The 72,089-nt window shown below is 39.5% G+C and overlaps 3 protein-coding genes and 1 long non-coding RNA gene across 4 annotated transcripts in view; 3 read left to right on the plus strand and 1 right to left on the minus strand.

The window, feature by feature from the left end:
• Window positions 1-5,406, minus strand: part of LOC118502000 — a 9,588-nt gene extending 4,182 nt beyond the window's left edge. Inside the window, exons 1-2 of the long non-coding RNA XR_004904672.1 lie at window positions 5,075-5,406; window positions 2,436-2,554 (exon numbers count right to left, since the gene is read on the minus strand). This is a non-coding gene — a long non-coding RNA (uncharacterized LOC118502000). The remainder of the gene's footprint in view (window positions 1-2,435; window positions 2,555-5,074) is intronic.
• Window positions 5,407-27,382: 21,976 nt separating this feature from the next.
• LOC114504084 (olfactory receptor 18-like) lies at window positions 27,383-28,348 on the plus strand. Its single transcript, XM_028521741.2, is given in 1 exon segment — window positions 27,383-28,348. A coding segment is annotated over 1 exon segment (888 nt). The 5' UTR covers window positions 27,383-27,397; the 3' UTR covers window positions 28,286-28,348.
• Window positions 28,349-30,142: 1,794 nt separating this feature from the next.
• LOC114503636 (olfactory receptor 7E24-like) lies at window positions 30,143-37,333 on the plus strand. Its single transcript, XM_028521282.2, has 2 exons — window positions 30,143-30,320; window positions 36,239-37,333. Exons 1-2 carry the CDS (start codon window positions 30,178-30,180, stop codon window positions 37,170-37,172), a joined length of 1,077 nt encoding a protein of 358 aa, XP_028377083.2. The 5' UTR covers window positions 30,143-30,177; the 3' UTR covers window positions 37,173-37,333.
• Window positions 37,334-47,584: 10,251 nt separating this feature from the next.
• On the plus strand, window positions 47,585-49,107 carry LOC114504065 (olfactory receptor 18-like). The gene has a single exon (XM_028521715.2). It carries the CDS (start codon window positions 47,702-47,704, stop codon window positions 48,530-48,532), a length of 831 nt encoding a protein of 276 aa, XP_028377516.2. The 5' UTR covers window positions 47,585-47,701; the 3' UTR covers window positions 48,533-49,107.
• Window positions 49,108-72,089: the final 22,982 nt, after the last annotated feature.

The following is a 72,089-nucleotide window of genomic DNA, read 5'->3' on the forward strand; positions in this document are numbered from 1 at the left end:
TAATTGCTAAAACAATCACATTTACAATAGTATCAAAAATAATTTAAAAGTTAGGAATAAATTTATCCATGAGGTGAAAGATCTGTACACTGAAATTCATGAAACATAATTGAAAAAATTTGAAGACACAAATAAATTGAAAAATATTATATGTTTACCAGCTGAAAAAATTAATACTGTGAAATGTTCTACTCAAAGAGGTGTACAGATCCAATGCAACTTCTATTAAAATTCCAGTGGAATTTTCACAGAAATAGAAGACACAATCCTAAAATTTGTGTGGAACCACAAAAGACTCTGAAAAGCCAAAGCAATCATGAACAAAAACAAAGCTGGAGACATCACATTTCCTGAGTTCAACTATATTACAAAGTTCTAGTAATCAAACCAGTGAGGCACTGACATAAAAACAGACACGTAGACCAATGGAACAGAATAGAGAGCCTAGAAATAAGCCTCTGCATAGACAGTCAACTAATCTTTTACAAGGGTGCCTAGAACACACGGTGGGGAGAGAATGATCTCTTCAATCACTGGTGTTGGGGAAACTGATATCCACACACGCAAGACTGAAAGTGAAACTCTGTCTCACATGACTCACAAAAATTAACTCAAAATGTGCTAAAGACTTATGTGTAAGATCTGAACCTATAAAGCCCCCAGAAGAAAACATAGAGGAAAAACTCCTTGACATTGGTTTTGGAATTTTTTTTAAATCTGGCACCAAAAGCATAGGGGAGAAATGTAAAGTCAGCAAGTAGGACTAAACTAAAAAGTAAACTAAAAATGTTCTGCACAGCAAAGGAATCAACAAAATGAAAAGGTAACCAGTGAAATGGGAGAAAATATTTGCAAACCATATATCTGACAAGGGAATAATATCCAAAATATTTAAGAAACTTACATACTTCAATAGCAAAATTATAAATAATCCAATTGAAAAGTGGGCAAAGGTGTCTATTCAGTGGGCTGAATAGACATTTCCTTAAAGAAGATATACAGATGGACAACAGGTACCTGAAAAGGTGCTCAACATCACTGATCATCAGAAAATGCAAATAAAAATCATGAGCTACCACCTCACACCTTTTTGGATAGCTATGATTAAAAAGACAATGTAACAATGCTGGTAATGATATGGAGAAATGGGAACACTTGCAAACTGTTGGTGGGAATGTAAATTCTTATGGCTGTTGTGGAACACAATCCTGAAAAAGAATTAAAATAGAACTACCCTATGATCCAGCAACCCCGCTTCTGTTTACATATCTGAAGGAAACAAAGTACCTCAAATGGATATCTGTTCCCTGATGTTTATTGCAGCATTACTCACAATAGCCAAGATGCAGAACAACCTAAGTATACATCAATGGGGAGTGGATATAAATGGATTTAAAAGCTGTGAGAAGAGAGAGAGAGAGAGAGAGAGAGAGAGAGAGAGAGAGAGAGAGAGAGAGAATGTTGTTCAGTCATGAGAAAAAAAGAAAATCTTGCCATCTGTGACAACCTGTATGAACCTAGAGGACATTATGCCAGTGAAATGTGCCAGGCAGAGAAAGAGAAGTATTGTGTGACCTCACTACGTGGAATTAATTTTTTTAAAAAGTCAAACTAATAGAAACAGCAGAATGGTGGTTACCAGGGGCTGGGGGAATGAGGAGATGTGGGCAAAGGGTATAAGCTTTCAGCTGCATGATGAATAAGATTTGTTGGTGCATGGCATGGTGACTATAGTTAATAATACTGTGTTGTATACTTGAAATTTGCTAAGAAAGTAGATCTTAAGCATTCTCACGTTGGCTCTCTTTTCTTTAGCAAAGAAAAGGCTTTGCTAAAGATTTTGTCCCATGACTCTTTGAAGATTCTGCTAAAATCATAGGCCCTCTCCCCACAGAGAAATACACATTTTGGCATTATTTTACACACCATTTCAGGGTGTTCAGGAACTGTCCTAAACTCCAAGTCAAGAGCTACTCAAAGAACAACTTTGTAGAACTTTCCTGCTTTTCAAAATTGATCCTCAGGGCCCTGGCTGGTGAAGCTCAGTGGTTGAGCTCGGGCTGCGAACCAAAGCATGGCAGGTTCGATTCCCAGTCAGGGTACATGCCTGGGTTGCAGGCCACGGCCCTCAGCAACTGCACATTGATGTTTTTCTCTCTCTCTCTTTCTCCCTCCCTTCCCTCTCTAAAAATAAATAAATAAAATCTTTTAAAAAAATTGATTCTCAGACTTAACACCTAACACACCTAAATTTCTACCTGTAAGCTCAGTATTTTCTCTTAGATATTTGCATGGATACACTGTAGAATGAAGGAAAGCACACAGATGATTGGATTCAGATTGACCAGGATTAAAATCCTGGCTCCATTTAGTGACTATTAGCCTCTCTAAACTTCATTTTCTGTACCTTTATACTTGGGAGAAATAATACCCACCTTCAGGTTTTCTCAGAAGATGAAGTGAAGTAACACGTGGAAAGTGGCCGATCTAGTGCTCAGCGTTGTCCAGTCTCGACCAGCATTTGGCAGCATCCGCTGATGTGAAGGATGACGGACTGTGAAAGAAACACCTGGGCATGACTCCTGGGCTCCCACTTTCTAGCTGGGTGGTGCTGAGCTGGCGGCCTGACCACTAAACTCTCACACTCTTGGCCAAAAGGGAATGACAATAGTGTATAACTTACTGGCTTGTTTTGATGTTTAAATAAGATATTTATGAAGATTGTCTATGATGTCTGACACAGAATAATATAGTTAAAAGTTGTGATTTCTCTTTCTCTTTCTTCCTGGTTGGTAAATTCACCATGTAAAAAGCCAAGTGTATTTTCTTCTGCAGCCCCTGTGTCCATGAGTAAAATCACCAACCTCCAGACACCTATGACTGAAGAAGCATTGATGCTTCTTCCCTCATTTCTTCCACTGCCAAAGTCAATCTGTCAATAAGTTGCGGCATCTTCCACAAGTTGAACATTACATTTTTACATTCATTTCCCATCTATCCTGCACCCTGAACAAAGGCTGTCACTCATTCTAGGTTGACAAGGACTCATTTTGAATTAGTTCTCCTGCATTCATTCTCTCTCCTCAAAGCCCTCCTGAAATCCCTGCTGGATTAATCTTCATGAAAGAGAGCTCTGACCACACCACTGACATTCGCTTATTTACTCACTTACTCCATGAACAATCACTGATGGTTGCTGTGCACCAGGATTTGGGCTGAGTGATGGGAACAGAGACTTGAGAAGACAAAGACCTGGTCCTCTGGACACTTGTGCCTTTGTTCATTTTTGTGACCAGCATCTCATGCGGGACCCAGAAGGCATAAACACAGTTGTTTCATATATGCATGAATCAGTAATGATTTTACTGAGAGAATAAATAATAAATGCATGAATAAATAGTAATTCTTATTTTATATATGAAATAATTCTTATTTTATATATATTTTACATATAATTCTTATTTTTTATATATATATATCAGTCTTCTTGTATCTCATATAAGAAAATGGAGACACAAGGAAATTGATAAAATCAAATGGGGTTTCACAGAACTAAGCCACATAGACTGAACCTGGAGCTTGTACTCTGAAACTCCATTATTTCAGGAATCACTAGTGAATTACTGAATTCACAGTTGAGACTCGAGAGGCATTCATCAAATTTGGGGGAAGTGGACATGAGAAATATTCCCTGAGAATTATAAGAATATTCAGGAAACATAGCTGAATCAGGCGGCAATTTTTGAAAATCTGGTGTCTACACAACAGACTTCATGAATCACTACTGTTCACTGGATAAACTCCAATATTTAACTTCAAATTTAAAAATGTCTTGCGATTCTGGTACAATTTATACTTCCTGTTTTATTTACTACTGCCCTCCTAAAACTATGTTTTATACCACCTTTGGGGGGCAATATGCCAATCTGCCTCACAACCCACCTTTTCCTGCTATTTCTTGTCTCCACGCTTCTTCATATTTCTTATTACTTAGTAAGATTCCTAGTATGTGCCTAGAGCTACAATAGGCATGTTACACATATGGCATAGCATCCTAACAACAAACTACGAGGTACAGCTTACAATCCTCATTTTACAGATGAGCTGACTGGGGATGTGCAGCTCCCACAAGTATTAAACAGTGAGCTTGGTTCCGAATGCACGTCCACCTGAGTCCAAAGCCCACAGCCTCCGCTCTGAGCAGCACCGGCCCTGCCTGCTCTCTCTTCCCTGAGCTCCCTCGCTGTCCTGCACCAGGTACCACCTACACAGCCCTCAAGTTCCAGGCAGGTTCTTACTGTGTCCTGATATCAGATTAGAGGTTATGCCACTCTGTGGCCCTGACAACATTCTACTTTGTAGTTTCATCATTTTACTGAAAGATTCAGACATGTTTTTAATCCCAAGAGGGGCTAGTGAATGCCCAATGGATTTCATTCCTGGATCGACGTGCTCCTCTCACACGCTCCTGCTCTCACATCCAGGCTGTCACTCGCTCACTCTGTCACTCCTCATCCTCCCACCACCCTTGGGGAAAGTTCATGTCTCAAGAACCAGGAGGCTCAAAGTTGACCCCATCCTGATGGGGCAGGAAGCAGAACTCCTCTCCCACATAAACCCTGGAAGTCTGTGTCCGGGCTATCTCAGCCTGGAAATATAGGAATCTCCAGGGATTTGGAGACTCAATGATGGAAATAACTCAAACTTCTGCCTACAGAAGTTTGGGGAAAATATCTCTTCTTTGTGGGCTTGGAAAAGCAGGTTCAGGTACTGAGAACTGAGCTACATACAAATCATGGGATTGGGAAATGGCTGGTTGTCATCACAGCTGGACGAAGTTGAGATAGGTAGGTAAGTGTGGTTATTGGATTCAGGGCTGGGAACTGGGTGCTGAACTGAGCCAGGGAGACTCTCCCAGTTCTCTGAAAACACAGGCTATTTTCTCTCCCTTTCCGCCACCTGCATTCTCTCCAAGTGTGCTCGCTTTCTTTTGCTCTCTCTGTCTCCCTCTCTCTCACCTCTTGTCCCCCTCTCTCCTCCCCTCCCTCCCCTCTCGTCCTCGAAGTCCACTCACCGGACCATTTTTTTCTCTTGGTATCATCAAAGGCATGAGTCAAACTTGTCCCAGTGTCCTCCCTGGTGATGAAGTTAGACCTTGGAGTCAGAAGGATGCCTCATAGGTGCATAAGTAGATATCCTCCTGACCCGAAGAAGAAGAAAAGCTGGGGTAGAAGACAAACTGTAGGAACTGGGGGAATATTTGTAATTTCTGTGCCAATAGAACTCAATTCCCCAGACTCCTTGTTAGACAAATTGTCCAATTTCACATCTATTCCCTGAAGAGTTCAGTTTCCTACAGAGGCTGGGACATGGCGGCAGTAAGAACCCTCTATTGATTATTTTAGGTCTTCAGGAGGCAACCTGCAGCAAACTGTGTTTCCCAACTTCTCAGGGCTCTGCACCTTCTTCTCGGGGAACAAGCTGTCCTAGGCTCCTAAACTCTGTCTTCCCAGGTCCATAGGGAAAGTTGCTATCCTTCTTCAAAACAGTGTCGCTCATCACTTAACTGTATGCAACTCCCTGCATTCACCCAATGGTGTCACACCAAGCAGCAAGGCTGCCTGCAACCCACTTACGCTCAAGGGGGCAGCCCTCTGTAAGGGCACCCCAGCTCCCTTCCAGTTCTGCTGATGGGATGAGTAGAATTTGACCTGATGGGCACAGAGAGAGAGAGAAGCTGTCTGAATGCATCTGCAGCCAGATCCTCATTCCGGGTGCTGGTTCTAGGGTAGCAGCAGGGAAAGTGTCTGCCTTTGCATTTTTAGGAATTCAGTTTTGTGAGCTCACTGCCAGCTGACCAGGGCATATGTCCACTCAATAAATACCTGTGGAGCTGATTGATACATTAAGTTCCAGTCTTTAAAAATGTTCAGTTATGCAGATGCCCAAATGCAGACAAAAGTAGCGAAAATAGCACTGGGCTGTGTCATACAACATTGCTAGTGTTTCGCCATTTTTGACCAACAAAACATCATTTTTCACTTGCTTGCTGCTTAGGTATTCAGGCAGGTAGGTCTGGTGCTCGGGGGTCAGCTGGCGGGCAGGTCAGGTGTTTGGATACACGGGGAAGAGTGTGGGGCCTGGGCTCACTGGGGTAGGCCTGGCCCCTGAGTCTGCAGTGCTGAGCCTGAATCCTGGGTCCACGGAGGCCAACCAGGCACCAGTGATTGCTATAGCATTGGGTTTGTGGTAGCTGGTCAGGAGCCCAGGGCTGCTGGTGTGGTCCAGGCTGTGGGGAGGGCCAGAACCTGGGTCCGTGGGACCTCATACCTGGAGCTTGGGTCCACAAGAACCCAAGTCAGACTAAGGCCACAGGTATCAGCCAGGTTCTGGGACCAGGTTCTTGGAGCCTGGGACCCAGAGGGCCAGCTTTGTACCAGGGTGGACTGGGAACCTGGGCCCTTGGGAGCTGGTCTGGATTCTAGGTCCACAGGAACAGGCCTGGTGTTGGATAGGCTGGGAGTCTGGGCCACAGGATTCAGCCCAGTGCTGGTGTAGGCCCAGGTCCTGGGGTCATAAGGCTCAGCCTGGCCCTGGGCTCAGCGAGAGCCTTTGTCTGCTGTCACATGCCTGGAGCCGGGCCTGGCCCAGGACCGGATCTGTAAGAGCGAGACTGGTGACAGGTGGGCTGGGAGCTGCTTCAGTTGGTGCTGGCATCTGCAACAAAGCCGGGGCTCACCTATCCTCTCCCACCTGGGCTGTGCTTCCTGGGATTGGGGCAAGGTGGTCAGGAACAACACAGACCACCTTTTCTACCTCCATTTGAGGCATCTTTTCTGATTTCTGTGCTCCACTCTGGCACTGTCGTCACTCACCTGGAAACCTTTAACTGGGTGTTTCTAGAAGGAAACAAGCACAGGGAACCTCTGTCCTGCCATCTTGCTGACGCTACTCCCCTACATCAGACTTTTTAGTACAATGTAGCTGTTCATCTTGAAGCTGTTAACTGTGGACTCCTTTTTTTAAAAAAAATTATTGGGGTGACATTGGTTAATAAAATACAGGTTTCAGGTGTACAATTCTATATAATAGATCATCTGTATATTGTGTTGTGTGTTCACCACCCCAAATCATGTCTCCTTCTATCACCACTGATACCCCTTTACCCTCTCCTACCTCCCCCACCCCCATTTCCTCTGGTAATCACTATATTGTCATCTGTTTATGGGTTTTTTGTTTGTTTTTGCTTAACCCCTTCATATTTTTTACCTAACCCCACCTCCTCCCCTCTGACAGCTGTTAGTCTATTCCATGTATCCATGCTTCTTTTTCTATTTTATTCATTAGTTTATTTCATTCATTAGATTCCACATAAAAGTCAAATCATATGGTATTTGTCTTTCTCTGATTGGTTTATTTCACTTAGCATGGTATTCTCCAGGTTCATACATGCTGTTGCAAAAAGTAAGATTTCCTTTTTTAAAAACAGCTGAGTAGTATTCCATTGTGAAAATGTACCTCAGCTTTTTTATCCACTCATCTACTGATGGGCACTTGGGCTACTTCCAAATCTTGGCTATTGTAAATAATGCTGTAATAAACATAGAAGGGGCATGTATTCTTTTGAATTAGTGTTTCAGGTTTCCTCACATATATTCCCCAAAGTGGAATCTCTGGTCATCAGGCAGTTACATTTTTAATTTTTTGAGGTAACTCCATGCTGTTTTCCACAGTGGCTGCACTAATCTGTGTTTCTACCAACAGTACACAAGGGTTCCCATATCTCCACATCCTTACCAGCACTTGTTGTTTGTTGATTTATTAGTAATGGCCATTCTGACAGGTGTGAAATGATATCTCATTGTGGTTTTGATTGCATTTATTTGAATGTTAGTGGCATTGAACATATTTTCATGTCTATTGGCCATCTGTATGTACTCTTTGAGGAAGTGTCTGTTCAGGTTCTTTGCCCATTTTATCATTGGATTGTTTATTTTTTGGTATTGAGTTGTATAAGTTCTTTATAAATTTTTCTTACCTTTTTAAAGTATATTTTATTGATTATTCTATTACAGTTGTCCCATTTTTTTCTCCCCCTGTACCCTGCACACCCCCTCCCCACCATATCCCTTCCCCCAGTTCATGTCCATTCATGCATGTAAGTTCTTTGGCTTCTCCATTTCCTATACTATTCTTAGCCTCCTCTTGTCTATTTTGTGCCTACCAATTATGCTTCTTATTCCCTGTACATTTTCACCTCATTCTCCCCCTCTCTATCCCTATTGATAACCCTCCATGTGATATCCATTTCTGTGATCCTGTTCCTTACATTTTGTTCCTATTCTAGTTGTTTGCTTAGTTTTAGTTTTTGTTTTTTAGGTTTAGTTGTCAATAGTTGTGAGTTTGCTGTCTTTTTACTGTTACAGTTCATAAATTTTGAATATTAACCCCTTATCAGATGTATCATTGACAGATATGTTCTCCCATTCATTGGGTTTTCTCTTCATTTTGTTGATGGTTTCCTTGGTTGTGCAAAAACTTAGTTTGACAAAATCCCATTTGTTTAATTTTCCTTTTGTTTCCCTTGCACAAGGTGATATATTAGAAAAATATTGCAACTTTGTTCTTCTTTCTTAAGATTGCTGTGGCTATTCAGGGCCTTTGGTGGTTCTATATAAATTTTTGAAATATTTGTTCTAGTTTTGTGAAATATGCCATTGGTATTTTGATAGGAATCACATTGATTCTTTAGATTGCTTAGGTAGTATGGACATTTTAATGATGTCAATTATTCCTATCCACAAATACAGTCTATGCTTCCACTTAATTGTATCTTCTTCAATTTCTTTCTTTAGTATTTTATAATTTTCTGAGTACAGGTCTTTTACATCCTTGATTAAATTTATTCCTAGATATTTTATTTTTTCGATGCAATTGTAAATAGGGTTGTTTTCCTAGTTAACATTTCTGACAGATAATTATTGGTGTGTAGAAACACAACTAATTTCTGGATATTTATTTTGTATCCTGCTACTTTACTAAATTCATTTATCAGTTCTACTACTAGTTTTTAGGTAAAATTTTTAGAACCCTCTATATACAGTATGTCATCTGCAAATAATGTCAGTTTTACTTCTCCCTTTCTAATTTGGGTATCTTTTATTTCTTCTTCTTGTCTGATTGATATGGCTGGGACTTCCATTATTATGTTGACTAAGAGTGATGAGAGTGGGAATCCTTTTCTTGCTCCTGATCTTAAAGGAAACATTTTTAGCTTTTTCTCCATGATATATTATGTTATCTATGAGTTTGTCATATATGACCTTTATTATGTTGAGGTATATTTCCTCTATTCCCACTTTGCTGGGAGTTTTTATCATAAATTGGTACTGGATTTTTGTCAAATGTTTTTTTCTGCATCTATTGATATGATCTTATGATTTTTATTCTTAATTTTGTTTATGTGGTGTATCACATTAATTAATTTGCAGATATCAAACCAAACTTGCGTCCCAGGAATAAATCCCACTTGATCATGTATTGCTGAATTCAGTTTGCTAATTTTTTCCAGAGGATTTTTGCAACTATATTCATCAGAAACATTGGCCTGTAATTTTCTTTTTTGCAATTTCTTTGTCTAGTTTTGGAATCAGGATAATGCGAGAAGGATACATGTTAATTCCTCTTTAAATGTTGTGTAAAATTTACCTGTGAAGCCTTCTGCTGCAGGACCTTTGTTGAGAGTTTTTTTTTATTAGTGTTTTGATTTTATTAGTCATTGGTCCATTCATATTTTCTGTTTATTTTTTATTCAGTATTGAATGGTTGTATGTTTCTAGGAATTTCTCCATTTCTTCTAGATGGTTCAATTTCTTGGCATGTAATTATTCATAGTAGTTTCTTATAATCTTTTGTATCTGTGATATCATCTGCTATTTCTCCTCTTTTATTTCTGATTTTATTTGGATCTTCTCTGTTTTTTTTTCTTGATGAGTCTGTTTAAGGTTTATCCATTTTGTTTATCTTTTCAAAGACCCAGCTCTAGGTTTCATTGATCTTTTTATCCTTTTTTAGACTCTGTTTCACTTATTTCCAGTATGATCTTTATTATTTCCTTCCTTCTACTCACTTTGGTCTTTCTTTGTTTTTCTTTTTCTAGTTCCTTGTTTATTTCAGATTTTTCTTGTTTCTTGAGATAGACCCTGCAAGGGAATAAATCAAGCTTCCTAATATCATTAATTACAAAGAGACACCTTTGTTTGAAACTTTTTTTAAAATGTAGAATTTATTAGCAAAGGGGTGCGTGTATATGTGTCCAAGGCACGTGAAACAGAGGTGAGTGTGAACAGGCAGAGAGAACTGGGTGATGTAAACCTGGCCCAACATGGTTCGGGATTAGCCACTGTTAGTTTCTCTCTTCTGTAGTCTTGGTCTTAAAGGAGTTGCAATGCCCAGGGAAGAGAATGAGACCAAAAATATTTGTCTGATGAGGAGCTTTGGATATTGATGCCCAGGGATACAGAGACTATAAAGAGTCAGTCTGTGACAATCTCGCTCAAAAGCCCTTGCCTAGCCAGGAAGTAGCATACCTGAGCCTTCTCCCAGACATGATCCTTGTTGACCAGGAGCCCATTGCTGCCCTTGGTCTCTCTGCCCTTCCTGTGGACAGAGCTTCCATCTTAATATCCAGGTGTCATGTCAAGTGCACACTGATGCTAGCCAGGTAATTAAAGGCTCTCAGTTAATGCTTTGGAAATGAGGGCAGGTATTTTACAGTTTGATCCAGGGGAAGCATGTAGGAGAGCATATGCATGGCACAACCATGTGCCCTGTGGGATTATAGCCTGTCTTCTTGTTGACAAGTTCCCTTGTGCATTTGTAGCAATACCCAGCCAGTTCTCGACCCGCTGTTGTTTTCTCTAGAAAATAGAAAGTGCCCTTATCCTCCTGGGCAGAGAGCTTCCCCTCCTCAAACTCGATGACTATTACAAATTTTCTGACATTGACCTGAGTTCTTGTGGCAGTCGTGGGGGAGGGAGTTGGTCAGCTTTTCCCTTCATTTCCATTCTGGATTTATGGTACCCCATCTATGGAGGGGTGTTTTTATTCTCTGCATAGCTTGGCTGTGAAAACACAGAGGAGAAGGTGCAGACAGATTCAGCTGGCTGCCTTCCCAGTGCATCAGTCTCTCTTTATAAAATTACCAGGTATCTTATATGAGAACAGCAGACATAGTACATTAAATCAAAAACATATGACCACTCTTTAGTGCAGAGTTAACAAATTTGTTGACTTTCCACTATATCAACTTCAGGTCTTTTTTTTATTGAATTTATTGGGGTGACATGGATTCACAAAACCATGCAAGTTCCATGTGTCCAACTCAACAAAACATTATCTGCACACTGTGTCATGTGCCCATCGCCCAAAGCAAAGCCTCTTTCCGTCTCCGTTTCCCTCCCTTTGTCCACCTCCACCCACCCCACCCCCTTTCCCTCTGGCCATCACCACACTCTTGTCTGTCTTTGAGTTATGTACATACTTTTTTTGCTTAATACCTTCACCTTCTTTCATCCAGCCCCCTACCCTACCTCCCCTCTGACAGCTGTCAGTCTGTTCCATGTATCCATGACTCTTGTTCATCAGTTTATTTTGTGCATTAGATTCCACATATAGATGAGATCACATGGTATTTGTCTTTCTCTGACTGCCTTATGTTTGTTGCATTACTATTTACAATAGCCAAGCTCTGGAACCAGCCCAAGTGCCCATTAGTAGATGAGTGGATAAAAAAGCTGTGGTACATTTACATAATGGAATGCTACTTTGTTGTAAGAAAGAAAGAAATCTTATCTTTTGTAGCATCATGGAGGGACCTGGAAATTAATATGCTAAGTGAAGCTTTGGGTCTTTCTAAATAAAGTAACAAAATAATATTTATACAAAAGGCACCACTTTTGTAATTCCACCACTTTTTACTCTCTCCTTCCAAGAGATATCTCCCACTCATTCCTTTATATTATATGTGTCTTCATAAGTATGTATAAGATACAAGGTATTAACCATAAAACATATCCATAACTATAAAGAGAATGGGGAAATAAAACATGAAATGATACGCTGGAATACTCTCTTGTAATTAAAATTAATGAAGCAGGATAAACATATCAACAATAAAAAAAGATAAATTACACAAGAATGCCAAACTTAAATGACACATACTGCATGGTTCTGTTTATATAGAGCTTTCAGATTGCAAAATAATGGAATGGTTTATGGAACAATGATGCTAACAGTAGTAACAGTGCAGGAGAATAATGTAGATGAAGTTCATGTAGTAGTTCCTCGGGGAAGGGAAGAATCAAGACTGTGCCTATGCACATTGTGGGGTCACACAAACCCGATTATTTGTTGCAGTAAAAACACATGGAATGAAGACAATGAAGTGTGTGAATTTTTAAAAATTTTCCTCTGAAAGTTTAAAAAATTTTTTTTTAAATTTTAATCATTGTTCAAATACAGTTTTCTCCTTTTTACTCCCAATCCAGTCCCCCCTCCCAACCTCCCCACTTCCCTCCCATTACCACCCTCCCCTTAGTTTATGACCATGTGTCCTTTAAGTTTGTTCCTGTGAACCCTTCCCACTGTCCCCTTAAATTCCCTCTTCTCTCCCCTCCAGTCACCGTCAGCCTGTCCTCTATTTCAGTGTCTTTGGTTGTATTTCGCTTGTTTCTTTGTTTTGTTATTTAGGTTCCTGTTAAAGGTGAGATCATATGGTATTTGTCTTTCACTGACTGGCTTGTTTCGCTTAGCATAATGTTTTCCAGCTCCATCCACACTGTTGCAAAGGGTAGGAGCTCCTTCTTTCTTTCTGCTGCATAGAATTCCATTGTGTAAATGTACCATAGTTTTTTGATCCATTCATTTACTGATGGGCATCTTGGTTGCTTGCAGCATCTAGCTATTGTAAACTGTGCTGCTATGAACATTGGGATGCGTAGGTTTTTTTGAATTGGTGTTTTAGTATTCTTAGGATAGAGTCCCAGCAGTGGAATTGCTGGGTCAAAAGGCAGATCCATTTTTAGTTTTCTGAGGAAGTTCCATGCGGCTTTCCATAGTGGTTGTACCAGTGTGCAGTACCACCAACAGTGCACTAGGGTCCCCTTTTCTCCACAACCTCTCCAACACTTGTTGTTTGTTGCTTTGTTTATGATGGCCATTCTATCTGGTGTGAAGTGGTATCTCATTGTGGTTTTAATTTGCATCTCTCTGATAGCTAGTGATATTGAACATCGTTTCATGTGTCTTTGGATTTTCTGTATGTCCTCCTTGGAGAAGTGTCTGTTCAAGTCCTTTGCCCACTTTTTAATTGGATTCCTTGTCTTCTTAGAGTGCAGTCTTGTAAGTTCTTTATATATTTTGGAGATTAAACCCTTGTCTGAGGTATCATTGGCAACTATGTTTTCCCATACAGTTGGTTCTCTTTTAATTTTGATACTGTTTTATTTAGCTGTGCAGAAGCTTTTAAATTTTGATGAGGTCCCATTTGTTTCTTCTTTCCTATATGTCCCTTGCTCTTGGGTAAATGTCAGTAAAAAAGTTTCTGGGTGAAATATCTGAGATTTTCCTACCTACATTCTCCTCTAGGACTTTAATAGTGTCACGTTTTATATTTAAATCTTTTATCCACCTTGAATTTATTTTTGTATATGGTGTAAGTTGGTGCTCAGGTTTCATTTTTTTGCACGTGGCTGTCCAGTTCTCCCAACACCATTTGTTGAAGAGGCTATTTTTATTCCATTTAATGTTGCTGCCTCCTTTGTCAAATATTAATTGACCATAGAGACTTGGGGTTATTTCTGGGCTCTCTGTTCTGTTCCATTGGTCTATGTGCCTGTTTTTATGCCAGTACCAGGCTGTTTTGATTACAGTGGCCTTGTAGTATAGTTTAGTGTCAGGTATTGTGATCCCTCCTACTTTACTCTTCTTTCTCAAAATTGCAGCAGCTATTCAGGGTCATTTATAATTCCATATAAATTTTTGAAGTGTTTGTTCTATGTCTGTGAAATAAGCCATTGGTACTTGAATAGGTATTGCATTGAATGTGTAAATTGCTTTGGGTAGTATGGACATTTTGATGATATTAATTCTTCCAATCCATGAACACGGTATATGTTTCCATTTGTTTGTGTCTTCCTTGATTTCTTTCTTCAGTGTTGTGTAGTTTTCTGAATACAGGTCTTTTACCTCCTTGGTTAGGTTTATTACTAAGTATTTTATTTTTCTTGTTGCTATAGCAAATGGGACTTTTGTCCTGATTTCTGTTTCTGATATTTCATTTTGGGTGTACAAAAATGCCTTTGATTTCTGGATATTGACTTTGTATCCTGCTGTTTTGCCAAATTCATTTATTAGGTTAAGCAGGTTTTTGGCGGAGTCTATAGGATTTTCTATGTATACTATCATGTCATCTGCAAACAGTGACAGTTTTGTTTCCTCCTTCCTGACTTGGATTCCTTTTATTTCCTTTCTTGTCTGATTGCTGTGGCTACATCTTCCAATACTATGTTGAATAGAAGTGGTGAAAGTGGACAGCCTTGTCTTGTTCCTGATCTTAGTGGAAAAGATTTTAATTTTTGCCCATTGAATATGATGTTGGCTGAAGGTCTCTCATATATGGCCTTTATTATATTGAGGAATGCTCCCTCTGTTCCCACTTTGCCGAGTGTTTTTATCATGAATGGGTGCTGTACCTTATCAAAGGCTTTTTCTGCATCAATTGATATGATCATGTGGTTTTTGTCTTTGGTTTTGTTTATGTGATGTATTACATTTACTGACTTGCGAATATTGAACCATCCTTGCATCCCTGGAATGAATCCCACTTGGTCATGGTGTATGATCTTTTTAATGTATTGTTGGATGCGGTTTGCCAGTATTTTGTTGAGGATTTTAGCATCAATGTTCATCAGTGATATTGGCCTGAAGTTTTCTTTCTTTGTTGTGTCTTTATTTGGTTTTGGAATTAGGATGATGTTGGCCTCATAAAAAGAGTTTGGGAGTCTCCCATCTTTCTGGATTTTTTTGAATAGTCTGTGAAGGATAGGGGCTAGCTCTTCCTTAAATGCTTTGTAGAATTCTTCTGTGAAACCATCTGATCCCGGGTTTTTGTGTGTTGGGAGTTTTGTGATTACTGCTTCAATTTCTTTTGTTGTTATTGGTCTGTTCAGGCTTTCTGCTTCTTTTCCATTGAGTTTTGGAAGATTATATTTTTCTAGAAATTTGTCCATTTCACCTAGGTTTTCAAATTTCTTGGCATACAGTTCTTTGTAGTAATTTCTTACAGTCCTTTGTATTACTGTGGTATCTGTTGTAATCTCTCCTCATTCATTTCTGATTGTGTTTATTTGGGTCTTCTCTCTTTTTTTTCTTGATGAGTCTGCTTAAAGGCTTGTCAATTTTGTTTATCTTTTCAAAGAACCAGCTCTTGGATTCATTGATCCTTAGAATTGTGCATTAGTCTCTATGTCATTTAATTCTGGTCTTATCTTGGTTATTTCCTTCCTTCTGCTTGCTCTGGGCTGCCTTTGTTGTTGTTCCTCGAGTTCTTGTAGACGTAGGGTTAGGTTGTTTGTTTGGAATGTTTCTAACCTTTTTAGGTGGGCCTGTATCGCTATGAACTTCCCTCTCAGGACTGCCTTGGCTGTGTCCCACAAGTTTTGGGTTGTTGTGATTTTGTTTTCATTTGTTTCCAGAAACCTTTTGATTTCTTCCCTAATATCATTCTTGACCCATTCATTGTTTAATAGCATGCTATTTAATCTCCATGATTTTGAGTGTTTTTGGTTTTTTTCCTTCAGGTTGGTTTCTAGCTTCAGTCCCTTGTGGTCTGAGAAAATGCTTGGTATGATTTCAATTTTCTTGAAATTCTTGAGGCTTGCCTTGTGTCCTATCATGTGGTCTATTGTTGAGAATGTTCCATGTACATTTGAAAAGAATGTATATTTAGCTTTTTTTGGGTGGAGGGCTCTGTATATATCAGTAAAGTCCATTTCATCAAGGGTATTGTTCAATGCCACAATATCTTTGTTGATATTTTGTTTAGAAGATCTGTCCATTTTTGATAGTGGGGTGTTAAAATCTCCCACTATAATTGTGTTGCTGTCCATATCTTTCTTGAAGTCCTCTAAGATTTTCTTTATGTATTTCAGCACTCCTATGTTGGGTGCATATATATTTACAATATTTATGTCTTCTTGGTGGATTCTTCCCTTGAGTATTATGAAGTGACCTTCTGGGTCTCTCTTTATGGACCTTTTTTGGAAGTCTATTTTGTCTGATATGAGTATTGCTACCCTGGCTTTTTTTTCCTGTCCATTTTCTTGGAAGATTTCTTTCCAGCCCTTCACTTTCAACCTGTGTAGGTCTTTTATTCTGAGGTGGGTCTCTTGTAGACAGCAGATATATGGGTCATTTTTTCTTATCCAATCAGCTATTCTATGTCTTTTGATTGGAGCATTTAATCCATTTATGTTTAAGGTTATTATTGATAGGTACTTATTCATTGTCTTTTATGTACATGTGTTCCTCCTCTCTCTCTCTCTCTCTCTCTCTCTCTCTCTCTCTCTCTTTTCCCTCCTTTCCTTAAAGCAGTCCTTTTAGAATCTCTTGCAGAGCTGGTTTGGTGGAGGTGTATTCTTTTAGACTTCTTTTGTCTGGGAAGCTTCTTATTTGGCCTTCTATCTTGATTGAGAGCGTTGCTGGATATAGTAGTCTTGGTTGCAGCCCTATGGTTCTCATTACCTGGAGTATTTCTTGCCATTCTCTTCTGGCTTGAAGTGTTTCCATTGAGAAGTCAGCTGTTAGCCTTATGGGGCTCCCTTGTATGTTACTTCCTGTTTCTCCCTTGCTGCCTTTAAGATTCTCTCTTTGTCTTGAAATTTCGTCATTTTAATTATGATGTGCCTTGGTGTGGGCCTCTTTGGGTTCCTCTTAATTGGGACCCTCTGTGTTTCCTGTATTTGTGTGACTTTTTCTCTCATCAAATTAGGGAAGTTCTCCTTCATTACTTGTTCAACTAGGTTTTCGATCCCTTGCTTTTCTTCTTCTCCTTCTGGTATCCCTATTATATGGATATTATTACATTTCATATTGTCTTGCATTTCTCTTAATCCCTCTTCATTCTTTCTGAGCCTCTTTTCCTTTTCTTGCTCTTTCTGGATGCTGTTTTCTACTTTGTCCTGCAGCTCGCTAATCCGATCTTCTGCTTCATCAAGCCTGCTTTTCATTCCTTCTACTGTGTTCTTCAGTTCAGAAATTGTATTCTTCATTTCCTCTTGACCTTTGTTGAGAGTTTCTATTTCCTTTTTCATGTTTATATAGTTTGCAGTGAGATTGATGTAGTTTCCCTCTAATTTCTGAAAGCTCATCGTGAGTTCATTGATCTTCCTGGTAATCATTGTTTTGAACTCACTATCTGATAGTTGAGTTGCCTCTATTTCATTTAGCATTTTTCCTGAGGCTTCCTCTTTTCCCTTCAATTGGGGGTTATTTCTTTGTTTTCTCATTGTTCGTGGGTTTCTTCTTTTTTTCTTCTTGTTTGTTAATTTGATCTGTTCTAATTCCCTTTAATTATGGTGTGAACTTCTGTGGTAGAATATTTTTGAGATTCAGTGGTGCAATCTCCTTCATGTATCCTGGTGCTCACACCTTCCCCCTATTCTTTTTTGTGATCAGTTAGAGGATTAAGGCAAAATGGTTTAAAACAGCAAGACAGTACACTATGATATTTACATTAGCAGCCAGTAGAGAAGAGATGGGTTATCCTTTGGCTCCTTATAGTGTTAACCATGATCCTCCACCCCACTATCCACGTTTTAGAAAGGATGGAAAGAAGGTAAGACTCTTATTGGGGACGAGAGGATTGTTAGTTGGATCTAGAAAGCTGTGAGGCTGTGGGAGGTCAGATTCTAAGGTAGGGTTGGACTAAAAATTAGTATATAGGAGTAGTGTGTAAAAGAATAGAGACAACCCCCACAATAGTGTAGTTCAGAAAATTGCAAAGTGGGCTGAGATCAGGTAGGGGTATTGAGAAGCATTTACAATTGTATAGAGTAGGTCTTACTAGCAGTAATAGTAAAGTGACAGTCTTGTGGCAGAATCGATGAGGTCTAGATAACAAGAATAAAGAGTATAGAACCTTGAGAGGTGTATTAATGGAACACAGATGAAGGATAGTAACTTATCAACACCTTGTGACTGAGATACCAGGGGGAACCTATCAAATGACAGTATAACCAGCCAAGCAAAGAAGATTATACAGAAAGAAAAAGAATACCAAAATACTATTAAAATAAAAAATGTCGGAAGAGTGAGAAAAAGATAATACAAATTTACAGTAACTTGCAAGATTAAAAGAAAAAGGAGAGAAAAGCAGAAGATGTAGTGCAGGAGAGATAAATTTGACGTGGAAGGAATAATATTAGGATGAATGGAAGAGAAACATAAGGGATTGTGAGATAAAAATAATAAGAATTGAAAAATAAAATGTCACGTAAAACACAATATAAAAATCAATCAACCAACAATAGCCAGAGAAACCAAAGCCAAAAAAAAACCCACCCCAAAAAACAAAAAAAAAACAAATAAACAAACAAACAAAAAAACCTCTTGTTGGTTTCTAACTGGCCAGACCAGTTTTTCTGATCTTGCTGGCTTCAGCTGGCTGAGGGACCTTTGAAATGCTTCTCTCTCTCCCAGCCAGACCTCAGCTGGTCTGTCAGGTAGCCCGGGCGCTCCCAAACACACTGGCTCTTTGGATCTCACTTCCACGTTCTTCCGGACTCTGGGGTCCCGCAGGGTTCCAGCTCTATGCTCTCAGGAGGCACCCGAGACGTTTTGGGATTCACTGCGCCCTCCCTGGGGATCGTAAAAGGGCGCACCCCTCCCCCAAACTTTTGAGATTCGGGGTCTAGGATCGCTGTAAGCGCCTCGCTGCAACCCTTCCGGGATCAAAGCGCACGAGAATCAGTCAGCCTGACGGTGCGCTCGCCAAGCCATTTCCAGCTCCGTGATCCCCACCGAACTGCACTCCGACCAGGTATGGGTGCCTTTCCCTGCTCCCCCGGGCTGGCTGGAAATCTCTGAGCCACCACTGTAGGAATACACCAAGTGCCGCGTCCCTCCCGGGATTGCAGCGCGTGATTCAGGCCTCCCTATGGGGCTTGAGTGGAGCGTGGCCCGGTTCTGTACTCTCCACCGATCTGCACTTCCACCGGGCTAGGGGTGCAGGTGCCTTTCCAGGCTGCCTCTGGTCCTGTTGGCTAGAGTCCCTCACTCCTCCCAGGACTCTGGGCGGGTGTTCATAGTCCCTGGGCGATTTTTTCCCAGTCCAACTGGCCAATCTGTTCCTTTTAGCAACACGTTCTCCCCTGGAGTTGCTCACCTCCAGTATTCAGGGGAGGGAGCAGCGACTTCCCTCTCCCGGGCGCCCTGGGGCAGACCCCGGAGCACCCCGGGCTTGCCTGGGGTCTGCATACCCCTAGACCCCGCGCTGATCCCTGGGCCCCTTTTGTCCTGTAGCAGACTCCTTACCATCTGGTTTTCCAGTGAGTGCAATAATTTTTGATGTCCTGCTTTCAAAAGTGATTCGGTAACCTAGCCCACTTGCTCTGTTTCTCCACCGATCCGCGAGTTTCCCCCCTCTTCACAGAAGCCGAGAAAAACGCTGCCTAAAGTAAAGCCGCCATCTCCCCTCCAGTTTTTTAAAATTTTTAAATTGACTAGAGAGAGAGAGATGGAAGGAAAGACAGAGAAAAATCAACTTGTTGTTCCACTTATTTATGCATCCATTGGTTGCTTTTGTAGGTACCCTGACCGGGGATTGAACACGCACCGTTGGCAAATCTGGATGGTGCTCTAACCAGAGGAGATACCTGGTCTTGGCTTGTAGTGTGTGAATTTGATTCTGTTTACTGATTGGTAACTAGTCCTTCACTGTGTCGCTGTTGTTTTTTTTTCTTTTTGCCTGAATATCATGGATTATTACTTGTAAGGGAACAAAATATATCTAAAATTTTCTGATGATGTACATTTTGTGTCTTTCAAAAATATTTCTCATAGGTTTTATTATTTGTGTATCTATTCTGCTTTATCATTTAATCAATTTCTAATTGCAATATATTTCATCATATATCCATTTCAAATGAATATTGGTGTAATTGATGATGCCTTTATTCCTTTCCTGGGTGATAAATGTTCCCAGCTTATAATCTTTCCCCTGAAATCTGAAGTTGTCATGCTAGGGATATTCTCCCTTTCTATGGTCTCACCTGACAACCCGCCCACCCCATCGCTCCCTCTTGAGCAAGGAAACCTGCGGGCGAGTGCTGTTTTCCATGGCAGAGCAACAATAGCACAACAGGAAATGTTTATAGGAGGGTATCATATGCCAAGTGCTGTTAGGTGCTTTTCCTCTACTCATGTTCCCCCTTTGCAACATGCCTATGAGATTGTATGACAGTTTCCATTATATGAGTGAGAACATCAGGCTTTTCATAGAGGTGAACAATTCCCCATGTTCACAAAGCAAGTGCTGCTCTGGGTTAAACTCAGTGTCCGAGTTTGAGTGATATACCAAGTGGTGAAGGCTGCCATGGCCTCCTGTGTCCCCCAGGCAAGGAGAACCCCTGCTTTGCAGGGCACGGTGTTGGGGTGCCTAGTTATCTTCCTCATATCATGTAAGTCCATCTTATCTTGCATTTATCTGTCTTCTAAGCACCCAAAATTGTTATTTTCATCTATTTGGGGGGAGTATATTCTTTCTCTCATTATTTAACTGGTTTTTCTTTTAATAATAATAGGCCACTTATCACCTTAGGGGAAGAAATCCCTGTAGGACAAAACAGAGGATGTCATTGGCATTTGCCCAGCCTCTCAGAATTAATCACTAATACAGATGAGGAGCATTTCTGTTGGAAAGTTTTATGAGCTCCAAATTCATAGGCAACAGTTTTAAATTTACGCTCCAGTGGGGAGCATGTACCTAGACAGAAGCTGTAACCTGCAGCACAGGGCTTCTGGGGTTACAGCCTCACCATGAGGTGAAACATCTTGTAGGAAAGAAAGAGGACTTCTGGCAAGATGAAGGCATAGGTGAATGCACCATACCTCCACCCACAACCAAGATTAGAATAACAACAATTTAGAGGCAGAATAACACCCAGAACTGATAGAGAATTTATCTGAATGGAAGTCAGATAGCCAAGTTGAAGTAGACCCATTCATCCAGACCAGTAGGAGGGGTGGAGAGGAGCAGCTGGGCGTGGGTCGTGGCGCGTGGAGAACAGGGAGAACTGGGCGCATAAGGCAACCGGGAGCGTGTAAGGCATCTGGGGTGTGCAAGCAGCAGCTGGTGGACCCAGTGAGGTGCGAATTGTGGACCAGGGCAGAGCGCACAACCCAGGATCCCAGAGAAGGGATTGAGGTCCCAGGAGAATGGAGCTACCACCATTGTTCCCTCCTGCCCCCAACCCTGCCCCCACATACAACGTCACAATCTAGCGACTGGGGTGCCCAGCCCCAGTGAGCACCTAAGGCTCCACCCCTCACCATAACAGGAAGGACCAGACCAAAAAAAAAATTGAGAAAGAGAGAGAGAGAGAGAGAGAGATGTCTCAAACAGAAGAACAGATCAATGCCCCAGGACTCATCCTTTTGAGTGACTAAGAGATAGCCAATCTATCAGATGCACAGTTCAAAACACTGGTGATCAGGAAGCTCAGAGAATTGCTTGATTTGGGGCACAAATTAGATGAAAAAATGCAGGTTACCATAAAAGAGATGAAGGAAGATGCGTGGAGAACCAATAGTGATGGGAAACAAACTGGGACTCAAACAATAGAGTGGACCAGAAGGAAGAAAAAAACAACCAAACAGGAAAGAATGGAAAAATAAGAATCCAAAAAAATGAGGAGAAGCTTAGGGACCTCCAGGACATCTTTAAATGTTCCAACATCTGAATTATAGGGGTACCAGAAGGGGAAGAGGAAAAAGCAACAGATTGAACACATATTTGAACAAATAAAAAAGGAGAACTTTCCCATTCTGGCAAAGGAAATAGACTTCCAGGAAATCCAGAAAGCTCAGAGAGCCCCAAAGAAGTTGGACCCAAGAAGAAAGATACCAAGGCACATCATAATTACATTAGCCAAGGTAAAAATGAAGGAGAGAATCCTAGAAACAGCAAGAGATAAGGGGACAGTCACCTACAAAGGAGTTCCCATCAGACTGTCAGCTGATTTCTCAAAAGAGACCTTACAGGCAAGAAGGGGCTAGAAAGAAGTATTCCAAGTCATGAAAGACAAGGACCTATATCCCAGATTACTCTATCCAGCAAAGCTTTCATTTAAAATGGAAGGGCAGATAAAGTGCTTCTCAGATAAGGTCAAGTTAAAGGAGTTCATCACCACCAAGCCCTTATTTTATGAAATGTTAAAGGGATTTATCTAAGAAAAGAAGATAAGGAAAAAACATGTATAGTAAAAGGACAGCAAACTCACAATTATTAACAACCACACCTAAAACAAAACCAAAAGAAATTAAGCAAACAACTAGAACAGGAGCAGAACCACAGAAATGGAGATCACATGGAGGGTTAGCAACAGGGGAGTGGGAGGAGGAGAGAGGGGGAAAAGGTACAGAGAATAAGTAGCATAGATGGTAGGTAGAAAATAGACAGGGATAGGGCAAGAATAGTATGGGAAATGTTGAAGCTAAAGAACTTATAAGTATGACACATGGACATGACTAAAGGGGGAGATATGGGTGGGAGAGGGTGTACAGGGTGGAGGGGAGTGAAGCAGGGAAAATGGGACAACTGTAATAGCATAATGAATAAAATATATTAAAAAAAGAAACATCTTGTAGGAAAGAAAAAGATTTGGGGCATTGTTCAAGATGAATACGTTTAAACATTATTTTATTTATTTATGTATTTATGTATTTATTTATTTACTTATTTATTTTTAGAGAGAGAGGAATGGAGGGAGAAAAAGAGGGAGAGAGACCTCGATGCATGAGAGAAACATTGATTGGTTGCCTCTCTCACATCCCCAACTGGGGACCTGGCCTACAACCCAGGCATGTGCCCTGACTGGGAATTGAACCTATGACCCTTGGGTTCACAGGCCAGCACTCAGTCCACTGAGCCACACCAGCCAGGGATATTTTACTTTTTGATTACAGTTTACATTCAAAATTTTTTTATATATGAGTTTCAGGTGTATAGCACAGTGGTTAGACAATCAAATACTTTGCCAAGTGGACACCCCTCCATATTTCGAGTACCTACCTGGCACCATACATAACGATTACAATATTATTGAACATATTTCCTAGGTGGCACTTTACATCCCCATGACTATTTTGAAGGGGTATTATAAAATCTGAGTGATGGTTTAGGGATACCAATTCTCTATCACGCAGAGGCCAAACTAGTGGGAGGAGAAAATGGAGAATTACCAATCAAAGGGTTTGAAGTTTTAGTCTGGCAAGATAAATAAACTTTGTACAACATTGTACCTAGAGTCAACAATGATATATAAACACTTCAAAAATCTGTTAAGAGAGCAAATATTATGTTAAATGTTCTTTCCACAGTAAGAAAAGCAGTCCTGAGAGACACAAGTGTTGACTGCAAAAATGGAAATACTATCAGATTCTTGATATAGAAAACCTAATTCTTCCTAAATTACTTGGTCATTTGAATGCATTTGATAATGATAAACTCACATTTTGGTGTGTTAATTTAAAAAGTATGTCTAAATTTTTTTATTAACATGTATAAAACTTAAAAGTCAAACGGTGGAGTAGTGGTGAGATTACTGCTGAGAAGTGAAGGGACTCGCACCCTACAAAGGACACTTATACTTCCTATGATTCTATTCCATTGGTATTAACAAGTCCTCAGAGATTGGGATAACATGGACCAATTTGGCTAATTATAAGCTCTGTGCATTAAGCTCTCAAGCCCACACAACTTCAAATAAGCAGCTTGTGCCCTGCAGCCTTTCACTTTATTGGACCCAGTACAATTGGATATGCTCATGCATCTTCTGTTCTCAGAGTCATTGTATGCATCAGGGGGTCCATGCCTGACTCTGTCTTCCTGCAGTCCTGAGAATGGGGCCTGAGCCTTCATCCCTCACCAGGCATGGGAAGGGTGATGATGGGTCATCATTCCTTTGTTGTGCCCCAGCATGGATACAGCCCAGTTCAGTGAGTGCTATTGGAGATACTGGATACAGGAGGAACTGGTGGAACATTGTTTCTTCATCATCAGGATAAGCAGCATGGTTGGATTGGGAGGCCCCAATATACAGTTTCAGAGGCCTATGTAGTTTATGCTCTTGGTGCTGGTGGGGATCTAAGAGCTCTGATTCAGAATTCTGTTTCCCTTCCACACTGGCTGTAGCTCCTACAGTCATCTTTCTCACTGGAGCAGGAAATGAACCCCTCTAAACTGTCCCCTAAGCCTTGCAAACTAAAGATGAAGATGAGTGGCCAAATGATGCCAGATGACCACATATATGATATCATGAGCATTTATTAAAGAGTCCCAAGTTCCAGGCTCTGAATTAGGTGCTATATGCAGCTTGTTTGTTTAAAATTTTTTCCCTTCAATCCACACCAGAGAATATGTCTACCTATGAGAAGGAGGGAGGGAAGGATGGAGGGAGAGAGAGAGAGAGAGAAACATCAATATCAGTTGTCTCCAGAGTGTCCTCTGAGTGGACATTGAACCCACAACCTTTTGGTGTGCAGTGTGATGCTCCAACCAACTTGAGCCACTTGGCCAGGGCAAGGATTATAAATTTTTAATATAACTTCTAGTAGATCATGGGATTAAATGGAATGAAGCCAGGTTTTAATCAGTCTGACTCCAGATATGGGGGAACCTGGCTAGTATTCTCTCTTTGTTAACCCAGCCAACCATTTCACTTTCTGGTTATTTGACACAGAAACCCTCTGCTCACTGTGCTTTTCTCTTTGGAGTTTACTCAGAGACCTCAGTGGGAGGCCTCTGTGAATTATGGCCATAACATAAGGGGTTATTGGATTTTTTATGAATGGTAATGTACTTTACATCCCAGTTTGAAAATCTGAGATAAGGAAATATTTCCCCCTATATAGACATGAGTTTTATATGGAGCTACCATGGAATTACTATATGAAATACTTTAGAAATGTTTCAGACTCTCTACCTTAATAAGCATGTAGTTGACAGCAACTGTTATTTTTTTTAGTTGGGAAAATAAATGTAGTCAGTAAAAGGTAAAATTGAACTTGGAAGATATTTACAACACAAACAACTATTCACCATACAAGAAATTCTTACTTGTATGATATGGAGAGAGGAAAAAGAACTTTCATAGGATTGCTAAAATAAAGAATTGATAAATAAAATAAAGTTAATTCCTTAGGTAACACTATGTATGAGTTAAAATGTTACATCTAGATATATGTACTTCACAGAAAGATTTAAAAACAATATTGTAGTTAACAAGAACATTTCAGAGGCCATGTATACAGTAATGTACTACTTATGTATATTTTCAAGAAAACTCTTTAGAAATACATAAATGAACACTAACATTACAGAAACACTAGAAGAAAACACTCTCACCAAATTAGTGACAATGTTTGCTTTTGGGGACAGATATATAGGGCAATGAGATCATGCAGGAATTTAAAGAAAAATTTTATTGGTAATATTTTAAATTTCTATAAAATATGAATTTGGAAGCAAATATTTTCAAATGCTTATATTCCTAATATTAAATAGAATGATAATAGATAATGTTATTTTCTATTTTCTAAGGGTCTGTAAATTATTGTAAGGCACTGTTACTACCACTAAGAACTGTGCATGTAGAGATTATTATTTAACTGCTTCTAGGCTGCAGCCAGGGCATCAGTACATTTTACAATATTCATGGTTAAATGTAGCAATCAAGTAGGACTGAGACCTATAGGTCTGAGTACTTTAGGCTTAATTTAATTTCTTAAAACAACCCAATAATTTCAATTATTATCCCCATTTTACTGATGTGAAAACTTCCCAGGTGTTCCTTACATGGGTCTCTGTACTTTTCTTTTTTGTATTCTATTTTTCCCAAATGAAATTATTTTGTGATCTGTCAAGAGAAATGAAGATCAGGGTTGGTTTCAGGAAGTTGATTTAAGGAGGATTGTATTTAAGAAAAATTGATTTCAAATAGAATTGATTAAAGGAGAAAGCATAAGAAAACTTATGACCTAGTTTGGGGGCTTCCCATGGTCCTAAATTCCTTGATTGTTAATAAGAGTTGGATTCAATGGGGACACTCTATTTCCAAATATTTAGGTTTAGAAATACATGTAAGCACTTTCACCAAGCCACTGCAAAACAGAAGCCAGAACAACAACAACAAAAAAGAAGCAGTGTTAAACACCAGTTGTTTTCCTGAGATTCTGTAGCATTGATATGGAATCCTGCATAGGCTGAGAAGTAGGAAGCAAGTTTTTTTTAAAAGTTACTAACTACTGTTTAATGATTGAGAGCTGCACGGTACACTGATGCCACGTCTGGGGGTCAGTGATGCTGTATGATTTTGTGTGTTTAACCAAAACACAGTTACCAAAATTTGAAGTTTACCAGGCCAAATGAGGAGTTATATTTGAAAAGGTTTTTAAGAAGAAAACCCATATATTTTAGTGAGCACATATTTCCATAGAGGAGAGAAGCCAGAAATCCAAAAGAGCGATAGGAACTGATGGAGATAATTAGTACATAAAAATGCCTTCTGATTATAAACACTTGACTTTAATTTAAAAAGCAGGTAATATAGTTCTAGTAATTATACATTTATCAGTGTTCTAAATTTAGGGACCTTTTTGTATTGTTATTTGAAAAAAATAATGGCACTGTTAAGTGTTGTTTAATTAGAATCATTTTTTTTCTTAAAGGGAGAAGGATATTTTTCATTCAATGTGTTTCTCTGAAAGAGTAGGCTGCATTTTATGGTGTTCATGGATTTGCTATTTCTCAATGTCCTTGTTCCTGTAACATTTTCAAGCAAGTGTCTTTAAAGTAAGTGTGTATAGAAAAAGTGAATAACATGAAAACCAATGAAGAAACAATTCTAAGAAATTTGGATTTGAGACACTGAGAAATATTGCTGTGGGCACTGGGGTGTATGAACCCAGTGTGAATACTTGTAATTGTTTGACTCCAAAATATAGCCACAGTGCTGGAACTCCATTTACTTGTTTCCCCTTTTCCAACCTTTTCTTATTCAAAAGCTGTCCAGGCTACACAGAACCACAAAATCTCACACGTGCCTCAGAATTCTTCCTCATGAGTCTCTCAGATGATCCGGAACTCCAGTCTTTGCTCTTTGGGCTCTTCCTGTCTATATACCTGATCACTGTGCTTGGGAACCTGCTCATCATCCTGGCCGTCAGCTCTGACTCCCACCTGCACACTCCCATGTACTTCTTCCTCTCCAACTTGTCCTTGGCTGACATTGGTTTCACCTCTACCACCATCCCAAAGATGATTGTGGACCTCCAGACTCACAGAAGAGTCATTGCTTATGGGGACTGCCTAACACAGATGTCATTTTTTATGCTTTTTGGATGTTTGGATAGTCTTCTCCTGACTGTGATGGCCTATGACCAGTTTGTGGCCATCTGTCACCCTCTGCACTACTTGGTTATTATGAATCAACGCCTCTGTGGTTTGCTGGTTTTGGTGTCATTTTTCATGAGCCTTTTGGTTTCCCAGATGCACAATTCAGCTGTGTTACAACTTGCCTACCTTAAGGATGTGAAAATTTCTCATTTCTTCTGTGACCCTTCTCAAGTCCTCAACCTTGCCTGTTCTGACACTTTCACCAATAACATAGTCATGTATTTTGTTGGAGCAATCCCTGGTTTGCTCCCTATCTCAGGGATCTTTTTCTCTTATTATAAGATTGTTTCCTCCATTCTGAGAGTCCCATCATCAGGTAGGAAGTAAAAAGCCTTCTCCACCTGTGGCTCTCACCCGTCAGTTGTTTGTCTGTTTTATGGAACAGGCCTCAGGGTGTACCTCAGTTTCACTGTCTCACTTTCTCCAAGGAAGTGTGCAGGGGCCTCAGTGGTGTACACTGTGGTTACCCCCATGCTGAACCCTTTCATCTATAGTCTAAGGAATAGGGACATCAAAAGGGCCATGCAGAAGCTTTTAAGCAAAACAACCTGATCTCAGTGCTTGCACCATCCATTTGATGTGGAGGTTGGAAAATGCAGCAGAAATAAATGTCAAGACTTAAAAACCCTATCTCTCTCTCATCACATCATTTTTGTAGCTCTCATGTCTTATTCTGGGATCATTTGTATATCATAATCACTGCCAGACTGAATCTTTTAAAGAAATTTTTACTTATTGATTTTAGAGAGAAAGAGATTAACAGAGAAACATCAATTTGTGTTCCTTTTATTTATGCATTCATTGGTAAATTTTTGAAAATTTTTTTTGAGAGAGAGTGCATAGTATATCAATTTGTTGTTCTGCTTATTTATACATTCCTTCATTGATTCTTGTATGTGTCCTGACAAGGGATTGAATGCACAACCTTGGCATATAAGGGCAAAGCTCAAACCAACTGAGCACCTGGCCAGCCTTGCCTGACTGAATCTATGGCATTGATGGAGACTTCTGTAGTTTAACAATGGCGACCCAATCATCCCAGAATGATGATCAATTTTTTTAAAGAATTATTTATTTATTCATTTATTTTTAGAGAGAGGAGAAGGGAGAGAGAAAGAGAGGGAGAGAAACATCAATGTGTGGTTGCCTCTCATACGCCCCCTACTGGGAACCTGGTTGGCAACGCAGGCATGTGCTCTGACTGGGAATTGAACTGGTGACCCTTTGATTCACAGGCCGGTGCTCAATCCACTGAGACACACCAAGGGCAGAACAATTTTTTTATAGGCAAAATTTAAAGTTCTGACAGCTCTGTGTATTTTCCATACAAATTTATCATCTATCAACTCTGTTTATGCAGGTATGTGTGAGATCCCTGTCTCTGGTTCTCAACCTTGGCTTTTACTGAAAACATCTGAGAAGTTTAAAAATGCTGATCACTGGACCTCATCACCAGTTATTCTGATTTAATTGGACTGGGGTATGGTCTAAGCATGAGGATCTTAAAGCTATCCTGTCGGTTATAGTGTGCAGTGAAGTTTGCAATCTACTGACCTAAGTCCGATCTTTTTTTCCACAATGGCCTTTGTGTCTTGGGTCCTAACTGCTCACAGAAAATCACATAAAGAAATACATAAAGAAAGAACACAAAGAAATACAAAGAAAATAGATTCTGGAGTGAGTTGATTCTTTTCTAGTTAGCAGAAATCAGAACTTCTGGGGACATGTGTTAAATTTGGCTGTGAAATGGCTGCAGATTGGCTGGATGTTGAAGGAGGAGCTGTCCTGGTATAACAGAAACCAAGGGGTCTACTTGAGACTATGTGACCAGAAGTAGTAGAGCAAGGTCTGCAGAAGTGGCCAATGGAGACGAAGGTCTACCCATTTGCCAGGTTGTCTCCAATGAATTTTTCTTGAGTTTTTTTCTTGTGATGAATTCAGGACTGTGCTGGAAAGCCAACCCAAGAAACATCTAAAGAAGTGAAAATAAAAAGTTATCCTTAAAGACAAATAATAACTGATAAAATGGAAATAGTGTCACATTCTTGGTATAAAAGACCTAATTCTTCATAGATTTCATGATTAATAAAATGGTTTACAGATATCAAAATCACACATAAAGTGGTTAAATTGAAAAAAAAAAAGCCTGAGTTTTATGTTAAGATCTTGTAACTTGGAAGTAAGAAGCAAGGAGTACAAGTGACCTTCCTCCTCAGGAGAGGAAGGACCAAGATCCTCCAAGGATATTCACTTTTTTCTTTTCCACTCCCATTAATATCAGCAAACTCCTAGAGATTAGGACAACATGGACCAATTGGCTAATTAGGAGATTTGTGTATTGAGATTTATACCATTGTAAATAATTGGCTGGTGTCTTCAGTCTTTAGTTTTGCTAGTCTTAACTATAGTGGCTCCATATCTGTGTCTCCTTTCTTTGTGGGCATATGCATCAGAAAGTCCCAGCTGGAGTTTGTTTTCCTGTCAGTCCTGAGGAGGGACCCCAATCCTTCATTGAACACGAAGCAGAAGGGCAGACTATCCGTCTGTACTCCTTGGTCATGTTCCAGCAGAGATGCAATCTAGCCCAGTAAGTGCTGTGGAAGATGGTGATTAGAGAAGGAAGGGTTGGGAGCATTGTTCCTCCCCGACCAGACAAATGTGACAGTTGGAATAGGTAGATGAGAGGGCACTAATATACAAATTTCAGGTCAGAACTCTATGGAGTTTGTGTTCTTGGTTCTGCTTGGGATATGAGAACTCTCATTTAGAGTTCTGCTTCCTCCCTCATTGGTTCTGGCTCTGGTTGGATTCTTCCTCACCACAGTAGAAAATGGGTCTCCCTAAACTCTCCCCTAAGCACTCCAGAGTGATCATGATGGTGATGATGAGCAGGATGACATTAACTATAACATCATGTACTTGTATTGAGGGCTTCCTAAATGCCAGGCTCTGGGGTAGATGTTTTATGTATTTTATTTGGTCTCATTTGCATAAGTTCTCCCAAATTATAAATGCATATTATTATTATTTTATATAAAAGTGAAGGAGTATAGTATTTTATGTAACTTGTATCATGTCATGAGTTAAAGAGTTGAAGCCAGGTTAGAATCTGGGCGGTCTAACTCCAGACTCAGGGCATCCGGCCAGACTTCTCTGCCAATGCAAACAGTCATTTCATTTCCCTGTCAATCCTGACCAAGAACACCCTGCTCACTATGCTCTTCCCTCTGGAGTTTTCTGGTAGACCTAAAGCCATAGGTAGCATTTGCTGCATCAACTATAGAAAGGATGGTTGAGATCACAGGCAAAGGTCATAAAAAGAATTGGCACATGATAACTTAGGGCAGATCTCTCTCTTGTCCTTGCTCTTGTATTTCACTTCAACTGTCTATGTCTTCCTCTGTTCTTATAATCAACCCACTCAATTAAAAAGGATACAAGGACAGAGTCTTGGGGTTCATTCCTTCTCAGGATACTGAAAACAGTTAAAAAATGTACCGCAGATGTACTTGTGGTTAAGATCTCTGTGCCTCTGCTTAAAGCTTTCAGAAAGTCTGGGCACAATTAAGTTTAGTGCTTCAGAAACTGACAATTTAATTCCAAATCCTGTATGTCTAACTTATTATTAGTGTGTTATGGGGAAAGGTCTTAGTACCTCTGAAACTTGGGATTGTCATCTGAGTTGAGTCCTAGTTGACACAACTTCACTGAATAAAGATTAAACAAAGAATGGATGCCCTTTATGTAATAAATGCCTGATGGATGCATAAGGTAAGGGCAAAATAAATTTTAGATATTTTATTGTTAATAGTGATAGAGCTAATTCTCATATCATTTGACTTAAGTATCTGGTGACTTGAAGTTATGGTGTCCTTACTTCCCTGACAGGACATTTTACTTTTGTTTATACAAGTGCATCCTCCTTACATGGAGGGAAATGACTAAGTCTCATTTGTTTTTGATCCATCACTCCAAGCCCATACTTTGTTGGCACAGAGGAGGCATCAAAAACAAAAAAAAAAATCTCCAAAAGTCTATATTAAATAGACTTTTCCATTGTTTGATATAGAAACAAAGTGGGAAATATGGATTCCACACATTTGACCATTCATGCCAGTGTTTTCATCCTTTTCAGGAATGTCCCATAGGACTAGAGACAAGATAAAATAGTGTTTGTGTCTATGTCATAAACTTTTAGTGAGATCTATTATTTTCCATTTAATATTATAAATAATATTCAATGATTTAAAAAAAGAGGCAGAAAAGAAGGGAGCAGTTAATCTTATTGTATGAGCTGAGCACATTTTAGGATTTTGTGTCATTCCATGCTCTAGGGACAGGAAACCTGTCGACATTTCTACCATAAAAATGGCATTACATTTTTGGAATTGTATTTTGTTACTAAACACATTATTTCAATAATGATTGAAATTCTTTGTTAAAAAATGGCCAAATATTTCTTAAGTCCCAACCTTCCCTTAGGTGCAACAGATGTGTTAGAGATAGATGTTTAACTCTTCATTTCAAGAAGGAGCACAAGCACAGAGAGATTCAGAGACTAACACACACTCCACAGGAGTGGGTGAAAAATCCAGCACTTAAAATTTGAACTCCTTATTCTAGTACCAGGGCTGTCACTTCCATTTTAGCTAATGAGTAGTTCTTTCAAACCTAGTTGGGTCCCAGATGAGAAATGGAGGTAAAAAATTTAATTCATCCTCTTTTGGTTCAGTGAGTTGACCTGTGAATTCTGACAATGAGCCAGTGGTTTACAGGTGCCATAATGTCACCAACATTGTGGAAAATAGGGTTTTCTATAAATAGTCATGCATTTTACAGTCCAGGCTTGAAATCCAAGAGGGAAAATAAGTTCCTATTGAATGTGAAAATTTCATGTGCAGCTATCATGGAATGATTATTACAAAGCAGACTTCAAGGATATTTTCAAATGCATACCTTTATAATAAGAGAATGTAGATGATAGAAAAGGATTTCTGTATTGGGACAACACATATTGTCAAGTACATATGAGTAAAATTGAACAGTTATTAGAAGCTGAACTGCTAATCACCACTAACTTATCAATACAAATTCTCACTTCTGTGATATGAAAAGAGGTGCAAGAATTTTTATAAGATTGTGGTAAGAAGCAACTGATTTAAATAATAATATAATATAAATATAAAATATATAATGTAAAATAAATATTTAATACATAAATAGAAGATATTAAATTATAAATGTATTAAATCTATATTTTAAATTTGTCAGATTTATATTAAAATACATAAATATAAATTTATAAACTAAATAAAGTCTTCCCTCACATAATAGTGTGTATCAGTAAAATGTTTAAAGTTGATGTGCATACTTCACAAAGAGACTGAAATTCAATGTTGCAGTAAACAAGTACATTTCAGAGGCAACCTGTATAGTATACTGTTTAGGTAAGCTTTTAAGAAAACTGATTTTGGATACATAAGTCAACATTGACAAGAAAACATGCCCACAAAATGGATGGCGCTGGTTGACTATGGTGGATGAGTTATATAGAGAAATGGGATTGAATTAAGATAGCAAGAAAAATCAAATTCTATCAGTAATGTTTCAAATCTTTATACAATATGAGATCTGAAGCAAATATTGTGAAATGTTTATATTTTTAATGTGGGTGGTGGGTATTAATGACAGTTGCACATTAGGACAACCAAGAATCTCACATGTACAGATGCTGAATAAATTAGTTCTAGGCTGAGGCCCCAATATATGTATATTTTTATTTTTTATTTTATTTTTAAAATGTTTTATTTATTTATTTTTAGAGAGAGGAGAAAGGAGGGAGAAAGAGAAGAAGAGATACATCAATGTGTGGTTGCCTCTCCTGTGCACCCTGCTGGGGACTTGGCCTGCAACCCAGGCATGTGCCCTGACTGGGAATTGAACTGGTGACCCTTAGGTCTGCAGGCTGGCACTCAATCCCCTGAGCCACACCAGCCAGGTCCTGTATATCATTAAATAACCACAGGCATATATTCAATCAACTAGAAATAAGGACCACTGGTTTAAGTAATTCAAATGATTTTTAAAAACTTTCTTATGATAACCCCATAAGGTAATTATTATCTCAGATGCATTTGCATTCCTCTGTTTTTCATTTTTTCTACAATTAAATCATAGTGCACCCCCCCCCCCCAAAAAAAAAAAAGACTTTCAGGTAGCTGAGTAAGATAATTGCATTCCCTGTATCAGGAAGGATTGACATGAAAATCTGTTATCTAAACATAAGAAGTCTGGGTCTTAAAACTGGTAGTGGAACCTCCCCAGTGCTAAAGTGTGAAGTGCTAAACTGTAAATAGGAGGGATTATGGTCATAAAAACAAAACCAACAGGTATACAAAAAGGTTTTCAACATCATTAACCATCGGGGAAATGCAAGTCACAATCACAGTAGGATAACATCTCACACCTATTAGAATGGCTGTTATAACAAAAGAAATAACACATGTGTGAAAAGGAATATAAGTATTGAATTGTTTAGGTCTACATTCCAATAATTTCAATCATGGGTAAAACAAACAAACCAACAAACAACCAAACGAGTGTTGGTGAGGATGGAGAAAATGGAACCCTGGTACACTGTTGGTGTGAATGAATATTGGTACAGCCATTATAGAAACAATATGGACATTCCTCAAAAAATTAAAAAGTGGTACTAATTAAAATGGAACTACCAAAAGACTTTTAAAGGACAACTCAGACATTTGAGTAATCACTTATTTCTATGAAGAGAAGAGAGAGAAGACCCAAGAATAATAAAACTCATGAAGATAACAATCACATAAAAATATTTTCTGATTATGAACATTGAACTTCATTTAGAATCCAGATTATATAATCATGTTTATACAGTGTTTCACATTATTTAAAGAGACTACCTAATTAGCACTGTATTTGAATAAAATAAGTCATTTTAGCTACTTCCTAATTTGTTTATATTAGAATTATTTTTTTCCTTAAAGGGGAAAGAGTATTTCTTTTTTTTTATTATTTTTTATTTTTTATTTCAATTGTTGTTGCAGTACAATTTTCTATCTTTTACTCCCATCCCAACCCACCCACCTAGCCCTCCCCTCCTCCCTCCCATTTCCACCCACCCCTAGTTTTTATCCATGTGCCCTTTATACTTCTTCCTGTAAACCCTTCCCATTTTCCCCTGAAATTCTCTCTCCTCTCCCCTCTGAACACTGTCAGACTCTTCTCTATTTCAGTGTCTTTGGTTATATTTTGCTTGTTTCTTTGTTTTGTTGATTGGGTTCCTGTTAAAGGTGAGATCATATGGTATTTGTCTTTCACCACCTGGCTTATTTTGCTTAGCATAATGCTTTCCAGTTCCATCCATGCTGTTGCAAAGTGTAGGAGCTCCTTCTTTCTTTCTGCTGCATAGAGTTCCATTGTGTAAATGTACCATAGTTTTTTGATACATTAATTTACTGATGGGCATCTAGGTTGCTTCCAACCCTTGGCTATTGTAAATTGTGCTGCTATGAACATTGGGGTGCATAGGTTCTTCTGGATTGGTGGTTCCACTGTTCTTAGGGCATCTGTGTCAGGCAGTCCCCATAGTCCCAGCAGTGGAATTGCTGGGTCAAAAGGCAGATCCATTTTTAGTTTTTTTGAGAAAATTCCATACTGTTTTCCATAGTGGTTGTACAGTCTGCAATCCCACCAACAGTGCACTAGGGTCCCCTTTTCTCCACAACCTCTCCAACACTTGTTTGTTGCTTTGCTTATGATGGCCATTCTGACTGGTGTGAAGTGGTATCTCATTGTGGTTTTAATTTGCATCTCTCTGATTGCTAGCGATATTGAACATCTTTTCATGTGTTTCTGGATCTTCTGTATGTCCTCCTTGGAGAAGTGTCTGTTCAAGTCCTTTGCCCATTTTTTTAATTGGGTTGCTTGTCTTCTTAGAGTAGAGCAGTGTAAGTTCTTTATATATTTTGGAGATTAAACCCTTGTCTGAGGTATCATTGGCAAATATGTTTTCCCATACAGTTGGTTCTCTTTTTATTTTAATATTGTTTTCTTTAGCTATGCAGAAGCTTTTAATTTTGATGAGGTCCCATTTGTTTATTCTTTCCTTTATGTCTCTTGCTCTGGGGGACGTATCAGTAAAAAAGTTTCTGTGTGAGGAAAGAGTATTTCTTATGAAATATGCTGTTTTCCTGTAATTATGAATTTGTTATCTCTAATGTTCCTGCTCCTCTGATCCTCTTCAGTCAAATTTCTGGAAAGTAAAGTGTGTATAGAAAGAGGTGAATAACATGAAAATCAATAAAGAAACAGCTCTGATCAGATAGGATTTGTCATACTGAGAAATATTGCTAAAGGTACTGGGGTGTATGACCTCACAAGTGACCCGCCTGAATACAAAATATGGATGCAGTGCTGTGTGCTCATTTACTTCTTTTCTTTATTTTTCAATCCTCTTTTCTTTTTCAAAAGGTGTCCACAAAATCTCACACGTGTCTCAGAATTCTTCCTCATGAGTCTCTCAGATGATCCGGAACTGCAGTCTTTGCTCTTTGGGCTCTTCCTGTTCATGTACCTGGTCACTGTGCTTGGGAACCTGCTCATCATCCTGGCCGTCAGCTCTGACTCCCACCTGCACACCCCCATGTACTTCTTCCTCTCTAACCTGTCCTTGGCTGACATCTGTTTCATCTCCATCACAGTTCCGAAGATGATTGTGGACATCCAGACTCACAGCAGAGTCATTGCTTATGGGGACTGCCTGATACAGATGTCTTTTTTGATCCTTTTTGGATTTATGGATGGTATGCTTCTGACTGTGATGGCCTATGATTGGTTTGTGGCCATCTGTCACCTTCTGTACTACCCACTCACCACGAATCCATGTCTCTGCTGCTTGTTAGTTTTGGTGTCATTTCTAATCAGCCTTTTGGACTCTCAGCTGCACAATTTGATTGTGTTACAACTGACTTGCTTCAAGGATGTAAAGATTTCTAATTTCTTCTGTAATCTTTCTCAACTCCTTCATCTTGCCTGTTCTGACACCTTCACCAATAACATAGTCTTGTATTTTGTTGGCACCATCTCTGGTGGTGTTCTACTCTCAAGGATCTTTTTCTCTTACTGTAAAATTGTTTTCTCCATTCTGAGAGTCCCATTGATAGATGGGAAGTATAAAGCCTTCTCCACCTGTGGTTCTCACCTGCCTGTTGTTTACTTATTTTATGGAACAGCTTTTGGGGTTTACCTTGGATCAACATTGTTGCCTTCTCCCAGAAAGGATGTGGCAACCTTGGTCATGTACACTGTGGTCACCCCCATGCTAAACCCATTCGTCTACAGCCTGAGGAACAGGGACCTTAAGAGTGCCCTGGGGAGGCTCCATGGCAGAACAGTCTCATCTTAGTATCTGTGTGCACTTTTTGGAGTGTGGTTGGAAAAACTAGCCAAAACAAATATGTAGACCAGTGAATACTGTTTCCTTGGTCACATTCCTTTCTAGTCTTATGGTTTTCATTCCTCTCCATGCTTCATATATGAACTTTACTTCTTTTAATTTGTCTTTAATTGAATTGTCAGAGTATGGGGTACTTTGTACATCATAATAAATGCATGAAAGGGTCTCCTCATTGACTCTGGTATCTAAGTGAAGTGCACAATTCTTACGTACTTAAACTTTACATCTTTCCCCATGGTTTTAGGGTATTTTCCATACAATTTTTTTGCATCTACCACATCTGTTTATTCAGCTAATTTCTGAGGATGTAGTTCACTGGTTATCTATCTATCTCTATCTATCATCTATCTATCTCTATCTATCATCTATCTATCTCTATCATCTATCTATCTATCTATCTATCTATCTATCTATCTATCTATCAATCTGTTTTTGTTCCATTCTTCTTTAATATTTTTTAAGTTTTATATTTTTGTTGTTTAAGCACAGTTGTCTCTATTTTCCTGCCATCACTGCCCCTACCCCAGCCATTTCCACCTCCCACCCTCAATCCTAACCCCCTTTGGTTTTGTCCATGTGTTCTTTATAGATGTTTCTGAAAACCTTTTTCCCCTTTCCCCCCTGCTCATTACTCCCCCCACCTCCCCTTTTGTTACTGTCAGTTTGTTCTTAATTTCAATGGCTCTGGTTATTTATGCTTGCGTCTTTGTTTTGTTGATTAGGTTCCACTTATGGGTGAGATCATATGGTATTTGTCTTTCACTGCCTGGCTTATTTCACTTAGCATAGTGCTGTCCAGTTCAATCCACACTGTCATAAAGGGTAAGAGCTCCTTCTTTCTTTCTACTGCATAGTATTCCACCGACTGTGGATTTTGTTGGATTCCCCTGGGATTTTTATAAATACTGATGACTGGGTCTGTTGGAGTTCATCAAGAAGATGTGACTGACAGTTGACCCAAGAGCTGGACTTGGGGAATCAGAGACTCCTTATCTCCTCCCTGTCCTTGGAATGTTTCACTTGCCTATACTGAGCTAGAAGCTGACCCAAGGGTATAGTTTTGAGGTAAAAATGTATTGTTGAGATTATCTAGATATTATACATGACTGAACCCAGTTAAGGTCATGTATAAGGTCATGTACTTTACTGTACATAGCTTTTAAGATTTGATGGGCAGATGTGTAGATCTATTTGTCTTGTGGCTGCCCAAGACAAACTTTGTCTGTAAACTCTCTGACTAATGAAAATTGCGACCTACCAATCTGGAGTGACCTGCTTCTTTCTTTGGTCTCTTCTTGCCCTCCATGCATGCGGGCCAGTTCACATTTCACCTGAAAGTTCCTTAGATTGCAAACTAATGGGGTCCCCCTTGTCAAATATTAGTTGACCATATGCGCAGTGGTTTATTCCTGGGCTCTTGATTCTGTACCATTGGTCTCTGTGTCCACTTTTAATCCAGTCCTACATCCTGTTGCGGCTGATATGAGTAGTGTCTGCACTTCTTCCTTGCTTTTAGCTGTGTCTTTATGTCTAACCTTTACTCTTCCTTGGGTGGGGTGAATATGAAACAGGTCCTTCCTATGGTGCACTAAAAGGCTAGAGAAGCTGGTTGGTCACTCTGCTCTTTCTTTTTCCACAAGGGTAACAACTCTTTCTAGCTGGGGAGTTCCCTCTTGATGCTGAATGGCCTGGGTGATGGTGTAGTGCCGGCCCAGTGAAGCTGCCTTTCCTTCCTTTTTGCATGGTTATTCTCAGGTGTTTTGTCCCACTGTATTGCTGAAGTTTCTTAGGTGGATTCCTGTACTTTCCAAGAACTCTTTTTGTTAATAGATCTAATTGTTGATTTTTGTGTGGGAATACAGGCTGGTGTCTACCATTTAATCATCTTGGTTTTGCCACATTTTCTTCCTATACACAATCTCTTAATGACAGACCAATCTCTGAATTCCTCATCCAGAGTTCTCTGAGCTAGGAGGAATGTGTGAATAGAATGTGGGAAGTTGCAAAGTACCATCATTCCCATATTCACTTTATCAACCAGAAGAAAACTGAAGCAGGCCCCAACCACATTTATTTTAATTTTAGGATCTGCAAAAACAAAGTAAACTAAAGAAAATACATCCTGGAATATGATGAGCTCTTCCCAACGAGCAGAAATCAGAAGCCACTGTGGACATTGAATTTGGGCACTGAATGGCTGCAGCTTGGTGTGATGTCAATGAAGGGACCCCAGTGATGGGAGAGAAACCATACAGGCTTTTTTGGACTACATGACCTGAAGGAACATGGTGTGATCTGCTGAAACACCAAATCAGAGGTGATTTCTACTCATATGCCAGTTTATCTGCAGGAAAATTTTGCCGAAGAGCATTGTGGTGTGATAGGTTGTGGACTATGCTGGGAAGCAGAGACATATCTCTAGTATTGTGGTGCGTAGAGACCCAATGTCTTGATAGAGGGTGAGGTCCACATGGTGGGCAGATTCTAATCTACTCCGGATCCTGTGTTCATGCTATTGTGGATGCCCATCTTCTGGTGTGTGTTTTGGTCTACTGACTTGCTCTCAATTGACACAACATGGCAAAACTGATGAGGTGTCACTTCTGATATTAGGGTACAAAAAGGCTCTGGATTTCATATTCCTGGACTTTGTCTCTCTGTTATTTGTCCTGATGGGAGCCAATGGTCATGTGCGAGCTTCCCTATGAGAGACAAATGTGGCAGAGAACTGAGGAAGGCCTCTGGCCAACAGCCCACAAGGAACTCCATCCTTTCAAGAGTGTCTGGGCTTGGAATAGGTCCCTTCCCAGTCAAACTTTGAGGACTGTTGCCCTAGCTAATACTTTGATTGCACTCTTGTTGCATACTCTGGCTTATTGAAGAGAAGTGGCAAGTTATGAAATAAAGTTTGTAAGAGTCAATGGTTTTCTAGTATACCAACAAACACCAATGAAAGAGAAAACTTGGAACTTGGACTATCATTTAAATCAGCAAAAAACACACACAACAAAACAACCCCCCCAAACAACCAAAAACAAACAAACAAACAAACAAACAAACACAAAACCCCAAACCCACCAAAAACAAAACCCAAAACAAAATGAAAAAACTCCTAACTTCACTTGGGGTGGTGAACACACAATACAATATACAGATGATATAGTATAGAACTATATACCTTAAACCTATACAATTTTGTTAACCAATGTCACTCCAATAAATTCAATTAAAAAAGAAAAAAGTGAAAAAAAATTGGAAATGTACAGTGCTGCAAAGAGCACTTTGCAGATAGTAAACCCTCAATAAATAATTTGTTTGCCCCTTAAAAAAACACCTTGCTCTGGCCAGTGTGGCTCAGTTGATTGGAGCACCATCCCATAAAGTGGAAGCCTGTGAGTTCAATTCCAGGCCAGAAGAAATGCCTGGTTAAGGGGCCTATGAAAGGCAACCAATCAATGTATCTCTCACTACAATGTTTCTCTCTCTTTTCCCCTCCCTTCCCTTCTCTCTAAAATCAATAAGTCCTTGGGTGAGGGTTTTTTAAAAAGTCCCTAAGGAAGGGAAATAGAAAGTTTCTTTTAGAGACAGAAATCTTAATTAAGAAAATAGAAATGGTTTTGGATTCCTGTTAAAGAAGGCCTAATTCTTTCTAATATACATGATTAATGCAATTGATTTTCAGATATAGAAGCCAAAAGGAGCCTTCATTTCCTGAAGGAAAAAAGAGCCTGCATTCTATGTTCAGATCCTTGATTATGGAAGTAAGAAGCAAAGTGTACAGATATGCTTTCTCCTGAGAAGAGGAAAGTCCCACATCCTTCTAAATATGTTCACTGTTCTCCTTTTTCTCTTCTGTTAATATTAGGAAGTCCTTGGAGATTAGGAAAACATGGACCAATTTTGCTAATTATGAGCTCTGCACATTGAGCTCTGAGGGCCATACAGGAGTAAATAATTAGCCAGGGCCTTCAGCCCTTCAGGCTGCCAGTCCCAGGTAAGCTTCATATCTGTGTCTGTTCCTACCAGAGTTGCCACCTGCACCAGGAGATCCATGCCTGAGTCTATCTCATGCCAGTCCTGGAAAGAGAGCCTGGGCCCTTATCATTACCAAACTTCTAGGTCATGGCCCAGCAGGGATACAGCAGAAACCAGTGAGTACCAAGGCAGATGGTGGATGGAAAAGGAATTATGGAGAAACTTGTCTCCTCATTATCAAGATAGTGGGACAATGGAGATAGCCAGGTGAGAGGGCATTAACAGGTGAAGTTGCAGCTCAGAGGCTTATGAAATTTATGTCATTTTTTTCTGTTGGGGATTTTGAACTCTCATTCAGAATTCCGGTCCTCTCCACGGCCATTCCTAATTTCCCAAGTCTTTGCCCAGACCAGAGCAGGAAACGGATTTCTCCATCTCCTAAGCACTCCAGAATATCTTGGATGCTCTGATTATATTCATGATGGTGTTGGGGGAAGGAACTAGAATACCACAAAACTTTATCGAGGCTTCCTTGTGTCAGGCTCAGTGCTGTTATGTAGCCTTAATTTTCACCTGCATGATACTCCCACAGTTGAGGTGTACACGTGATTGTTATTTTGGGATTGAGGAGAGGAGCACAGTGTTCTTACTTAATTAGTACCTAGGTCCTGGGGTATAAAAGGGTGCAGTGAGGTTTGGATCTGAGCAGTGAAACTATATTCACAGGACACAGGGCACAGGGCAATGTCTTTCCATACAAGTTAGGTGCACATACCTATTGAGCTCTTGAAATGTGGCTAGTCCAAATTAAGATGTGCTGTCCATTTAAAATACTGGATTGTGAAGAAGTGCAAGAAAAGTCTGTAGAATATCTCTATTGTGTATATTGGTAAAACTATACTTTTAAAAAAGATTTTATTTATTTATTTTGAGAGAGGGGGAGGGAGAGAGAAAGAGAGGGAGAGAAACATTTATAGCCTCTTGTACCCCCTCTCCCAACTGGGGACTGAACCCCCAACCCAGGCATGTGCTGTGACTGGGAATCAACTGGCAACTTTATGGTTTGTGGGATGATGCCCAATAAACTGAGCCAACTACTCAAGGCAAAACTATACTATTTTTGATAATGGGTTAAATAAACTGTTAAAATTAAAATAGACCCCCCCCCCAAAAAAATACCCACCCAGCCAACCTACTCAATCTTTTTTTCCCCCTCTTTTCAGCTCTCTTCAGGCAGAATGCCTGTGGGGAAGTGACAGGGACTCATTAATTTCTAATTCCTCAGTATCCACACTAGGATTGGCACAGAGTAGGCACCTAAAACAAACAAATATATATTTAGAAAGTATACCTCTATATATCTCTGTATACCTCTGTTTCAGAATATATATATATATTCTGTTAAATATTGATTACCCATTGTTAGTTTTTAGGAACACAACATGTCTGACACACATTGTGGTCTTTCTTGCTTGATCTTTCATCCCTCCCAGGAATGTCCATGTGACTAAAGAAATGAATGAGATTCTGTCATTTCCCTCCAAGAACTCTTCCAGAAGGACTTCTGGACTAATTGAATCTAGTGAGGGCATTGTGAGAACCTCTGATTTGCAGTTGTGGGTAAACTGGGGACCCACAGATACCTACTGCTTCCTGTTGGTATCTGAAGTCAGGAGGAGAGTGGTTTTGTGTGACTAAGCCCTTAACCTATTGGATCTGACACTGCTGGCAGATAGTGTCAGAATCGAGTTAAATTAGATACCCAGCTGGTGTTGTGGAGAATTGCTTGGTATGGGTCCCCTTGCCCCATACAAACATTTGGTGACCAGAGGTGTCAGAAGTAAAATGTCCTGTGTAAAGTAAATGAGACACAGCAGAAGGTGAAAAACTGGGCAGGTTTTCCTATGCAGGCCTAAATAATTCATTTAATTCTAATTTAGTCAGAATATCCATGCCCATTAGGGGATTTCTGGGGGGCAATGGGTACTGTTGCAATGCAAAATTCAGGCAAAACAATAATTCCAATGGTCAAGGCAAAGAATACATGTTTGCCCCTTATTTTTATGTTCAAGAACCTCCCTCAGATTATAAAGGATACCTTGTTAAAATTATTGGGGTCCCCAGCATTTGTTGAGGATATAAAAATATGCCAATCGGTGCATTTCAGCTGATGTTAAACTTAATTCAGAACCATGTTGAAGAGATGCAAAAGCCAATCGCCACACTTTGATTTTTTGTTTTATGATTTCTTTCAGTAAATTCTGGGGTTCCGATAGGGTCAAACTGTATACATCTGTTTCAGTTTTGTTTGTTTGTTTTTTGTTCCTTCCCCATACCCAGGTTTCTCTCCCCTCCCCTCCCCTCCCCTCCCCTCCCCTCCTCTTCTCTTTTCTCTTCTCCCTTTCATCACTGGATATGCTTCAAGGGATGTGCTCTCTATCCTATTCATATTTATTTATATTAAATTTCTTCCTCCAGAGAGTCTCAAATCAGTATCTTCAGGGTTAGAGAATTCTTCCACAATAATGGATTATGTACCTCATGTTTAGATTAGGTTTGAATTAACCCATTCACTGTGACACAGAGATGCCGTAGGTGTTTCTCTCTAAAACCCTGAGGATTCAGATCTTTATTGAGAGAAAGGCATGGGAAACTGTAGCAGCAGACATATTTAAAGGTCCTTGTGAGCTTTCTATTCTTAGGAGGGTAGATCTCAAAATAGCACATAATGTGTACATTTCTCTCCTCTCCTTCCCACTCCCATCCTGACCCTCCCCTCCTCTCTCCTTCCCTTTGTTTCCCTTCCCTTCTCTGTCCTTCCACTCTCTCTCTTTCTCTGTTTCTCCCTGTCTCTCTCTCTCTAATGACTACTCTTTTGTGAGCAACCACCCAATTAACCTATATTGTGCACAGGGTATACTGTTTCCCTGAGTACCCACAGGGGCCAATGCCTTGTTGAAATAGACAACCAAATAAGGGTAAGAATCTTTCCCCTGACCCTAGTGTCATTCACATCTTCATTCTAAGACATCTCCATACAGATATGTCTGCTCGAGACACAAGACCCCGGGCCACATTAAGGAAAGATCCAATTTCATAGTCTTGTCTCTAAAAGCCAAGTAATTATTGAAACTTCTAAGTCAGGTCAGTTAGATCCATAAGAAAGACTTGGAAAGATTGAACAAATGCAGCACAGTGCAGCACTGTCTAAAATGCAAGGTTGCTAGCCGGGAGTAGCTCAAAGTGCATGCTTGCTGTCACGCAGCCAAACCAGAGCAAGAAAAGACAGACTTGTAATGGTGGTGGTCATCATCTCAGTGTCCCACTCACTACATCAAGTGTAGTGGGCACTCTACAGAAATAGGATGGACTGCCACCCAAAATTGGGCTTGGATGTTGAGGCTGAAAAATGCCACACACATATGACTATGAAAACTTTTAATCCTAATATGAAGATCTCCCTGTCTGTAGATAGCACAGCAGCCCTTCTAAGCTGGTCTGAAATGCCATGACAGGTCAAGGAAAATGGCTTTAAAAAAATCTGGGTACAGGACCCATGGGCATGGACAATGGGTTGGGGATTGATGGTGTGGAGGTGGTGGGCAGGGCGGGGGCAAGCAATGCAGAGAATGGCGGGACAACTGTAACCGAACAACAGTAAAAAAACAGCAATCCAAAAACCATCGTGGTTAGGATGTGGGTTCAGAGTGAGTTCCTGCATATGCAAATCTTTCCCTGTCACCAAAAAGGGAGGAACTGGCCTTTTTTAAAAAGTGAGGTATGATCAACATACAATTAAGTAAATGCTGAAAAATCACTTTGTATCCCTATCAGTACTGACTGAGAGTACCTCTTTTTTTGTATCTTGGTCAACACCGGGTATTAACAATCCTTGTCAAGTTGATAGGTGAAAAATAGTATCGATTTAATTTGTTTATATTTCCTAGTTAGGCTGAAGATTTTTTCTATATTTTTGCCTACTTGTATTTCTTCTTTTGTGACTTGACTATTCATGTTTCGTTAATTTTTTATTAATTTGTAAAAGCTTTTTATATTTATTAAGGATACTAACACTTTGTCTACGGAAAAGTAAGGTATGGTCGACATGTAACATCATATTAGTTTCAGATGTACAACAGAATGATTCAGTATTTGTATATGTTGCAAAATGATCACCACAATAAGTCTAGTTAAGATCTGTCACCATACACAGTTACAAAATTTCTTTATTGTCATGAGAACTTTTAAGATCTATTCTCTTAGTAACTTTTAAATATGAAACATAATATTTTTTATTTTATCATGGAATTTTATTTTAAAATGTATTTTATAACATGAACAGTATAGAAAAGCTCAATAATTTTATTCTAACTTACAAAGAAGACTACTGGAATTAAACTAGGATCTATATATCCTTTCTCCAAATAATGTTTGAAATTTTGAATATTTAATCTATAGTTATTCAATCAGTAATAAGAATTATTCTAAGGTAAGAAGTTTATGAGGCAAGTATAGAAACAACCTGTGCATGTACATGAATATTAAATTCTTATTTACTTGAACATATGCTTAATTTTCCTAGAATTTGCTCCAGCATACCACTATTTCTCAAACATTCCTGGCTAGTTCCTACATCTTTTTTTATTCTTCAATTACAGTTTACATTCAGTATTATTCTGTGTTAGTTTCAGATGCACTGCATTGTGGTTAGAAAATCATATACTTTACAGAGCAGTTCCCCCAGTATTTCAAGTACCCACCTGGCCCCATACATAGTTATCACGATACTATTGACTATATCCCCTATGCTATAGTTTATATCTCTGTGACTATTGTGTAATTACCAGTCTGTACTTCTTAATCGCTTTACCTTTTTCACCCAGTCCCCTAACCACCCTCCCCTCTGTCAACTGTCAGTCTGTTCCCTGTGTCTATGAATATGTTTCTAGTTTGTTAGTTTATTTTGTTCACTAGATTCCACATATAAGTGAAATCATATGGTGTTTGTCTTTCTCTGTCTGACTTATTTCACTTAGCATCTGAGTCCATCCCTCCACGTCCCTGCATGCTGTGGCAAATGGTAAGATTTCATTTTTTAATGCTGGGTAGTATTCTACCGTGTAAATGTACCACAACTTTTCCACCCACTCATCTATTGAAGGGTGCTTGGGTTGCACCCAAATCTTGGTTGTTGTAAATAGTGCTGCAATGAACATAAAGGTGCAAATATTCTTTCAAGTTAGTGTTTCGGTTTCTTTGGATATATACCTAGAAGTGGAATTGCTAGGTCACAAGACCATTCCATTTTTAATTTTTCTTAAGGAATCCCCACACTGTTTTCCATAGTGGTTGTGCTAATCTGCACTCTCACCAACAGTGCACCAGCATTCCTTTGTCTTTGCATCCTCACCAGCACTTGTTTGTTGATGTATTGATGATAGCCATTCTGACAGGTGTGAAGTGGTATCTCATTGTGGTTTTAATTTGCATTTCTCTGATGATTAGTGATGCTGAGCATCTTTTCATATGTCTATTGGCCATCTGTATGTCCTCTTTGGAGAAATGTCTATTCATCTCCTTTGCCCATTTTTAAATTGGATTGTTTATTCTTTTGTTGTTGAGTTGTAGGAGTTCTTTGTAAATTTCAGACATTAACTCTTACCAGGTGTACCATTGGTGAATATGTTCTCCTATTCAGAGGCTTGTCTTCATTTTGTTGATGGTTTCCTTTGATTTTTAGTTTGTTATTAACTATAGTCACCATGCTGCACATTACACCTGCATGACTTTTTTATTTCATAACTGAAGAGTCAAGGCTTTCTTATCAGCTAGCCCAGATGTTGCAGAAGGGGAAGAGAGAGAGAGGAGTGGTTTGAAAACCATTAGTAGCCAAACATCACACACACAAAAATGAAGTCAGACACTTTATTACATAGCTCTTATAGGGTATATATAAATAACACAAATCAAGGGAGTTAATTGCACTGCATTTGGATAAAATATGTTTGACTGCTTATTAGTGTCTTTGAACTAAAGACAATGATAAAGAACAATTTTTTTCTTTAAGAAAGAAGGATGTTTCTCATTCCTTTTCTTTCCTTCACAGGAAGGGACTGATACGTTACTGTGTTTATGGATTTATGAATCTCTAAATAACCTTACTTCTCTAATTTCCTCAGCCCATTCTTTCCAAAGTGATACATGTAGTAACAGGTTAATGGAGAAAAATTTAATATGAAAAGAGTTCTAAGAAGGTTATTTGTCATAACTGAGAAGTATTACTAAAGGAGAATGGTTCATAAGTATGAATACTTTATGTATGAACTGCCTAAATACAGACACATTGATGTGCTTATTTCCTATATACCAACCTTCATGTATCTTCCAAAAGGTGTCTCTGCTATGTGGAACCACAAAATCTCACAGGTACCTTGGAATTCTTCCTTCTGGGGTTCTCAGCTCATCCAGAACTTCAGCCTCTAACTTTCAGCCTCTTCCTGTCCATGTACCTGGTGACCATGCTGGGGAACCTGCTCATCATCCTGACCATTGCCTCTGACTCTCACCTCCACACTCCCATGTACTTCTTCCTCTCCATCCTGTCTATGGCTGACATTGGCTTTACTTCTACCACCATGCCAAAGGTGATTTGGGACATTCAAACTCACAGCAGAGTCATTTCCTATGCTGGCTGCCTGATTCAATTGTCTTCTTTTTATTTTTTTGGGTGTTTGGACAGTGTACTCCTATCTGTGATGGCCTATGATCGGTTTGTAGCTATTTGTTATCCCCTGCACTACCCAGTCATCATGAACCCTCGCCTCTGTAGCCTGTTGGTTCTGGTGTCTTTTTTGATCAGCCTTTTTGACTCCCAACTGCACTGCTTGATGATATCACAGCTTTCCTTTTGCACAAATACAGAAATTCCTCATTTTTTCTGTGACCCTCCACAACTCCTCAACCTTGCTTGTAATGATAACTCTACCAATACAATATTAGTCTATTTTATTGGTGCCATCTTTGGTAGTATTCTAGTCTCAGGGATCTTTTTCTCTTACTGTAAAATTCTTTCCTCTATTCTGAGAGTCCCATCATCAAGGGGGAAGTATAAGGCCTTCTCCACCTGTGGCTCCCACCTGTCAGTTGTTTGTTTATTTTATGGAACAGGGCTTGGCATGTACCTCAGTTCTGCTGTCTCACATTCTTTCAGAAGGGGTGCAGAGGCCTCTGTGGTGTATGCTGTGGTCACCCCCATGCTGAATCCTTTCATATACAGTCTGAGGAACAAGGATATCAAGAGGGCCATGTGGAGGCTCCTCAGCAGAACAACCTAGTCTCAGTACTTGGGCCATTGTGGGTTTTTTGTCTGTGGATTGGAAATGACTGCAAACCCAACATCTGGAATTGGCAAACATACCTCTTTGATTATACGATTTTTGTAGCTCATGGTTTTCATTCCTCTTTATCTATTGTATCTGAAAAGTGCTTATTTTGACACATCTTTAATGGGATTAAAGGAGTATTCTGGGATCCTAAGTATGTCAGAAATCACCTCACAATTGAATACTATTACAACTATGGAATCTTCTGTATTTGTTGTCTAAGATCCAGGCATCCTGTAAAAATTCACAACTCCCTATTAATGTGTATGTATATGTATATATGATTCTCAACCATTTTCACTGTCCATGTCTATTTTTTCATAAAACTTTGTCTTCAAACGAATGTATTAGTGCAGGTTGTGATTAGTGCAGGTCACTGAGCCACAATTTAGACTTCCTATTGGAAGCATCAGATGAGCTTTAAAAATCTTCATGCCTCAGTTCCATCACCATACAGGAAGATTTAATTGGATTGGAGAGTGAAAAGAGCATAATGATTTTTAAAATTATTTTATTGTTGTTCAAGTCCAGTTCTTGAACAACAATAAAATAATTCACTGCCTGGCATATTTCACTTAGCATAATGCTTTCCATTTCCAACCATGCTGTCACAAAGGGTAGGAGCTCCTTCTATCTTTCTACTGCATGGTATTCCATTGTGTAAATGTACCATAGTTTTTTGATCCATTCATTTACTGATGGGCACTCAGGTTGCTTCCAGCACTTGGCTATTGTAAATTGTACTGCTATGAACATTGGGGTGTATAGATTCTTATGGATTGGTGTTTGAAGGTTCTTAGAATATAATCCCAATGGTGGAATAGCCAGGTCAAAAGGCAGTTCCATTTTTAGTTTTCTGAGAAAATTCCATACTATTTTCCACAGTGGCTGCACCAGTCTGCATTCCCACCAACAGTGCACTAGGATTCCCTTTTCTCCACATCCTCTCCAACACCTGTTTGTTGATTTGTTTATGATGGCCATTCTGACCATGGTCACTGTGGTATCTCATTGTAGTTTTAATTTACATCTCTTTGATGGCTAGTGATGCTGAACATCTTTTTGTATGTCTCTGGGCTCTGTGTATGTCCTCCTTGGAGAAGTGTCTGTTCATGTCTTTTGCCCATTTTTAAATTGGGTTGTTTGTGTTCCTGGAGTGGACTTGTGTGAAAAGAGCATAATGTTCTCAACAGCACCCCAGGTGGGTCTAAAGTGTAGTCATGGTGGAGAACTACTGACTTTTGTCAGACCTTTTATTCAAAAACGACTTGCATGTCTTGAGTTTTTTACTGTTCATGATCAGATCCTGAAGACCCTTTTTAAAAAAAATACTTTATTTTTTATTTTTATTCTATTACAGTTGTCCCAAATTTTTCACTTTTGTCCCCCTCCAGTAATCCCACCCCTTTCTCCCCTAGTCAATTCCTTTTCCATTGTCCATGTCAATGAGCCATTAATACATGGTCTTTGACTAGTCCCTTCCCCTTCCTGAAGATCTTAAAGTGATCAGAGCTCAGAAGATATGAAAGAGTTTGTCTTAGTAACATCCAATGTGATTTCCCCCTCATATTCCAGGTAGTATTTTTTTTCCTGTTTATTCTCTTCTGCACTGCACCCCCTCTCACCACATACCCCAAACCCTTAGCTCATGTCCATGTGTCATACTTATAAGTTCTTTAGCTTCTACATTTCCCATACTATTCTTGCCTCCTCCCTGTCTATTTTCTACCTACCATCTATGCTACTTATTCTCTGTACCTTTTCCCCCTCTCTCCTCCTCCCACTCTCCTGTTGCTAACCTTCCATGTGATCTCCATTTCTGTGGTTCTGTTCCTGTTCTGGTTGTTTGCTTAGTTGGTTTTTGTTTTAGGTGTGGTTGTTAATAATTGTGAGTTTGTTGTCATTTTACTATACATGTTTTTATCTTCTTTTTCTTAGATAAGTCCCTTTAACATTTCATATAATAAGGGCTTGGTGATGATGACCTTTAAGTTGACCTTATCTGAGAAGCACTTTATCTGCCCTTCCATTCTAAATGAAAGCTTTGCTGGATAGAGTAATCTTGGATGTAGGTCCTTGCCTTTTGTGACTTGGAATACTTCTTTCTAGCCCCTTCTTGCCTGCAAGGTCTCTTTTGAGAAATCAGCTGACAGTCTGATGGGAACTCCTTTGTAGGTTACTGTCTCTCTTATCTCTTGCTGCTTCCAGGATTCTCTCCTTCATTTTAATCTTGGCTAATGTAATTATGATGTGCCTTGATGTGTTCCTCCTTGGGTCCAACTTCTTTGGGACTCTCTAAGCTTCCTGGACTTCCTGGAAGTCTATTTTCTTTGCCAGAATGGGGAAGTTCTCCTTTATTATTTGTTCAAATAAGTTTTCCACTTGTTGCTCTTCCTCTTGTCCTTCTGGTACCCTTATAATTCAGATGTGGGAATGTTTAACGATGTCCTGGAGGTTCCTAAGCCTCTCCTCATTTTTTTGAATTCTTGTTTCTTCGTTCTTTTCTGGATGGATCTTATTTCTTCCTTCTGGTCCACTCCTTTAAGTCCCATTTTCCTTCCCATCACTATTGGTTCCCTGTGCATTTTTTTTCATTTCACTTAGCATAGCCTTCATTTTTTCATTTATTGCAACCAAATTCAACTAATGCTGTGAGCATCCTGATCACCAGTGCTTTGAACTGTGCATCTGATAGTTTGGCTATCTCTTGGTCACTTAGTTGTATTTGCTGTGGAGTTTTGATCTGTTCTTCCATTTGGGCCATTTTTTTTGTCTTGTCACACCTGTTACATATGAGGGGCAGAGCCTTATGTGTTTATCAGGGCAGGCCAACCCAGTTGCTGGGTTGTGATGCTGTATGTGGGGAAAGGGTTCAAGAGGGAACAATGGCCCTTGCTCTGCTCTCTGTCAGATTTCAGTCCCTTCTGTTGCTCCCCCCAAGCAAACTGGGCCTTTCTGGAGTTGATTTCCATGTGGATGGGCTTGTATATGTTCTAGGAATCTATGGGTCTCTCCAACAAACTCTCCTGTGAGGCTGGGAGTTTCTCCCGGCACCTCAACCTCCACAGGTGTTTTCAATCGGTATTTTGAGGCTTTATTTCCCTGCACTGGGAACCTGGGTTGCATGGTCTATCTAGCTGTCCAGGTCCTGGTTTATCTGTGTGTAAATGTGGGACCACCTGGTCAGCCAGCCACCTTGTGCACCATGCCCTGCTTCACAATGACTGCCTCACTGGATCTGCCCATTGCCACCCCATGCCTGGGGTCTGCCAGCTGCTGCCTGTGTGCCAAGGTCCACCCGCTGCCATCTTGCATGCCCAGAGTTTGTCAGCTGCTGCCTTCTGCATCCAGTGCCACCACTTTGTGCCGCAACCCATCTCCGCCCAGATGCCTGATTCTGCCCCTCCTACTGGTCTGGATGAATGTGTCTATTTTAAATCTTTGGTTGTTGGACTTCCATACAGTTCAATTTTCTGTCAGTTCTGGTTGTTGTTTTGTTTCTAAATTGTTGTTGTCCTTATTTTGGTTGTGGGTGGAGGCATAGTGTGTCTACCTTTGCCTCCATCTTGGCCACAAGTCTCAAGTTTTTCTTTTTAATGTCTTTGAGTACCTGCCCTGACATTGATTGATGGATCCTGAGAAACCACTTTTAAAAGAATGTCAAAGGATCACATATTTGAGGGACACTGTCTTAGGACCTTGAACAACAAATCCTGCAGAGTCCCAATGACCTCCATGCTGCACTTCAAAACAAAGGATACTGTAAGAAAGACATTACATAATGATAAATGAAGCACTATAACAAGAGGACATAACTCTTGAAAACAATTATGCACCCAACTTAGGAGAACCTAAATATATAAAGTAATTCTTGATGGACACAAATGGAGAGATGGATACTAAAAAAGACAGAGGAGGGGATTTTAACACCCATTGACATCAATGAACAGATTGTGCAGACAGAAAATCACAAGGAAACAGCAGCCAGCAGCCATGAAGGACACACCAGATCAGATGGATTTAATGGATATCTTCAGAGCATTCTACCCCAATGAGCAAAATATACATTCTTTTCAAGGGCACATGGGAAATTGTCCTGAACAGACCACATGTCAGGATACAACACAAGTCTCATGAAATTTAAGGCGATAGATATCACACCAATCATCTTGTTTAAACATAATGACATGAAGCCAGAAAACAATCACAAGAAGAAAAATTGAAAAACACACAAAGACATGCAAGCTAAATAATATGTTACTAAAGAATAAATGAATTAAGAGTAAGATCAAGGAAAACATTTTAAAAATACCTTGGAACAAATGAAAATGAGAACACGACAACCCAGAACCTACGGGGCACAGTGAAAGAAGACCTAAGAGGGGAATTCATAGCATTACAGGTCTACCATGAAGAACTAGAACAACCTCAAATAAGAAACCTTCCTTTACACTTAAAAGAACTAGAAAAAGAACAACAAATGAAGCCCCAAGTGAGTTGAAGAAATAAATAAAAAATATTGGAACAGAAGTAAGTGAAAGAGTCTATGAAACAATGCCAAAGGTCAGTGAAACCAAGAGCTGTTTCTCTGGAAAGATAAACAACTTTGAAATCTCTTAAACCAGAGTCATCAAGAAGAAAAAAGAAGCCCTGGTTGGCATAGCTCAGTAGATTGAGCACAGGCTGCAAACCAAAGCATTGTGGGTTCAATTCCCAGTTAGGGCACATTCCTAGGTTGCAGGCCAGGTCCCCAGTGGAGGCCACATGAGAAGCAACCACACATTGATGTTACTCTCTCTTTGTCCCTCCCTTTCCCTCTCTAATAAATAAATAAATAAAATCTAAAAAGAAAAAAAAGAAAAAAAGAGAGGACCCAAATAAATACTGTAAAATCAAAAATGAAAGAAGAGGGGTGACAACTGACTCCAACAAAGTACAAGAGATAGTAAGAAAATCTTATGAAAAACTATAGGCCAACAAATTAAATTACATGGGTAAAATGGATACATTCTTAGAAAGGCACAATTTTCCAATACTGAATCAGGAAGTGTCAGAAATTCTGAATAGACAGATTTACAACAAATGAACTTAAAGCTGTAAAACAAAAAACAAAGAAACAAAAGACACCTACCACCTACCAACAAACAAAAGTCCTGAACCTGATGTTTTCACAGGTGAATTTTACCAAATATTTAAAGAAAAACTAACACTTACACTTCAAAAATTCAAGAGGAGAAAAGAATCTCACATTCATGTTATGAGGCCAACATTATCCTAATTATAAGTCAGATGGTACAAAGAAATAAAATGATGGCCATTATGCATAATGAACTTTGACAGTGTAGTGGTCAATAGAATATTAGCTAACTGGATCTAGAAATACATTAAAAAGATCATACCCCATGATCAAAGGAGTTTTATTCCAGGGATGCAAGTTTGGTACAACATTCCCAAATCAATAAATGTGATATATCACCTAAACAAATTAAAGGATAGAAATCTCGTGATTATATCAGTAGATTCTCAAAAAGCATCTGATAAAATCCAGCACCCATTTGTGGTCAAAACTCTCAGCAAAGTGGGAATATAGGAAATATATCAAGAGCACCCTATGGGGATGATCAGAAGAATAGCCTAGTTTTAATACCTATGGATCTTTTTTTGGCTCATAGACTGGAAGTAGTAGCAAAATCAAACATGTGTAACAATAAATTCTGAATCTGCAGTCTCATGGTGTATTTGTTCCCGTATGGATCTGCTCTCTGTCTACACAATTTTTCTTCTTAGCACAGCAGTAATGGATTCAGAGGTTGTTTGGACTCTGTACTTCAGTGAGAGTCCCTCCAGGTTTATGCACAGCCTGTCAGTATACCCCTCTTGCTTCCCTGTGCATTATCCAGGACTCTTGGTCCTGAGCTGCCATGATTGTATCATCATAAAAAATCATGGCTCTCTCCTTTTTGGTATTTATTCTTTCTACAGTTTCCCCATGATTCTTCTCCATTTTTGCATATTTTTGCTCCTTCATGATCGTGGTCAGATGCTTGAGAAGATAGAGTATTTAATTTCTTTTCCAAACCAAGGTAGTTTGAAATTGAAATGGGATGGCATTAATACTAAATTTGAATAAATACTTATCAACTGGGACATTCATAGAAAAACTGGTATGTATGGTTTCCAGTATTCTGATAAATCTTTTTCCCATTCCATCTAACATCTCATCAATTTCACAGCCAGACATGAAAGGACAAATACTGTATAATTTCACTTATGTGAGGCACCTAAAGTAGTGAAATCCATAGAGACATAGAGTAGAATATTGGTTGTCAGCGTACAGGAGAAGAGGGAACAAGGAGTTAGCATTTAGTTGGGAAATAATGACTTTCACGTTTGCAAGATGAAAAGACAACTGGAGATGGATGGTGATGATGGTTGTACAGCAATGTGTATGTACTTAATGCCACTGAATGGGACATTTAAAATAGTTAAGATGGCAAATTTTCCATTAGATTATTTTACTACATAAAAGAAATGATGTCATACTAGAGATGAAGGACATGTTGCTCGAAATGTTAGGTGTACCACTCAGCCCTCAGCATTACCTCCCACAGGGACCCGCCTCAGCTGCCAAAGGCCACCATAACCAAGGTCATGTCTCCTTCTCCAGTTGCCCACATCCCATGATATTTGGCCCCTTGGCACCAGTTCCAACCAACTGTAAAGATTCATCCTAGATCCAGAGCAACCTGGTGATTTTAGGTGGCCTTTGATGGGCTTCAACTTGGCTTGATTTTCCCACTGCCCTTGCTTGCTACAAATTGTTCACCAAATCACAGAGTGAGGGAACAGTATCTGTAGGACTGTCTTCACTTCAGACACCAGGCACATGTTCAGGAGTCCCCAGGCCACCCTCATTTCAGATCAGGTGGTCATGATTAAGGGGCTCCCTTACTTTCAATGATTTGCTAGAATGACTCAAAGCAAGGGAATTCCCTAAGGTTGAATAATTCACCAGCTTGAGTCACAGAACTTAAGACAGTGCTAGATTTATGATTACACTTTTCTTATAGCAAAAGAATACAAAATAGAACTAGTTAAAGGAAGATACACCTGGGGAAATATCTGAAAGGTCCCATAGGTAAATCTTGTTGTCCTCTCCCCATGGGGTTCAAATCCATTACCTCATCCTGGCCACAATGTCAGACAACAGTCAGAATCTTGCTAACCAGGTAGCACACCTGAGCTCCAGTGTCCAGAGATTTTATCTTGGCTTCATTTCATTGGTGGGATAAATGAAATCATTTCCCATTTGCTTGAACTCACTCTCCAGCCTTTCTCCTAACACACTTGGCTGACATCAGTTCCCCTAAAGCACCAACCCTTCACATACATGCTTAGTCTCTTTGACACAACCAATTACTGTCTTCAGTCATCTCATTAGCATAAACTATCAGGTATGGTTCATGGGGTCCCCTACAATAATCAATCCCTTCTCTCACTAGCTAAATTTCAAGGGCTTAAGGGTTACCTTAAAGGACCTGGGGAAAATGTCATATCTCTATGTAAATGGGGACAAATTCATTCCCACACATGTGCTCTTCCACAGGTGTTGATGCCAGGAAAGCTACCTGGTAACCTTCCTGGTGTTCATCACTGTCTCTGAGTCTCCTTGTGAGGAAGCCAACTTGAAATATGTGCTTAGTAATAAAACTATTTTGGGATGATTTTGAGACAATTCCAAGGTAGTTTTCTTAAATAGTCAGCAATGCTTTATAAATTACAAGTCCAGTGCGTGGCTCAGTGTTGGAAAAATTCAAGGAGAGGAGATGAGGTATTGAAATTTCAGGATAGTATGTAGGTCCCCATAGAAAATCTTAATGAATCTAGAAATCCAAACTCAGAAATGCTTGATACAAAGGGAGGACAGAGTTGAGATAACATCCGCATGAGTATACTTCAAAAATGCTTATTTAAAATATTGAACCTTACAGTGTAAATAAAATATGAGTTAAAGATGATAATTTATTTGGCCTGAGTCATCTACTTGAAATTTCTGGAGACCCTAAGTTCCAACCAGAAGCATCCACTTGGCCCTGCTTTTTGTTCCAAATTTGGTCAGGTTCTCCTAATTCCAGTTGTTTATATTCAGAAGGCATTGAGAACATGAGAATGTCTAACACTAAGGACATTGCTGTCCTCCTGAAGACCTGAGGAACATTCCAAGTCTTGTCCTTAGAATATAGAGATGCACAGATGAGTGACCTCAAAGAGTGGAAGTAATTTAAGCTGCAAGCTGGCTGATGTACTACTTAACTCTTCTCCTGTTTCCTCTCTCAAAATTCATGTGAGTATAGCTGCTCAGACTTTCTGGTGATTTGTATTTCCTACTATTGCAAGAGTGTCCTAAAAGGCTTATGAATGTTCACTCTCTTCCCTCTTATGTGGAAGCCAGTTTTAGTTTTTATTTTTTTCTTTTAGGTGTAATCAGAACTCCTTGCCAAGGTCTATAAACCCTTCATGATTTAGTCTCTTCTATCCCTTTCCAACTCCATCACTGGTCACTGGTGCATTTATGGGCATTGCCCTGGGAGCTTATACGTGCTAAATTTCAGGCCCTACTCAAGACCTTGAGAATCAGAATCTCTGCAACTGCAACCCACTATGAGTGATTTTGTTGTATGCTAAGTTTGTTTACCCATATCGTCTTTCTTGTTGTTCTTCAAACAGACCATGTTCTTTGTAACCTGAAGATCATTAAACTTAATTATCTATGTCTAGAGTGTTCTTCCTCTTTGTCACTCAAGTCTCCACTTAAATATTGCACTTAAGATGCCTAAACACCCATCTAAATTCTCCTGATATTCTTTCCATCCAGTTAGTCTGCATTCCTCTTGTATTGTCATTACCTTCTGAGTGAACTCACATGTTTGAGTATTATAAAAGAAAATATTTTTACCATGCTGCCTCAATTACTCTGTTCTAAATTAAACTGATTTGGGTCATAAAGTAAATGAGTTTTGGTCCTCTTCCAATCCAAAGTTTTTTTTTTTTTTTGTGAAATGGGGTATTATTGGCATAAACAGAGAAGACACCAGGCACTTTCACTGCCATAAAGCATCTTTGGTAGAAATTTGTTATAAAGAAATGTCTATATATAATCTTCCAAAACTCAATGAAGAAGCCAAAAGTCTGAACAGACCAATAACAGCAGATGAAATTGAATCAATAATCAAAAAACTCCCCACACAGAAAAGCCCTGGACCAGATGGTTTCACAGGAGAATTGTACAAAGCATTTAAAGAAGAGCTAACCCCTATCCTTCACAGACTATTCCAAAAAATCCAAAGTGATGGAAGATTCCTAAACTCTTTTTATGAAGTCAGCATCATCCTAATCCCAAAACCAGATAAAGATACAATAAAGAAAGGAAACTTCAGGCCAATATCGCTGATGAACATAGACACTAAAATCCTCAAGAAAATATTGGCACACCACATCCAACAATACATTAAAAAGATCATACACCATGACCAAGTGGGATTCATTCCAGGGATGCAAGGATGGTACAATATTCACAAATCAATAAATGTAATACATCACATAAACAAAAGCAAAGACAAAAATCACATGATCATATCAATAGAAGTGGAAAAAGCATTTGATAAAATACAGCACTTATAATAAGGTACACCATTTATGATAAAAACACTCAGCAAAGTGGGAATAGAGGGAGTATTCCTCAACATAATAAAGGCCATATATGAGAGACCTACAGCAAACATCATACTCAATGGGCAAAAACTAAAATCTTTTCCACTGAGATCAGGAGCAAGACAAGTTTGTCCACTTTCACCACTTCTATTCAACATAGTATTGGAAGTTTTAGCCACAGCAATCAGACAAGAAAGGAAATAAAAGGAATCCAAGTCAGGAAGGAGGAAACAAAACTGTCACTGTTTGCAGATGACATGATAGTATACATAGAAAATCCTATAGACTCCACCAAAAACCTGCTTAACCTAATAAATGAATTTGGCAAAACAGTGGGATACAAAGTCAATATCCAGAAATCAAAGGCATTTTTGTACACCCAAAATGAAATATCAGAAACAGAAATCAGGACAAAAGCCCCATTTGCTATAGCAACAAGAAAAATAAAATACTTAGTAATAAACCTAACCAAGGAGGTAAAAGACCTGTATTCAGAAAACTACACAACACTGAAGAAAGAAATCAAGGAAGACACAAAGAAATGGAAACATATACCATGTTCATCGATCAGAAGTATTAACATCATCAAAATGTCCATACCACCCAAAGCAATGTACAGATTCAATGCAGTACCTATTAAAGTATCAATGAAATATTTCACAGACATAGAAAAAACACTTCAAAAATTTATATGGAACCATAAATGACCCCAAATAGCTGCTGCAATTTTGAGAAAGAAGAGCAAAGTAAGAGGGATCACAATACCTGATACCAAACTGTATTACAAGACCATTGTAATCAAAACAGCCTGTTATTGGCATAAAAAAAAGGCACATACACCAATGGAACAGAACAGAGAGTCCAGAAATAAAGCCAAGTCTCTATGGTCAATTAATATTCGACAAAGGGAGCAGCAACATAAAATGGAGTAAAAATATCCTCTTCAACTAATGGTGTTGGGAGATGTAAACAGCTACATGCAAAAAAAATGAAACTCGAGCACCAGTTTACACAATACACAGAAATAAATTCAAGGTGGAGAAAAGACTTAAATATAAACCATGACACCATTAAAGTCCTAGAGGAGAACATAGGCAGGAAAATATCAGATATTTCATGCAGCAACATTTTTACTGGTATGTCCTTAGAGCAAGGGACATAAAGGAAAGAATAAACAAATGGGATCTCATCAAAATAAAAAGCTTCTATACAGCTAAAGAAAACAGTATTAAAATAAAAAGAGAACCAACTGTCTGGTAAAACATATTTGCCAATGATACCTCAGACAAGGGTTTAATCTCCAAAATATATAAAGAACTTACACAACTCCACTCTAAGAAGACAAGTGACCCAATTAAAAAATGGAGAAATGACTTGAACAGACACTTCTCCAAAGAGGACATACAGAGGATCCAGAAACACATGAAAAGATGCTCAATATCGCTAGCTATCAAAGAAATGCAAATTAAAACCGCAATGAAATACCACTTCACACCAGTCAGAATGGCCACCACAAATAAAGCAACAAACAACCAGTGTGTGAGAGGCTGTGGAGAAAAGGGAACCCTAGTGTACTGTTGGTGGAATTATAGACTGGTGCAAACACTATGGAAAACAGTATAGAATTTCCTCAGAAAACTAAAAATGGACCTGTCTTTTGACCCAGCAATCCCACTGCTAGGATTATATACTAAGAACCCTGAAACACCAATCCAGAAGAACCTATGCACCCCAATGTTCATAACAGCACAATTTACAATAGCTAGATGCTGGAAGCAACCTAGGTTCCCATCAGTAAATGAATGGATGGATCAAAAAACTACACAATGGAATTTGCACAATGGAATTCTATGCAGCAGAAAGAAAGAAGGAGCTCCTACCCTTTGTGACAGCATGGATGGAACTGGAAAGCATTATACTAAGTGAAATAAGCCAGGCAGTGAAAGACAAATACCATATGATCTCACCTTTAACAGGAATCTAATCAACAAAAGAAACAAACAAGCAAAATATATCTATCTAAAGACACTGAAATTGAGAACAGGCTGACAGTGACCAGAGGGGAGAGGGGAGAAAATTTCAGGGGAAACGGGGAAGGGTTTGCAGGAACAAGTATAAAGTCATAGGGGGCTTAAGACTTGGAAAATTTTAGCTTAAGGTAAATAGCCATAAATCTAGCAGGTAATGTGTACGTTAAGCTTTCGTTTCAGAAACTACAGATAAGGCCCATCCTGGCACCTGGGAAAAGCAGCCGATCTCCTGGGGCATTGGCTAGAGATTACTGCCTGGAGACATCTGTACCAGGAAGAAGCAGTCCACTACCCCTCCCCCTTGGAGATAGCTAACTGCCCAGGACAGGAATGTTGCAGCAGCTGAAAAGAAAAAAATAAGTAAATAAAGCCCTCACCACACATTGTTTGGCTTTCCCCACCCCTCTTATAAAAAGATCTGGCCAGGAAAGAAAGGGGAAGATGGTTTGTTAGGGTATGAATCTGCCATCTTCTCAGATCGCCAACCATTTGAATAAAGCGCCCATAAAAGATTCAATTGCTGTCATTGCTTATCGGACTTGGTAGTGACAGGCAGCCTGAACGCTGGTGTCTTTTCTGGTTACATATTTTGGTGACTCTGCACCGAGACATGTTACAGAACACAACAAGGGGGGCAGTTTTTGGCGACCACGAAGGGATGATAATTGTCCGTGGCAGACCGACCCCCTCAGGTGCGAGAGAGTGAGACTTTGGAGTCTTCCCCATCTCAGAATTTCCCCGCACTCCTCCTGAGGGCATCAGCCGCCTATCATGCCTGGAAAGGTGGAAAGGAAACGAAACGGGGAGGGAGCAGAAACGTGAAAATGGTTTGGTTAAAAACTGGTTTCTGAATACCGTTTTAGAATAATGGAGCTGGGGATTGTGGGTTCAGGTCCCATCTGGGTCGCCAAAAACTGTTACAGAACACAACAAGGGGGGCCTGGGATGATATACTATTATTGAAAGAAGGCCCCGGGTCCGTTATGTCCGCCGCCAGGGGAAAGACGTCTCTCAATGCCAGAGATTTGTGAAAAGGAAAGGAAATGTTTATTTAATGCTATACAAGCTTAAAATAGTGACCTAATGTCTTCACCAAAATCCCAAAGTCCCTAAAAACACCCACAGACACAGTCCTTCCTTCCTTCCCCCCTTGTCCAGTCCAGAGTACCGTGTCTCAGGAAAGGAAATAGAAGTTCATGGCTTAGGTAGTCCTCTGGTTCTTCCCAGTTAGTACTCGATCTTGACTGGGAGACCTCCTTGGGTTCCCGGCACCCTCAGCTGAGTCGCCGGGATCTCTGCTAAAACCAGGTGGTGGTTCCCCCTACTAAAGCTGTGGGGGCCCCACTCTGCCAGGCATGTGGTCCTCTCTCTCTCAGGGCTGCAGGAAGGGAGAGTCCTCACTCTGCCAAAACTGCATGGTTCTCTCCTCCAGGGCTGCCGCGTGGTTTCTCCCTCTCTCAGGGCTGCAGGAGTCTCCACTCTGTCAAGGCCGCGTGGTTTCTCTCCTCAGGGCTGCACAAGGTTCTCCTTCCTAAAGCAGCATGGTTCTCCCCCAATGGCTGCATATGGCTCTCCTTCTCAGGGCTGTGCATGGTTCTCTTCCTTAAATGGCCGCCAAATCTGGGTTTTAATCCCCGCGGCCATTCTTCCTCTGCAGCTTCATTTCCAACTCCTCCCACACTCGGCTTCACATGCCAGAACTCGTATCCTTCCAGCTTTACTGGGCTGCCATCAGGAGTCTGGGCACGGGTGGCCCCATGTCCTGGAGCCAATCCTCTCTGAGCTCCTACGCAGGTGCTGTAAGGCAGGGGACCTGCCCCCCCGCCCCCCAGTTACATCTAGGTGGGGAAGTTACTTCTGGGTGGGGAAGTTACTTCTGTTCCCCTGTCTTAGAGATGATCACAGCTACTTAACCTATCTATGCAACCAGCCAAAGGCTATAGATATGTTAAATGACCAACCCAGAGGTTAGCTGCAAGGCTGTTGCTATGCAAAACAGCTCTCAATGGCCCTGCTCCATTGTCCCTTCCCCCAACCCACACCCTGGGGTGGGGGATGGAGACATCTTAAAATCTCCTGGACACCTTAAGTTCTGGGCCCCATTTTAAATGCCTATTTGGGCCCCCCCTCTTGGCTGCACCCTGTAACAGACAGACTTTGGGACTCTCCAGTAAGTCTGGGTGTTTGGCGGGGAGTCCCATTTGCTGCCTGGACTGAGGGGCCCTGGGGGCTTGGAGTCAGAGAATCCCAAGCAGCTGCCAAGTGATTTCACTTGGGGATTCTCACCCCTTGCTTCCAGCACCTCTAGTCATGCATCACACTGGATTGAATCGTTGTGCTTTCTGGTTCAGGTTGAAATCCTGGGTCACAACTTAGGTCATCTGTTCTGTTTGGGTGCCGTCTGTTTGGAGCTCTGTCTGGTCCGAAAGGACATCTGTTCTGGTCCCAAAAGGGCATCTGTTTGGAGCTTCATCTGGTCTGAAAGTGTAACCAGAAAAGACAGCAGTGTTTGGGCTGCCTGTCACTACCAAATCCAATAAGCAGTGACAGCAATTGAATCTTTTATAGGTGCTTTATTCAGATGGCCGGCAATCCGAGAAGATGGCGGATTCATACCCTAACAAACCATCCTCCCCTTTCTTTCCTGGCCAGATCTTGTATAAGGGTGTTGGGGGAGGAAAAACAAGAGTCGACTTTGAAGTTCGCAGCTGCAGCACTTCTATTCTGGGCAGTTAGCTATCTCCAAATGGGAGGGGTAGTTGCCTGCTCTTCCTGATGCGGCTGTCTCCAGGCAGTAATCTCTAGCCAATGCCCCAGGAGGTCGGCTGCTTTTCCCAGGTGCCAGGATGGGCCTTATCTGTAGTTTCTGAAACGAAAGCTTAATATACACATTACCTGCTAGATTTATGGCTATTTACCTTAAGCTAAAATTTTCCAAGTCTTGAGTCCCCTATTACTCTGACACCCTCATCAATAACCTGCTGATATATTTTGTGGCCAGCTTACTTGGTGGTATTCCTCTGTGTGGAATAATTTTCTCTTGTACTCAGATTGTCTCCATGGTTTTGAGAATGCCATCAGTGGGGGAAAGCTGAAAGCGTTTTCCATCTGTGAGTCTCACCTGTCCATTGTCTCCTTGTTCTGTGGAACAGTTTTTGGAGTGTACATTACTTCCACAGTTACTGAATCTTCCCAGAAGACTGCAGTGGCTTCAATGCTGTACATCATATTTCCTCAAATGCTGAATCCCTTTATCTACAGCCTGAGGAACGAGGCCATGAAACAAGCTTGGGGGAAACTCACCGGTAGAATATCTTCCTTTCTGATTTTGTTCCATTTACTTTGGGCTGCGGTTTTAGAATGAGGGAAAGGGACAGGAATTCTGGTTGAGCCACAAGGCATGATTGGTCCATCACCAAAGCTCTAAAATGGCTAGACAACATGATGAACAATCTAATTTTAACTTGGGGTTAAAACCCAACTTTTCCTTTTTGTCTAGCTCTATGACATTTGACCCAATTTTAATTCTCTAAACTCAGTTTCTTTGATCAGGGTTTATAGAAGCAGAGCCTGAGGCAAGTGTTCTTGTTGTAGTCTTTTCTGCAGGGTGGGGAAGGGCGGTGGGGGAGGGAGATCATTTTCACAAGGTGGGAAGTTGCAGAAAGTAGACAAGACAGGGTAAGATTTGAAGCAAGGCTGTGGTCATATCTATAGAGGCTAGCTTCCACCGGATCCCACAGGAGGGTTGTGTTCATTTACCCTGGAACTAGGCCTAAGGTGGATGGAGTAAGGGAGCTGAGTTTTTACACACTGTTTAGTAATTAATTTGAGTTTTCACTGGTAAAACATATTCTTTTTTTTTTACTTTCATCCTAATTTATTTTTTAATTTTATTTTCATTATTGTTGAAGTATAATTTTCTATCTTTTACTCCCATCCCAAACCACCCATCCAGCCCTCCCCTCCTCTCTACCATTTCCACCTGCCCCTAGTTTTTATCCATGTGTCCTTTATACTTGTTCCTGTAAACCATTCCCCCTTTCCCCTGAAATTCCCCTGAAATTCCCTCTCCTCTCCCCTCTGAACTCTGTCAGTCTTTATTTCAGTGTCTTTGGTTATATTTTGCTTGTTTCTTTGTTTTGTTGTTTAGGTTCCTGTTAAAGGTGAGATCATATGGTATTTGTCTTTCACTGCCTGGCTTATTTTGTTTAACATAATGTGGTAAAGCATATTCTTTTGAGAAATATTATCAGGTACCAAACCCAGTTTCATTATCTAAGTAACTTTCATAACTAGATTATGTCAGTGGTTTGAGAGGATTGTGAGGTATTTGAACTTCGTCAATGAAGAAGTCTTCAGTTCTAGTAAGAGAACAACCTTTAACTCTAATGTGTCGGAGCAGCAGAGTTAGCTTCCAAGGCAAGGACTTTAGAGATAAACAAGGCACGTGAATGGGGTTGCAGGGATTCATTCACTCCCCCAGGTGTTTTCTAGTCCTAGGGCCGGCTCTCCTCAGAGTCACCAGGTGGTGGCACCAGATGGAGATGTCATCCCTGGACGTGATTGCCTGAGAAAGAACTCAGACAGGTCCATCTGGAGTCAGATAATTATAGATTTTCCATGGTCAACCAGAGATATTTCTGCACTGGTTCAATAAAGGCCCTCACAACACTACCTACATCACATGCCTCTTGTCAGCAACTTCTCATTGGTGTACTGCAGCACACTCCTGTGCCACAAGAATTTTTAAAACATATGATACCTCCATCGCCCTGGCTGGTGTAGCTCAGTGGATTGAGCTCGGGCTGTGAACCAAAGTGTCGCAAGTTCGATTCCCAGTCAGGGCACATGCCTGGGTTGCAGGCCACGGCCCCCAGCAACTACACATCGATGTTTCTCTCTCTCTCTCTTTCTCACTCCCTTCCCTCTCTAAAAATAAATAAATAAAATATTAAAAAAAAAACATATGATACCTGAAGCCAGGGGCACTGACCTCTTTTCCCTTAAACTATCAAATAAAAAAAATGACAACAGCCAACACAAAAAATAGCCATCTGTATGAATGAATCAAAATTATACTATTTTTTTTGTCAGATTGGCAAAAAATATATGTTCTGGTGTGCCACAGAGTTTTATTAATTACTTTATGTGTGTTGTGAGATGGAAGAGGTTGAAAATCAATGTCCTAACTTATTATTACATGAAAAAACAGTGAATTGTCCTTACTTAAAAGAGGATCTTTGTACGAGCAGAGTTTATCCCAGATTATCTGCATGGGCCCTAAATATAGTGCTGATGTTATATGAAATAGACAGAAATGGAAGTGAGAAAGAAAAGGAGGAGGTAACATAACCATGGCAACAGAAAATTGATTGATGCTGCCAGTATTTGACTTCCAGTATTTGACCATTCTCCCAACTTTCCTGAGATATAATTGTATATTACACTGCATAAGATTAAGGTTTACATCTTGCTAATTTGATATATTTATATATTACAAAGTGATTATCACCACAGCATAACTGAAGCTCCATCCTGCCACATAATTACTATTTCTTCTTGTGGTGAGAACTTTTAAGATCTACTCTTTTAGCAATACTCAAGTGTATGATACAGTCTTATCAGCCATAATCATCCTGCTATAATCAGACCTCACATCTTGTTAAACTTGTAACTGGGAGTTTGAACCTTTTGACTGGCCCTGTCCCAATCACCCCCACTCCCACCCCCAGTAACCATCTGTCTAGTTTCTGCTTCTCTGAATTCAGCTTTTTAGTTTCTACACATCAGGGATGTCATACATTTGTCTTCTCTATCTCATTATCTCATTTAGCATTATGTTCTCAAAGTCCATTCCTGTTGTTGCAAATGAAAAGATTTTCTTCTTTCCATAGCTAAAAGTATTCACATATTTATATCACATTTTTTATCAATTCATAATTGACAGACATCTAGGTTGTCTCCATACCTTGGCTATGGTGAATAACACTGCAATAGACATGAAGTGCAGATATCTCTTAGGGATCCTGTTTTCATTTCCTTTGGGTATATACTTAGACGTAGAATTGCTGGAGAATATGGTTGTTCTAATTTTAATTTTGCAAGAAAACACTCTACTGTTTTCCATAGTACTTGCCAGTTCACATTGTCACCACAGTGTTCAGGGGCAGCCTTTTCTCCACATCTTCCCCAAAACTGCTGTCTCATCTTTTGACAATACCACCCTAACACATGTGAGGCCATGTCTCATTGTGGTGCTGATTTGCATTTTGCTGATGACCAGTGACTTGGAGAACCTTTTGACATACCTGTTGGCCATTTGCATGTCTGCATGAAAAAAATTTTCATTTAGGTCCTTTGCCCATTTTAAAAATCAGGTTACTTGTATATTTGCCATAGAATTGTATGAGTTCCTTGTATAGTTTGCACATTAACCTGTGATTAAATAAGTAGTTTGCAAAATTTTTCTCCTATTCCATAAATTGTCTTTTCATTTTCATGATGACCATTTCCTTTCAAGAACAGAAACTTTTTAGTTTGATATAGTTCCACCTGTTCATTTTTGCTTTGTTGTCTTTGCTTTGCTATCAAATCCAAAATATCATTGCCAAAACCAGTGTCAAGGAGTTTGCCCCCTTTGTTTTTTCTTCTGGAGTTTTACAGTTTTAGTTCTTACATTAAGTCTTTAAATCATTCTGAATTGACTTTTGTGTTATAAAATTGGGGTCCACTTTCATTCTTTAATCCTCATTACCTGAAATAGTAACTATCCACTTACTATGGACAATAATCAATAGAGCCACTGGGCCCCAGCTCACCTATCATGTAACGTTTCAGTTCTGCTTGTGACAACGTGAAAAACTTCCATTTTTTCTCTTTAAGTTTAGCTATATCTTTAAATATTTTACCTAGTATTTATAAGTTTCAAGTTTCCTGGGGTTCAGATGGTGAAGAGTGATATTAAAATTCCATCTTGTCATAAGTCTATTTTAAAATAACATATTTTAAAAATAGCCTAAGAAAGTTCATAACAAAAGAATTAAAATATATAATAGATTGCTGAACACATGAAAACACTAAAGTCCTTCAGGAAAAAAATGTAAGTGGATATTAATATGGAGCATTATTCACATCTATTAACTTATGGACAAAATATGATAAAATAGAGTGATATCTACTGTTAAGAGAAAAACTGCACACTGCTGCCCTGCACTGCCATTGCATTTTATCCCAACACAATTGAAAAGGAAGAATCAAGGAGACTTGACTTGGGGTGGTAGACACACTATCCAGTGTACACATGATGTGTTGTGGGATTGTGCACCTGAAACCTGTGTAATTTTGTTAATGAGTGTTACCCCAGTAAATTCAATAAAAAGAAAAAACAAGAAAGAACTTTTAATGAATGAATGAATAAATAAATCAGAATATGAAGAACCATAAGTCTATCAAAGCCCCCAAAGTAAAAAAAAATGTACATTGAATCTGTTGTGTGAAAATTGCAAACTATGGTTATGAAAGTTCAAAAAGGAAGTAGGAAAGCTGTCTATACGGATCAGTCATGACTGATCACAGAGCCTGTGTCAGAGACTGCTGTGTAAAATACATACAACAAAAATTAAAGAACAGGAAACATTCTATGACTCTAAAGATAAAATGCCTCTAAATGTTTGAATCTACAATATCTTAATTATATTTGTAAACATTATTTATGTCCAATACACAAACTATGTTTTCATACTTTAAATTGGATTCAGACTTCATGATATCATTAATGAGAAAGAGATGTTTTTGTTTGTAACTTTTTAAAAAGTGTAGAATTTATTAGCAAAAGAGCGTGTGCACATGCACCCAAGGCACGTGAAAGGGAGGTGAGCATGAACAGGTGGAGAGAACTGGGTGGTGAAGGTCTAGCCCAGTAGAGTCAGGGATTAGCCTGTAAAGACTTCCACTGCCTCAAGATCAGAATGATAGTAACAATATTTGTCTAGGGAAGACCTTTGGATATGGATCCCCAGGGTTACAGAGACTGTAAAAAGTCAGTCTGTGACAACCTCATTCACAACCCTTGCCTAGTCAGCTAACAGCACACCTGAGCCTCCTCCCACACATGATCCTCATTGACCAGGAACTCGATGCTACCCTTGGTCTCTCTGCCCTTCCTGTGGACAGAGCTTCCATCTTAACATCCAGGTGACCTATCAAACTTCAGTCTACGACAATGCCGGCCAGGTAACTTAAAATCTTTTACTTAATGCTCTGGAAATGAGGGCAGGTGGTTAACTACAGTTTCATCTGGGAGAGTCACTGAGGAGAGTACCTGTGTGATATAATCAGAGCCAAGCGTCCCGGGGACTCCGCCTGTCTTCTTATTGACAAGTTCCCATGCACATTTGTACAAGTACTCATCTAGTTCTCAATCTGCTGTTCTCCTGTAGCTGATACAACAGAATGTCAATATTTGTTAACCTAAAAATTCTATCATTTTTAACCTAAAAATGATAGAGTTTGGTTTTCCCCTAAGCAGAAATCTGCACCTTCTCAAACATGATGACCACAACAAAACTTTCTGACACTGACCTGAATTCTTGTGGCGGTTGTGGGAAAGGGGTTTGGTCAGCTTTTCCTTTCACTTCCATTCCTGGTTTATGACACCCCATCTATGCAGGGGTGTTTGTATTCTCTGTGTAGCTGGGCTGGGAAAACGCAGAGGAGAAAGTGCAAACAGAGAGATTCAGCCAGCTGCCTTCCTAGTGTACCTGTTTCTCTTTATAAAATCACCAGGTATTTTATGTGAGGACAGCAGACATAGTATGATAAATCAAAAAACATATGACTACTCTTTAACTTATTCCAGAATTAACAAATATGGACATTCTGTTGTATCAGCTTCAGGACTTTTTAATAAGTAAAAAAATAATATGCATACTGAAGCCACCCCCTGTTTATCTCCCTCCTTTTCTGTTTTTCCTTTCTATAAACAGCACCATCTTGAATGTGATGGTATCCCCCATGCGCCTTATATTATATGTCTTCATACATGTATAAAGGATAAAAGGCATTGACCATAATACTATCAGGGAAGAGAGAAACAGATTGTGATGTACAGTATAGTGTAATCCTATCTGTTAATTAAAATTAATAAAGTGGTACTAATTATGTCAACATTAGTCAAAAAATAAATTACATAAGAATGTCAACTGTAAATGACATGTACTATATGTCTCCATTAATGGAATCTTTTTAAATGTCAAAGAATGCAGTTATTTATGGAGCAATAATAGTCATTACAGTAAAAATTGCAAGAGAATAATGTGTATGAAGTTAGTGTGGTTAGTGTGGCTACTCTGGGGAAGGAAAAGAATTGAGCCTATGAAAATTATGATGTGAGAGCTTCACACACACCTGTATTGTCTATTGCAGTAAAAGCTTCTATAGTGAGGATGGGGATGTATGTGAATTTTAGACTGTTGACTGGTGTGTACCTAGCACTTTGTTATCTATTTACCTCGTTGCTCTTTAAAAGTTATGATTTTTAAATGTGTATATATTTATTTTTATTTTAGACTATTGCCTGAGAAATTTTTTTAAATTTTATTTTAATCATTGTTCAATTACAGTTTTCTCCTTTATACTCCCAATCCAACCCCCCTCCCACCCCTCCCCACTTCCCTCCCACTACCACTCTCCCCTTAGTTTATAACCATGTGTCCTTTAAGTTTGTTCCTGTGAACCCTTCCCACTGTACACTGAAATTCCCTCTACTCTCTTCTGTGGGCACTGTCAGCCCAACCTCTATTTCAGTGTCTTTGGTTATATTTTGCTTGTTTCTTTGTTTTGTTGCTTAGGATCCTGTTAAAGGTGAGATCATATGATATTTGTCTTTCACTGCCTGGCTTGTTTCGCTTAGCATAATGTTTTCCAGCTCCATCCACGCTGTTGCAAAGGGTAGGAGATCCTTCTTTCTTTCTGCTGCATAGAGTTCCATTGTGTAAATGTACCATAGTTTTCTGATCCATTCATTCACTGATGGGCATCTTGGTTGCTTCCAGCATCTAGCTACTGTAAATTGTGCTGCTATGAACATTGGGATGCATAGGTTCTTTTGAATTGGTGTTTTAGTATTCTTAGGATAGAGTCCCAGCAGTGGAATTGCTGGGTCAAAAGGCAGATCCATTTTTAGTTTTCTGAGGAAGTTCCATACTGTTTTCCATAGTGGTTGTACCAGTGTGCAGTCCCACCAACAGTGCCCTAGGGTCCCTTTTCTCCACAACCTCTCCAACACTTGTTGTTTGTTCCTTTGTTTATGATGGCCATTCTGTGTGGTGTGAAGTGGTATCTCATTGTGGTTTTAATTTGCATCCCTCTGATAGCTAGTGATATTGAACATCGTTTCATGTGTCTTTGGATTTTCTGTATGTCCTCCTTGGAGAAGTGTCTGTTCAAGTCCTTTGCCCACTTTTTAATTGGATTCCTTGTCTTCTTAGAGTGCAGTCTTGTAAGTTCTTTATATATTTTGGAGATTAAACCCTTGTCTGAGGTGTCACTGGCAACTATGTTTTCCCATACAGTTGGTTCTCTTTTAATTTTGATACTGTTTTCTTTAGCTGTGCAGAAGCTTTTAATTTTGATGAGGTCCCATTTGTTTATTCTTTCCTTTATGTCCCTTGCTCTTGGGTACATGTCAGTAAAAAAGTTTCTGGGTGAAATATCTGAGATTTTCCTACCTAGGTTCTCCTCTAGGACTTTAATAGTGTCACGTTTTATATTTAAATCTTTTATCCACCTTCAATTTATTTTTGTATATGGTGTAAGTTGGTGCTCAAGTTTCATTTTTTTTGAACGTGGCTGTCCAGTTCTCCCAACACCATTTGTTGAGGGGGTTATTTTTACTCCATTTTATGTTGCTGCCTCCTTTTTGTTAAATATTAACTGACCACAGAGACTTGGGTTTATTTCTGGGCTCTCTGTTCTGTTCCATTGGTCTATGTGCCTGTTTTTATGCCAGTACCAGGCTGTTTTGATTACAGTGACCTTGTAGTATAGTTTAGTGTCGGGTATTGTGATCCCTCCTACTTTACTCTTCTTTCTCAAAATTGCAGCAGCTATTCGGGGTCATTTATAATTCCATATAAATTTTTGAAGTGTTTGTTCTATGTCTGTGAAATATGCCATTGGTACTTTAATTGGAATTGCATTGAATGTGTAAATTGCTTTGGGTAGTATGGACATTTTGATGATATTAATTCTTCCAATCCATGAACAGTATATGTTTCCATTTGTTTGTGTCTTCCTTGATTTCTTTCCTGAGTGTTATATAGTTTTCTGAATACAGGTCTTTTACCTCTTGGGTTAGGTTCATTCCTAGATATTTTATTTTTCTTTTTGCTATTTCGAATGGAATTTTTTCCTTGATCTCTGCTTCTGCTGTTTCATTGTTGGTGTACAGAAATGCCTTTGATTTCTGGATACTGACTTTGTATCCCACTGTTTTGCCAAATTCATTTATTAGGTCAAGCAGTTTTTTGGTGGAGTCTATAGGATTTTCTATGTATATTATCATGTCATCTGCAAACAGTGACAGTTTTGTTTCCTCCTTTCTGATTGGTATGCCTTTTATTTCTTTTTCTTGTCTGATTGCTGTGGCTAGAACTTCCAGTACTATATTGAATAGAAGTGGTGAAAGTGGACAGCCTTGTCTTGTTCCTGATCTTAGTGGAAAAGATTTTAATTTTTGCCCATTGAGTATGATGTTGGCTGTAGGTCTC

This window comes from Phyllostomus discolor, chromosome 8 (genome assembly GCF_004126475.2).
Source record: "Phyllostomus discolor isolate MPI-MPIP mPhyDis1 chromosome 8, mPhyDis1.pri.v3, whole genome shotgun sequence".
NCBI lineage: Eukaryota > Metazoa > Chordata > Mammalia > Chiroptera > Phyllostomidae > Phyllostomus > Phyllostomus discolor.

What these genes read in the sequence shown, in the direction of transcription:
- LOC114504065 (XM_028521715.2), top strand. Translation starts at nt 47,702, where the DNA reads ATGTACCTGGTGACCATGCTGGGGAACCTGCTCATCATCCTGACCATT.
- LOC114503636 (XM_028521282.2), top strand. Translation starts at nt 30,178, where the DNA reads ATGCATCAGAAAGTCCCAGCTGGAGTTTGTTTTCCTGTCAGTCCTGAG. An exon ending in CAGAGATGCAATCTAGCCCA is followed by an intron (nt 30,321 to 36,238) that starts GTAAGTGCTGTG and finishes CTTTTTCAAAAG; the next exon opens with GTGTCCACAAAATCTCACAC.